The 72089-nt window shown below is 42.4% G+C and overlaps 2 protein-coding genes across 2 annotated transcripts; both read right to left on the bottom strand.

Annotated features, from left to right (window-relative positions):
- Positions 1–38790: 38790 nt before the first annotated feature.
- LOC123402522 (nucleobase-ascorbate transporter 6-like) lies at positions 38791–45410 on the bottom strand. Its single transcript, XM_045096442.1, has 14 exons — positions 44928–45410; positions 43157–43254; positions 42897–43073; positions 42706–42806; positions 42505–42580; positions 42369–42428; positions 42073–42257; positions 41879–41975; positions 41696–41782; positions 41540–41598; positions 41334–41425; positions 39848–39925; positions 39570–39730; positions 38791–39490 (listed from the first exon to the last, which is right to left on the bottom strand). Exons 1-14 carry the CDS (start codon positions 45046–45048, stop codon positions 39272–39274), a joined length of 1611 nt encoding a protein of 536 aa, XP_044952377.1. The 5' UTR covers positions 45049–45410; the 3' UTR covers positions 38791–39271.
- Positions 45411–51553: 6143 nt separating this feature from the next.
- On the bottom strand, positions 51554–57893 carry LOC123402523 (protein LSM12 homolog A). The gene is made up of 5 exons (XM_045096443.1): positions 57664–57893; positions 57376–57544; positions 53470–53550; positions 52210–52333; positions 51554–52105 (listed from the first exon to the last, which is right to left on the bottom strand). The coding sequence occupies exons 1-5, from the start codon at positions 57782–57784 to the stop codon at positions 52055–52057; spliced, it is 546 nt and encodes a 181-aa protein (XP_044952378.1). The 5' UTR covers positions 57785–57893; the 3' UTR covers positions 51554–52054.
- Between the last annotated feature and the right edge of the window lie 14196 nt (positions 57894–72089).

The following is a 72089-nucleotide window of genomic DNA, read 5'->3' as shown; positions in this document are numbered from 1 at the left end:
TAGCATGTCACATCAAAAATTCAATTTTTTATCATTTATTTACTCGAGGACGAGCATGAATTAAGCTTTTGGATGTTGATACGTCTCCAATGTATCTAAAACAAATTATTGTTCCATGCTATAATATTATCATTCTAGGATACTTTTGGGGTATTTATTGACTGATTAATACTATTTTTTAGCACTAACATATTAACCCTGTGCCCAATGTCAGTTGTTGTTTTCTGCATGTTTCTTTGGCTTTTGAGGTTTACAGTACCAAACAAAGTCCAATTACCCCAAAACCTTTTGATGATTTTTTTCAAACAAATAAGACGTGGAAGCTTCAGGAGGAGACCGGAGGCCACACGAGGGAGCCACCACATATCAGGGTGCACCCAGGGGGATGTCCTCGCCCTGATGTGTGGTGGGCCCCCTCGCACCACCTTATGTCCCTCTCTGTCATTTAAATTCTAATAAAACACAAAAGCCCTAAGAATCCTCCTGAAACCTTTTTCCACTGCCGCAAGAGTCTGTTCTGCCATGTGCCCATATGAAGCACTTTTCCGGTGCCCTGTCGGAGGGGGGTCGGTCATGGAGAGCCTCTTCATCGTCCTTGATGCTCCCATGGTGTCGTGTGAGTAGTTCACCACTGACCTATGGGTTCGTAGTTAGTACCTAGATGGCTATCTCTCTATCTCTTTTGATCTTCAATACAATGACCATCGCATCTTCGCTTTGATCTATCCGATGTAATTCTTTTGTGCGGTGCATTTGTTGGATTCCGATGAACTGTGGGTTTATGTTAAGATTATTCATGATAAAATATTTGAGTCTTCTCTGAATTCTATATTTGATTCTTATTTTCATGATTATTATAGCTTCGTAAATCTCTTCGATCTATTGATTTAGTTTGGCCAACTAGATTAATCTTTCTTCACTCGGAGGTGTGCATTGTAGTGGGTTCAATCTGGTGGTGCTCTATATCCCAGTAAGATAGTAGGGGATAAGAAACGTCTTCGTATTGTTGAAACTAATGATAAAATGATGGGGTTAATTCATATTGATTGGGTTATCTTTGTCTACATCATGTCATTATTCTCCAAGCATTACTCTGGTTTACCTAATACCCTAGATGCATGTTGGATAGCGATCCATGGGTGGAGTAAAAGTAATAGGTGCATGCAGGAGTCGTCCTATTTCCTTATGGACGTGATGCCTATATACAAATGATCATGTCCATGAATATCACATAACTATGTGCTTTTCTATCGATTGTCCAACAGTAATTTGTTTACCCACCATATGCTTACATTATGAGAGATGCCACTAGGGAAAACTATGGCCACGTGTCTATTCACTAGTGTATATACAAACCCTGCAATTACCATGTTGCCTTCATTTACTTTTTTTTGTTTTACAATTATCAACTATCATCTACACACTTTACTCTTGTTGTAGAATGTTTGTTTCTTTGTGTGTAGTCTCTTGCCCGCGTTCAGTGCAAGTGTTTGTTTCTTTGTGAGTATATCACAAGTCCGAGGGGATTGACAACCCTCTTGTCCGCGTTCAGTGCAAGTGTTTGTTCCTTTGTGTGTAGTCTCTGAAGACGGGGGTTGCGTGTTACTCCTATTGGTTCGAAAAACTTGGTTCTCACTTGGGGGGGAATACTTATATATATTGTGTTTCATCACTCATTTCTCTTCACGGAAGACCCATCGCAGATCACAAGTATCAGGGTCGCCGCTTAGCGCATTCGCCCCAACCGCGCGTCGCGCCTTCACACAAGCCACCAAGTCGCTCGAGCCCCTTACCTAGTCATGCCACCACTTGTCTTTGATATTAAGATTACTACAGTATTTGTTTTCTTTATTAGATTTGCAATGTATGTAAGACTGTACTATTAAAGCTCAAGTGTAATAAAAACTCAGCAACCTTTCATTGAGTGGATTGATTTTTGAGTAAAAATGTTTGTTTTAGAATGTATATTAAGACCACACAATTAAACCCAAAGTGTAACAAAAACTTAGCACCTCTGATATTAAGGAATGTTTAGGCTTTTATGGGGCCATGTGTCACCATCGTTATCTAACTTGTGTTTTGACTTCTAGTCCAATGGGGCTCACTCTATCATAGTTTGATGTTCTTGGAGGAATGGTGCCGCCGGTTGTCATAGGGGGTGCTTTTTTTCTTCTGTTGCTGACCTTGGTAATAAGGAAGTAAAATAAGGAATGACCATCAACGATTGTCGAAATACCCATGAGGTCGATTGTTTAGAGCTAGTTCATGTATGCTAATTATTATCGTAGGGGGCACTATTGTACTTCTCCTCCTTTGAGACAATGTTAAAGCAGGAGAGGAAGTACAATAGTGTCCATCACCAATTGTCAAAATACCCATGAGTGAGAGCCCACCATATATATACACCACCACATGAGAGATGAGAGTTGTTGAAGGGAGCCTCGATGGACCCAAATTCAACTCACATGCCTAGTGATTAATTGATTAACTACTATCAATCCAATGGCAATTTTGGGTGTTCTTTGTTCTGCCATTTCTTTTGTACATGTTCACGCAATTTGTTGGATCCTGAGTCCCATTGCATGCTCCTTCTTGGTCTAATATTGTTACATTAATTTTGAATCTAATTAATTTAATTGAGTCATGCTAGTACTACAATTACTACACTTTCCTGATTTTTCAGGACGCACGCCATCGACTCCATGCCTCATCAATGGGTTGTGGCGCGAGCAGTAAGGATTAGGGATGCGATAGACAAGTAGTGGGAGTGTTGGAAGGAGCTGAAGAGGATGGAGGCTCTCACACATTGGAGTACAAACATGCTTGAGGAATTGCAAGTTTAAAAAATGCATGAATGGTGAATTAAGAAATGCCCCACACGTTGTCACGTTGGAGGCCAACGATGAAGAACGTTCATGGATGTTGGTTTAGAGCACACCAGAATTGGTCCTCAAATGGGTACAAAACGGGATAAATCTCCGGTTCTGATTCAAAGAGACCGATGGGGATTTATGTTGGGGATATTGCCGCCAAGAATCCCTCGTACATCTCCGTCGTATCTACTTTTCCAAACTCTTTTGCCCTTGTTTTGGACTCTAATTTGCATGATTTGAATGGAACTAACCCGGACTAACGATGTTTTCAGCAGAATTGCCATGCTGTTGTTTTTGCACACAGATAAAAGTTATCGGAATGACCTGGAAATTTACGAGGATTTTTTGTGGAATATATAGAAAATACTCGCGCAAGAATCAACCAGAGGGGTGGAGCGACGAGCCCACAAGCCCACGAGGCGCCCCCCCCCCCCTGGCCGCACCTAGCAGGCTGGTGGGGCCTTCGGAGCTCCACCGCCTCCAACTCCAACTCTATTTAGTCCCTTTTGTTCGGAAAAATATCAAGGAGGAGAGTTCATGGCGTCTTACGATACGGAGGCGCCGCCACAACCTGTTCTTCCTCCAGAGGGCAGATCTGGAGTCCGTTCTGGGCTCCGGAGAGGGGAGATCGTCACCATCGTCATCACCAACCTTCCTTCATCGCCAATTCCATGATGCTCTTAACCGTTCATGAGTAATCTCATCGTAGGCTTGCTGGACGGTGATGGGTTGGATGAGATCTATCATGTAATCGAGTTAGTTTTGATGGGGATTGATCCCTAGTATCCACTATGTTCTGAGATTGATGTTGCTACTACTTTGCCATGCTTAATGCTTGTCACTAGGGCCCGAGTGCCATGATTTCAGATCTAAACCTATTATGTTCTCGTCAATATATGTCTGTTCTTGATCCTATCTTGCAAGTTGTAGTCAACTACTATGTGTTATGACCCGGCAATCCCGGAGTGACAATAGACGGAACCACTCCCGGAGATGACCATAGTATGAGGAGTTCATGTATTCACTGAGTGCTAATGCTTTGTTCCGGTTCTCTATTAAAAGGAGAACCTTAATATCCCGTAGTTTCCATTAGGACCCCGCTGCCACGGGAGGGATGGACAAGGATGTCATGCAAGTTCTTTTCCCTAAGTACGTATGACTACATACGGAATACATGCCTACATTACATTGACGAACTGGAGCTAGTTACATATCTCTCCGTGTTATAACTATTACATGATGAATATCATCCGGGATAATAATCCATCACCGATCCAATGCCTACGAGTTTTTCCTACTGGTCCTTGCTACGTTACTTTGTTGCTACTCCTGTCACTGCTGCTACTGTTACTCTGTCACTACTGCTGTCACTGCTGCTACTGTTACTCTGTCGCTACTGCTGTCACTGCTGCTACTGTTACTGTTGCTACTGTTGCTATCACACTACTTTGCTACCGATACTTTGCTGTAGATACTAAGTCTTTCAGGTGTGGTTGAATTGACAACTCAACTGCTAATACTCGAGAATATTCTTTGGCTTCCCTTGTGTCGAATCAACAAATTTGGGTTGAATACTCTACCCTCAAAAACTGTTGCGATCCCCTATACTTGTGGGTTATCAAGACTATTTTCTGGCGCCATTGCCGGGGAAGCCCAGCACTATTCTGTGAGTCACTTGTGGGTTATCAAGTTCCTATCAAGACTATTTTCTGGCGCCATTGCTAATCACTATGAGGAATCCGAGAGATCCAAAAACTAAAGTCTTGCCCTCAACTATGAGGATAGGTAAGGAACTGCCATCTAGCTCTGCACTTGATTTACCTTCAGTTATGAGTAAGTTTGCGACACCACCTCCTGCTAGAAATTTTGATGTGTCGCCTGTGCTTGATGATGCTACTTCTGGTGTCCATGATGTTTGTGATGATGCTTTGCTTGATACTGCTTTGCCACTAGGTGCATTCCTAGATGCACAAATTGCTAGAGTTGCTGCTAGATGTGATGATACTTCTGAAACTGCTGAGATTATTGAAGTAGAACCTGCTATTTCGCCTGTTAGAACTAGCTCTCCTAGATATAAATTGCCTGATATGCCTGAGGGTTATGTTATGGAGGGAGATATAGCTGAGGACTTTCTTGCTTGTAAGGATAGCTATGATCTTAAGAAATTACTGCGCAAGTGGAAAGAAAAATCTTTGAACGCTAGGATGAAATACGACCTGAAGTTTGCTACTTCGCCTATATTTGTGACCGATAAGGATTATGAATTCTCTGTCGACCCTGAGTTAATCACTCTGGTCGAATCTGATCCTTTTCACGGTTATGAGTCTGAAACGGTTGTAGCACATCTTACTAAGCTACACGATATAGCCAGCCTATTCACGAGTGTGGAAAAGATCTGCCACTACTATATCCTTAAGTTGTTTCCTTTCTCGCTAAAGGATGATGCTAAGACTTGGTTCACTTCTCTTGCTCCTGGTTGTGTGCGTAGTCCCTAGGATATGATCTACTACTTCTCTGAAAAATATTTCCGTGCCATAAGAAGCAAGCTGCCTTGCAGGAAATATATAACTTTGCGCAAGTTGAAGAAGAGAGTCTCCCACAAGCTTGGGGGAGGCTTGTCCAGCTACTGAATGCTTTGCCCGATCACCCTCTTGAGAAGAATAAAATACTTGATATCTTCTATACTGGACTAAGCGATGCTTCTAAGGACCACCTAGATAGTTGTGTTGGTTGTGTTTTCAGGGAACGAAATGTAGAACAAGCTGAGATCCTATTGAATAATATCTTGTGCAATGAGAATGCTTGGACTATTCCCGAACCACCTTCGAACCCAACTCCTAAGAAAAGAGGTGTCCTTTTCCTCAATCCTGAAGATATGCAAGAAGCAAAGAAATCTATGAAAGAGAAAGGCATTAAATCTAAAGATGTCAAAAATCTACCACCTATCGAAGAGATCCATGGTCTTGATAACCCGACACAGGTAGTAGAGGTAAATTCTCTTCGTAGATTCAATGAGAGTTATATTCCTTTTGATAAACCTGCTAGCATATGCCTAGATGAATTTGATAACTTTGTTGCCAAACAACAAAGTTTCAATGATTATTTTAGCAGACAATTGGAATAGAATGCTCGTATGCTTAGTTATTTAAGTGCTTGTGTGGACAGAAACGTCAATGATCTTAAGCTCTTGAGTAAACATGCCTCTATGGTTACTACTCAAGTAGAACAAGTACTTAAGGCTTAAAATGACTTGCTCAATGAGTTGAATGACAATTATATCAGAGTCGTCACTAGAGGCGGTAGAATGACCGAGGAACCTTTGTATCCTGAGGGTCGTCCTAAGAGAATTGAACAAGATTCTCAAGGAGTTAGTACTGATGCACCTAGTCATCCTAGGAAGAAAAACAAAGAAGATAGGAACTTGCACGCTAGCAACCCTCTTGTTGTTACACCTGAAAATCCAAACGATGTCTCTGTTTTTTATGCCGAAACGCAATCTGGTGATGAACATGAGTCTAATGATAATATCGATAGTGATGTTCATGTTGATGCTCAACCTAGCAATGATAAGGATGTGGAGATTGAACTTGTTGATCTTGATAACCCACAGCCTAAGAGCCAGAGATACGATAAGAACGACTTGTTGCTAGGAAGCATGGTAAAGAAAGGGAACCATGGGTTCAAAAACCCATGCCCTTTCCTCCCAAACCATCCAAGAAAAAGGATGATGAGGATTTTGAGCGATTTTTTGAAATGATTAGACCTGTCTTTCTGCCAATGCGTTTCACAGATATGCTCAAAATGTCTCCGTATGCTAAGTACATGAAGGATATTGTGACTAATAAGTGGAGGATACCTGAGGTTGAGATTTCCACCATGCTCGCTAATTACACCTTCAAGGGTGGAACTCCTAATAAACTAGGTGATCCCGGAGTGCCCACTATACCTTGCTCCATTAAAGGAAACTACGTTAGAAATGCTTTATGCGACCTTGGAGCCGGTGTTAGTGTTATGACTCTCTCTCTCTCTCTCTTTTTATCGTAGACTTGAACTGGATAAGTTGACACCCACTGAAATCCCTTTGTAAATGGCCGACAAATCAACTGCTTTCCCTATCGGCATTTGCGAGGATATTCTTGTTGTGGTTGCTAACATTACTATCTTAACGGACTTTGTTATCCTGGATATTCCCGAGGATGATGCCATGGCGGTCATCCTTGGAAGACCCTTTTTAAACATTGCAGGGGCTGTTATTGATTGCAACAAAGGCAATGTCACTTTCCATGTCAACGGTAATGAGCATACGGTGCACTTTCCGAAGAAACAATATCGAGTACATTGCATCAATGCTATTGAACAAACTTCATGGATTCTTATTGGGAGCTTTGAATGCCCTATACCTACTGTTAAGATGAAGTATGATTTGCTTGTTGGGGATATGCACATCCCATTGAGGTAACCTAGTGACTATTCGAAAATTCTCTGTTCTTTTTTTCATGCGATTCGAAAAAGTTTGTCAAGGAGACTTGATCAACCTCATTGACGGATTTCTTTTGATGACCATGGGATGGATAAATCGAGGAGTCACAACCCTCTGTTCCAAGCTTTCACCTTCGGTTGATTAGAAGAAAAATGATAGATTTAGCTTTAGTTTTTCCTGTTTTCTGTTTTTGTGTCCCGTAGATAAGTGTCCCGAAAATAAAAGTTCTCTGTATGCCGTGAAAATCAAGTATGATTTTTTCTGGAATTTTTTAAAAATTCTGAGACGGAGAGCTGGTCAGGGGGGTGCACCAGTGGGCCACAAGCCCAGGAGGCGCGGGCACCCCCTGGTCGCGCCTACCAGGCTTGTGGGGCCCACGTGTCCCCCCTCCACTTATTCCAGCTCCCATCTCCTTCTCCTACCTCTAGAAAAAATCATTCTACAGCTCAAACCCATGTTCTTGCTCTTCTTGCTGCGATTTTCGATCTCCTTGTGCAAAGATCCATTCACCAAATTGTTTTGGGGAAAAATCTCCTTGGTATGTGACTCCTCCATTGGTCCAATTAGCTTTTGCTCTAGTACCTTATACGTCGCATATTTTTGCTGCCTTGGTGACCCTGTTCTTGAGCTTTGCATGCTAATTTTAGCTGGTCCCAAGTAATTTTGATGTGTGATAAGGCCTCTAGGCACTTGTCGGAGTAGTTGCTATTAGTTTCGTTGAGCCTTGTTCACTTTTCCTTAGAGACACTAAAAATTTCAGAAATTTTCGGAGATAGAAAAAGGAAAAGATGAGGAGGTTCTTAAGAGGATCTTCAAGCCGTGACCCCAAGGATGATGAAAATGAGAAGAAGAAACCCAAGTATCCGGTCCCCCGAGTTGCAGAAGTTCGAGCGTGCGAGTGGCCAAGCGATGTGTTCTTACACGCTGTCGGACTTTATGAGGACTTTTACTACTTAGTGGAGAACGCAGGCCTTACCGCCTTCGTTAAAGATAAGTGTCCGCAATACCTCCTCCTCACTAATATTTTTGTGCAAAGCTTTAATTTCTATCCAAGGAAGAGTCCTCCTATGGTTGAGTTCAAGTTATATGATATCCCCCAGCGCATGTCACTTCAGGATTTTTGCAATGTTTGCAAATTACCTTATGTTGGGGATACTCATGAACCTAATCCACGGGACTTGGAGGCTTCCATATATACTATTGTTGTAGGAGAGGAGACAGGAGTGTCTTGCGCTAGAGCTGATAGCATACATTTTCCCATGCTTCAGTACTTCTCATTATTCGTGGGAAAATGTTTGATTGGTCGTGGGAAAGCTGGGGCCCTTAGCTCCCGAGATCTTGCGGTTTTGCGTGAATCCCTTTATAATGATAAAACTTATAGCTTGGGCGCTATAGTGGCTCAAGGTTGAACACGAACCGTTCTAAAGGCGTTGTTTATGGAGGTATCTATGCTACCCATCTTGCGAGACATTTTGAGATACCTATTAGACTGCACGAGGAAGAAGAGATTCTTCTTCCTGAGAGATTTCTAGATTATGATAGCATGGTTCGCCATGACTTTCTTGATAAAGATATAAATAAGAAGACGATTTATAACCTGGTATTTAGTCAGGGTACTCGTGAGAATATTACTTTGCCTGCTCCTTCTTTGTTCAATCTTCATCTAGGCAGGTACATTATTATGCCCTCGGACATCTATGCATATTGGGGCATAGCACCACCACAGGCGCCCGTGCCCGAGCTACCAGTCGAGTACCAGACGCCAGTTTATCAATGGGAGCCAGAGGAGCTCACACAGCAGTGGCATCCTCAGTTCACTCCAGAGTACCCCGGAGACGGTTATTTCCCTCCTTGGGAGTAGACCAACTTAGGCCAAAAGCCTAAGCTTGGGGGAGTACGTGTTTCTCACCGACTTTATATTCTTGTTCACACTTTCACTTTGTTAGTCGGTGTTCACACTTTGCCACTGTATCATCCATGCTAGTTTATTTATTTTTCTCGCTTTCCTCTTGTGTGTTTGTCTAGTTTGAGAAAACCCAAAAAGATTTCCCGTTCTTCTTTTGCTTGTTGGGAGCTTTCCCGTGTAAATAGTTTTCTTTTTCTTTGGGTCAAGGTAGAAGACCATGGTTACAATGTCTAGTGGCTCTCACATGCATATCTGTTTATCTGTCAAAGGGCCATATTACTTTGTCTTCTCCTTTGTGTTTGCTAGCAGCTCTAGCGATTCCAGCTTAGTCCAATGCACGAGCACTCTTATTATTGTTCACATCGTTCGGTCATGCAAGTGAAAGGCAATAATGACGATATATGATGAAGTGACTGAGCCTAGAAAAGCTGGTATGAACTCGACCTATTTTGTTTTTATAAATATGACTAGCTCATTGTTCCTAATTCAGCTTTGTTGTGAGAGAAAACTGTTTGCAATGACAACTTAGAGATCATAGTTTTTGATGCCTTGCTTAATTAGCTAGGAGCTTATAATGGTTTGTCTTGGATGCCAACATGAATTTTGAGATGATTATGATGTAGTATGATAGGATGGTATCCTCCTTTTAATGATTCAAGTGGCTTGACTTGGCACATGTTCACGCATGTAGTTGAAACAAAATCAACATAGCCTCTATGATATTCATGTTCATGGTGATTTATATCCTACTCATGCTTGCACTCAATGTTGGTTAGTTTCAATGCATTTTGATGACTGTTGTCGCTCTCTAGTTGATCGCTTCCTAGTCTTTTCCTAACCTTCACTTGTACTAAGCGGGAATACTGCTTGTGCATCCACTTCCATAAACCCAAAGTTGTTCCATATGAGTCCACCATACCTACCTATATGCGGTATCTACCTGCCGTTCCAAGTAAATTTGCATGTGCCACTCTCTAAACATTCAAGAAATAATCTGTTTTGCATGCCCGAACTGCTCATGTGGTCACAAGGGATGATCAGTATCTTCCATGCTAGGCGTGTTATCCTCGATATGTGTTTATTCACTATCATTCACGAGAAAGGGGCCGGTAATTGGAATGCCTAGTTCCATGCTCAAATCGAAAAGATAATTGCAAACAAAACTCCCCCTGGATTGTTGTTGGTATGGACGGCACCCGAGTATTCGGCTAGTCGTGGAGTGTGATTGATCGGTGGTGGGGGAGTCAAAACTTTACTTTTCTGTTTGGGAACCGCCTATAGTATGTGTAGCATGGAAGATGATGAAAACTCTTGGTCATTGCATTGACAATGAAAGCATGCCACCCAAAATTATGTATCTCTGTCTTTAAAGCTTGAGCTCTCGCACCTCTGCAAATCAATGCTTCCCTATGCAAAGGGCCTATCTATTTATGTTTCTCTTGAGTCATCCTCTTCTTTCAAAAAGCACCAGTTAGAGAGCACCTCTGTCATTTCTATGCTTTGCTTTTAATTGTTATTGAGTATGACTGTGAATAGATCTTCTTTGCCATGAATTACAATGTTCAGTCAGCCCTTGGTCTTTGAAGGTGCTCTGCATTTATGTTTTGCGGTCTCAGAAAGAGCTGGCGAGATACCATCTGTTCGTACTGCTTCATAATTGTTTTGATTGAAGTGTTGACGTTTGAAACTTATTATTATTGTTCGCTATTTGATTATGTCATTGATATGAGTTCCTCTTGAGACCTAAATGTCATCGCTTATGTGGTTAGCTTGTGATCTTGCTGAAAATCTGAATATGAGTTAGACATAATTACAACGACAAGATCAAACAGATTTCGTAAAAGTTTTTCTTTTATCTCTTTCAGTTTGTCCACTGAATTGCTTGAGGACAAGCAAGGCTTTAAGCTTGGGGGAGTTGATACGTCTCCATCATATCTACTTTTCCAAACTCTTTTGCCCTTGTTTTGGACTCTAATTTGCATGATTTGAATGGAACTAACCCGGACTAATGCTGCTTTCACCAGAATTGCCATGGTGTTGTTTTTGCGCAAAAATAAAAGTTCTCGGAATGACCTGGAAATTTACGAGGATTTTTTGTGGAATATATAAAAAATACTGGTGCAAGAATCAACCGGAGGGGTGGAGCGAGGAGCCCACAAGCCCACCAAGCACGGGCCCCCCTGGCGGCGCCTAGCAGCCTTGTGGGGCCCTCGGAGCTCCACCGCCTCCAACTCCAGCTCTATTTAGTATCTTTCGTCCAGAAAAAATCAAGGAGGATAGTTCATCGCGTTTTACGATACGGAGGTGCCGCCACCACCTGTTCTTCCTCTGGAGGGCAGATCTGGAGTCCGTTCTGGGCTCCGGAGAGGGGAGATCGTCGCCATCGTCATCACCAACCTTCCTTCATCGTCAATTCCATGATGCTCTTCACCGTTCGTGCGTAATCTCATCGTAGGCTTGTTGGACGGTGATGGGTTGGATGAGATCTATCATGTAATCGAGTTAGTTTTGATGGGGATTGATCCCTAGTATCCAGTATGTTCTGAGATTGATGTTGCTACTACTTTGCCATGCTTAATGCTTGTCACTAGGGCCCGAGTGCCATGATTTCAGATCTGAGCCTATTATGTTCTCGTCAATATATGTGTGTTCTTGATCCTATCTTGCAAGTTGTAGTCACCTACTATGCGTTATGACCCAGCAACCCCGGAGTGACAATAGAAGGAATCGCTCCCGGAGATGACCATAGTATGAGGAGTTCATGTATTCACTGAGTGCTAATGCTTTGTTCCGGTTCTCTATTAAAAGGAGAACCTTAATATCCCGTAGTTTCCATTAGGACCCCGCTGCCACGGGAGGGACGGACAATAGATGTCATGCAGGTTCTTTTCCCTAAGCACGTATGACTACATACGGAATACATGCCTACATTACATTGACGAACTGGAGCTAGTTACATATCTCTCCGTGTTATAACTGTTGCATGATGAATATCATGTGGCATAATTATCCATCACCGATCCAATGCCTACGAGCTTTTCCTACTGGTTCTTGCTACGTTACTTTGTTGCTACTGTTGTCACTTCTGCTACTGTTACTCTGTCACTACTGTTGTCGCTGCTGCTACTGTTACTCTGTCGCTACTGTTGACACTGCTGCTACTGTTACCGTTGCTACTGTTGCTATCACACTACTTTGCTACTTATACTTTGCTGCAGATACTAAGTCTTTCAGGTGTGGTTGAATTGACAACTCAACTGCTAATACTCGAGAATATTCTTTGGCTTCCCCTTGTGTCGAATCAACAAATTTGGGTTGAATACTCTATCCTCAAAAACTGTTGTGATCCCCTATACTTGTGGGTTATCAATGCCCCATCCACCACCATGGAGGATGGATAGAATCCCCCAAACAGCACCGGTCGTCCGACAAGTAGGTGTTTCAAGAGTGGAGCTTTGAGAACATTGCTATTTGTTATGCATGTTAGTTAAGTCTGTTGAACTTATGCTAGATAAAGTTCCATTATATTTTTGCTAGCCCGAAAAGGTGACATGGAAGCATAATTGACCTTTTGGGTCATAAAAGCTACCATGGCACCATGTTGGGATACAAAAGGAGGTCTTTGTTGGCTCATAGAGGATGCCATGGCAGAAACATTCTCCTATGGTATGAATACTATGTGTGGTTGTTATTTAATTCCGTTTTACATTTGCACTATGTGGTAGAAGTTGAATGAAAGATACTAATGGCACAGACTTGGTTAAATGATTTTGATTGGCAGCAAAATAGGATGAACATGCTGCCAAACCAAATAAATTATTTTATTTTATTTATTTAGGAAATTTAAACTGATTCATGTCATCCATGTATGGTTCCGTGAGCTTCGTTCCTTGAGTAATCCATTCATGATCCATGTTGATTCATGTCTTAGCCGGTGATACCAATTCCCTTTGTTGGGAGGGAACTGGACGATCCCAATTCCAAGTTCCCGCTATTATTAAAAGAGATCTGCCAAATCAGTCAGTTGAAAAATAATCACATGTTATTTTTCAATTTATATTTACAAAAACAGGACCCATCAACATTTACTGTGACAATGAGACTCGTCACAAAATCTGCATATGTCTAATGATGGCTAAATACGTCGCCTAAAAATAGCCCGTAACATCGCCAAAGTTGCTAACGGCGCTGCCCAGGGGGGCTGGTGACAGTGGACCGTCAATGAAAACTATCTTTGGCGATGTTTGCTGTTTCATCACCAGGGTTTTTACCACTAAATAGAGCAGATTTCATAGTGAAGCAAATCTCAAGGCCCACCATAACACCTTTAGCAGGAATATCAAGAGGTGGTCCATGAAAGTTCCGAGGATCAGTGACTGTATGCAAAGAATAAAACTTTGCTCTTAAGGAATTGACCTTGGCATAAAAGACTTGAGATTTGAGATCATTGATTGAGAGTCCTTGGATACGATTAAACTACATTATTTTCCTAAAGGGGTTTGTTAAAATACACCCCAAGTACAAGGAGAACCCGATGATGGAATATAAAAATGACTTTGGGTCCTGGTAAGTCCTGGAATCTAAAAGCCAACATAAAATATGGAACTCAACCACAAAGCCAAAGACCAGAATATGAAGCTACTTTGAGGAAAGCGCCAATGTTCTTGACTTGAAATTCTATTCAAGGGCTATTGATAGAGTCCTGGATTAGGGGTCCTCACCACGTCGCCCTACCATTCATGGGCCGGACCGAGGACCTACAAACAACTTAAGAATGGGCCACACAAGCGTGTCCCCTGGCGTACTCAAGGTGGAATCCTCCAAAGACTTGGCATACACTTCAAGGCGTATTCAAATGATCGACGTGTTATCCCTAGTTGTAGCCAACATACTTGTAACCCTAGATATCCCTGATGCCTATATAAGCCGAGGGGGTTAGTCCGTAGAGGCGACTTAAAGGTTTTTAGAGGTTAAAACTCATTCATACGATCTTGAGGTGGATCATCTTATACTTTGTACCCTATCCACAATCAATACAATACAAGCACGACGTAGGGCTTTACCTCTTCGAGAGGGCCCGAACCTGGTTAAATAATGTGTCCCTTTTACTTCTTGTTACCATTGTGCCAAGATCACCAGCTCGTGACCCCCTACCCAAGATCTGTTTTAGCACTGACAAGCGCCATAATGACCAACCTTTTTTGCAAATTAATCCACGCACTAACTGATGGACCCTAGGGGAGGCTAAGTTTCAATCTACATGGAAGGGGGTCCCAGTTATCAGTAACATCCCAATAAGGGTCAAAGGCTTTCACCTGACGGGAACCCTTCATCTCGGCATTTGTGAGGCTAGGCTAAGGAGTTGAGGGGAAAAGAGAGGAGACTTATATGGATAGGGAAAAACTGAGGGGAATAAGGAAGCAGGGGCATGCAAATAGAAATCCTAACTACCCATTTTTCTCGGTCTTTTTCTAAGAATTTCCCTCAAATTGAAAAAATAAAAAAGGAATTGTCACCCGGCTCTTGACTAATATGTTCGTTTAATAAAATTTGATAAAAAAGTATGCCCAAAGTGTATTTCATTGATATCAATATATTATTATCATATTAAAATTTTAGATGCATTTGAGACATATCAAAGTGGGCGTGCACAATTTCTGAAATGAGAATTGTATAGAAATACATAGTCTCCTACCTTGAACTCCATACGTTGTGTTCTCATATCATGCCACATTTTAATTGTTTCAAACAACTTGGCACTTTCATAAGCTTTGTTCCTCAATTCATCTATAACATTTACATTAAGCAATCTATTATATCCACCTTGTTAGAAGTCGGAATTTAATTATTTGATTACCCAATAAACTTTATGTTCTAAAACTAATAGAAGATGACAAGCTTTAATTTACCATAAATCATCTTGTAAGAGACATACTCATAGAATTTTTATAAACAGATCTATAAGCCAGAGTACATCAATGAAATTATTAGTAATATTTCCTTGACCAATTAACAAACTTCTACAAAATTAACTTGAGATTGCAACAAATTGAGAGAGCGGGTCGAGATAGACAAAGAGAGTGTGAGAGATGTTTGATGTTGATGATTTTGTACGAGGGGTTGATACGTCTCCAATGTATCTATTATTTTTTATTGTTCCATGCTATTATATTATCATTCTAGGATACTTTTTGGAAGTTTATTTACCAATTAATATTATTTTTGAGCACTAATCTATTGACCCAGTGCCTAGAGTGAGTTGTTGTTTTCTACATGTTTTTGGCTTTTCACGTTTACAGTACCAAACTAAGTCCAATTGCCATGAAACTTTTTGGTGATTTTTTCTGGACCAAAAGAAGACATGGAAGCTTTGGGAGGAGGCGAGAAGCCTCATGAGGGTAGCACGAGCCAACAGAGCACGACGAGGGCCTAGGGCTTGCCCTGTTGCCTTGTGATCCCCTCGGCTGCCTCCCGGCATACCTCTTCATCCTATAAATTCACATATATCCCAAAAACCCTAGGGAGAAATCCAAAACACTTTTTTAGCTGCCACAAGTCTCTGTTCCTTCGTGTGCCAATCTAGACCCCTGTTCCGGTGCCCTGTTAGAGGGGGTGGATCACGGAGGACCTCTACATCATCTTTGTTGCTCCCATGGTGATGTGTGAGTAGTTCACCACAGACCTACAGGTCCATAATTAGTACCTAGATGGCTATCTCTCTCACACACTCCCTTGATCTTCAATACAATGATCATCGCATCTTCACTTTGAATTATCCGATATAATTCTTTTGTGTGGTGCATTTGTTGGGATACGATGAATTGCGGGTTTATGTTCAGATTACACATGATAAATATTTGAGTCTTCTATGAATTCTAAATATGGTTCTTATGTGCATGATCATTATAGCTTCGTAGATCTCTCCAATCTATCGATTTGCTTTGGCCAAGTAGATTGATCTTTCTTTAGCAAGAGGGGTGCGTTGTAGTCGGTTCAATCTAACGAATTTTTCTATATCCCACTGATAGAAAGGGGACAAGATACATCTTTGTATTGTTGCCACTCAGGATAAAACGATGGGGTTAGTTCATTTTAATTGAATTCTCTTTGTCTACATCATGCCAATGTTCTCCAAGCATTACTTTGTTTTACTTAATACTCTAGATGCATGTTGGATAGCGGTCGATGGGTGGAGTAATAGTAATATGTGCATGCAGGAGATGACCTATTTTCTTATGGACGTGATGCCTATAAACACATGATCATTGCCGTGAATAACACATAACTATGTGCTTTTCTATAAATTGCCCAACAGTAATTTATTTACCCACCGTATGCTTACTTTCATGAGAGATGCCACTAGGGAAACTATGTTCCCTCGTCTATTCATTTATAAGTATACAAACACTACAATTTGGGATGACTTGGATAATAGTAGAATTGATGCAGTGCAAAAACAAAAACTTTAGCGTCAAGTGAAGAATTTATCTGAATTTATTGGAACATATTTTTGATCTAAAAGTTACACACGCTATTTATATACAAATTCCCCCACGCCTTCCTACTTTTTAAGAATTTTTTGGGGTTAAACAAGTATTGTTCTTAACTACATCATTAGAGTATGTTCTGTTTTAGACAGATTCTATTTTTGCTTACATAGTTTGCTTGTTATGATGATGCTATGGATTATACCGGGGGGATAAGTCATGGAGAAGTTATAGTACAGTACCTGATGCTATAATAAAATATGAATCAATTTATAACAGTACCTGAAGTATGTTATATGTTGCTTATACTAACAGATCTCACAAAGTTTCTGTTGCGTTTTGTGTGCTGAAGTTTTCAAGTTTTGGGCGTTATGCGATGGATGAAGGAATAAGAAGCGGCAAGAGTCTAAGATTGGGGATACCCAAGGCACACCAAGGTAATATTCTAGGTAGACTCAAGCGTCTAAGCTTGGGGACACCCCGGAAGGCATCCCCTCTTTCGTCTCAATCCATCGGTATGTCACCCGGAGCTACATTTTTATTCATCACATGATATGGGTTTTGCTTCGAGTGTAATTTTCTTTAGTTTGTTTTTGTTTTTAGTTTTCCACAATCATCGTTCTCTGAATACACCCACTTGAGAGGGACACGATCCCCATGATTTTTATCATTTACTTACTCAAGGAAGAGCAGGAATTAAGCTTGGGGATTCTAATATGTCTCCAATGTATCTATAATTTTTTATAGTTCCATGATATTATATTATCATTCTAGGATAATTTTTGCGATTTATTTACAAATTAATATTATTATTTATAACTAACCTATTGACCCAGTGCCTACTACCAGTTTTTGTTTTCTGCATGAGCCTCATGAGGGAGTCACGAGCCAATAGGGCACGGACACGGCCTAGGGTGCGCCCTGTTGCCTCGTCCTCCCCTCGGTTGTCTCCTGATGTACTCATAACCCACAAGTATAGGGATCGCAACAGTTTTAGAGGGTAGAGTATTCAACCCAAATTTATTGATTTGACACAAGGGGATCCAAAGAATATTCTCGAGTATTAGCAGCTGAGTTGTCAATTCAACCACACCTGAAAGACTTAATATCTGCAACAAAGCATTTAGTAGCAAAGTAGTATGGAAGTAACGGTAACGGTGACAAATGTAACATTTGCAGTTTTGTAGTGATCATAACAATCGCAACGGAAAAGTAATTTAGCAAAGACCAATATGTGGAAAGCTCGTAGGAAATGGATCAGTGATGGATAATTATGTCGGATGCATTCATCATGTAACAGTCATAACATAGGGTGATACAAAACTAGCTCCAATTCATCAATGTAATGTAGGCATGTATTCCATATATAATCATACGTGCTTATGGAAAAGAACTTGCATGACATCTTTTGTCCTACCCTCCCGTGGCAGCGGGGTCCTAATGGATACTAAGGAATATTACGGCCTCCTTTTAATAGAGAACCGGACCAAAGCATTAGCACTTATTGAATACATGAACTCCTCAAATTACGGTAATCACTCGAAAGAATCCCAGTTATTGTCACCCTGGGGGATGCGGGTCATAACTCGTAATAGGTGTCTATAACTTGAAAGATAGGATTAAGAACACATATATATTCATGAAAACATAATAGGTTTAGATCTGAAATCATGGCACTCAGGCCCTAGTGACAAGCATTAAGCATACCAAAGTCATAGCAACATCAATATCAGAACATAATGGATACTAGGGATCAAACCCTAACAAAACTAACTCGATTACATGATAGATCTCATCAAACCCATCACCGTCCTGCAAGCCTATGATGGAATTACTCACGAACGATGGAGAGCATCATGAAATTGATGATGAAGGATGGTTGGTGATGACGACAGCGTCGATTTCCCCTCTCTAGAGCCCAAATCACACTCTGGATCTGCCCTCTCGAGGAAGAATAGGAGGTGGCGGCGGCTCCGTATCATAAAACGCGATGAACACTTCTCCTGATTTTTTTCTCCCAGGATAGGAATATATAGAAGTGGAAACGAGGTCGGTGGAGCCTCAAAACCCCACAAGCCAAGGGGCGCGGCCCACGGGGGTTGCGTCATGCACACTTGTGGTCTAGGGGTGGCCCCTCTCCGGTAGATTCTTTCACCAGTACTTTTTATTAATTCCAAAAATGTTCTCTACAAATTTTCAGGTCAATCCGAGAACTTATATTTCCACACAAAAATAACACCAAGGCAATTCTCGTGAAAAGAGCATCAGTCCGGGTTAATTCCATTCAAATCATGCAAATTAGGGTCCAAAAGAAGGGCAAAAGAGTTTGGAAAAGTAGATACGTTGGAGGCGTATCAACTCCCCCAAGCTTAAACCTTTGCTTATCCTCAAGCAATTGAGTTCATAAACTGAAAATGATAAAGAAAAACTTTTATAAACTCTGTTTGATCTTGTTGTTGTAAATATGTCTAACTTATGTTCAGATTTTCAGCTCAGATTATAGACTAACCACATTCACAATAATATTTAGGTATCATATTTTCTTATATAAATGGCATAATCAACTAGCGAGCAATAATAATAAGTCTCGGATGACAACAATTTAATCAAAACAATCATAATACAATATGATAAACTGGTACCTCTCTAGCCCTTTGTGAGACCGCAAAACATAAATGCAGAGCACCTCCGAAGAAGCAGGACTAACTAGGCATTGTAATTCATGGTAAAAGAGATCCAGTAATACTCATACTCAATATCAGTTAATAGCAAAGCATAAAGATGACGGGGGTGCTCTCTAACTAGTGCCTTTTTATAAGAAGAGGATGACTCAACAATAAACTAAAATAGATAGGCCGTTCGCAGAGGGAAGCATTCATTTGCTGAGGTGCCAGAGCTCGAGTTTTTAAAACAGGGATGAAACAAAATTTTGGGTGGTATGCTTTCATTGTCAACATAACAACTAAGAGATCTCAATATCTTCAATGCTAGATTCATTATAGGCGACTCCCAAACAGAATAGTAAAGTTTTTACTCCCCCTCCACCAATCAATCACATTCCACGACGGGCCTAATCCACGGGTACCGTCCATACAAACAACAATCCCAGGGGAGTTTTGCTTCATTAAATTTGATTTGACTTTCAAGCATGGAACTGGGCATCCCGATTACCAGCCACTTTCTCGTGAATGATAGTGAATCAACACATATCTTGAGAATAACCCACCTAGCATGGAAGATACTGATAGCCCCTAGTCACCACATGAGTGATTCGGGCATACAAAATAGAATATTTTTTTGAAGGTTTAGAGTATGGCACATGCAAATTTACTTGGGACGGAAGGTAAATACCGCATATAGGTAGGTATGGTGGACTCATGTGGAACAACTTTGAGTTTATGGAAATGGATGCACAAGCAGTATTCTTGCTTAATACAAGTGGAGGCTAGCAAGAGACTGGGAAGCGACCAACTAGAGAGCTACAACAGTCATAAACATGCTTTGAGATTAACCAACATTGAGTGCAAGCATGAGTAGGATATAAATCACCATGAATATAAACATCGTGGAGGCTATGTTGGTTTTGTTCAACTACATGCGTGAACATGTGCCAAGTCAAGCCACTCAAATCATTCGGTGGAGGATACCACTCTATCATACTACATCACAACCATTTTAATATGCATGTTGGCACTCAAGACAAACCAGAATTCACTCCTAGCTAATTAAGCATGGCATAAGTAACTATAATCTCTAATTGTCATTGCAAACATGTTCAATCCATAACGAGTTGAATCCAAAACGATGAGCTAATCATATTTATGAAAACAAAATAGGTTGAGTTCATACCAACTTTTCTCATCTCCGTCACTTCATCATATATCGCCATTATTGCCTTTCACTTTCACGACCGAACGGTGTGAAAAATAATAATAAGAGTGAACGTGCATTGGACTAAGCTGGAATCTACAAGCAATAACTCAGAGGAGAAGACAAGGTAGTATGGACTCTCTGATAGATAAACGATAATGAATGTGAGAGCCACTCAGCATGTCATCGTGGTCTTCTCCTAACGACACAAAGAAAAAAGAAAAGTATTTACAAGGGAAAGCCCCCAACAAGCAAAAAGAAGAACAAAAAATCTTTTTGGGTTTTCTTTTAACACTACAACTAAACAAACTAGAAGGTAAAGCTAGAACTATTTTTTGTTGGATTTTCTCAAGGTTAATGAATCACACAAGAAGAAAACAAAAGGAACAAATAAACTACCATGGATGGTACAAGGAAAAAGTATGAACACCGATAACTGGAATGAGTGTGTGAACATGAATGTAATGTCGGTGAGAAATACATACTCCCCCAAGCTTAGGTTTTTTTCCTAAGTTGGTATAAGGCCATGGCTGGAAATAACCCTCTCTTGGATACTCTGGAGGATACTGAGGGTTCCATTGGTTTGCGAGCTCCTGCGGCTCCCACTGAAAAACTGGAACCTGGTACGGACCGAGGGCTTGTGCGGGCTCAGGTGTTGGGGGTTGTGACAGGCCCCAATATTTGTAAATGTCCTCGAGCATAATAGTGTACCTGCCTGAATGGATATCGAACAAAGAAGAAGCAGGCAAAGCAATAATCTCACAAGTATCCTAACTAACCACTAAGTTATAAAGCAGCCTTTTATTATTGTTTTTCTTAATAAAATCATATGCTACCATCCTATCATAATCTAGATATCTTATAGGAAGTAGCATTTCCTCTTCCTCGTCAAGCCTAATAGGTATCTCAAAGTGTTTAGGCTAAAGAGATACATAGATACCTTCGAATATAGGGCCCTTCGAACGGTTTAAGTTCAACCATTGGGCCACTATAACGCCTAGACGAAAAGTTCTATCAGCAAATAAAGTGTGGCGCAGAATAGTGAGGTCGGGAGCACCGAGGATTCTACTCTCGCCGCGACCAACTAAACATGTCCTTGCAAATAATGAATAGTAACGTAGAACAGGAAAGTTTTGATGGGGAACGTCGCATGGGAAACAAAAAATTTCCTACACGCACAAAGACCTATCATGGTGATGTCCATCTACGAGAGGAGATTTGAATCTACGTACCCTTGTAGATCGCACAGCATGAAGCATTAAGAAACGCGGTTGATGTAGTGGAACGTCCTCACGTCCCTCGATCCGCCCCACGAACCATCCCACCAACCGTCCCACGATCCGTCCCACGATCCGCTCCGATCTAGTGCCGAACGGACGGCACCTCCACGTTCAGCACACGTACAGCTCGACGATGATCTCGGCCTTCTTGATCCACCAAGCAATACGGAGAAGTAGATGAGTTCTCCGGCAGCGTGACAGCGCTCCGGTGGTGGTGAAGGATCTACTCCTGCAGAGCTCCGCCCGAGCTCCGCAGAAATACGATCTAGAGGAAAATTCATGGTGTTTGTGGTCGGGCTGCCGTGGCAAAAGTTATCTCAAATCAGCCCTAAAACTGCACTATATATAGGAGGAGGGGAGGGGAGGCTTGCCTTGAGGTCCAACGCCCCCTATGGTGTGCCGGCTAGGAGGTGGAGGAGTCCACCTCCAATCCTAGTCCAACTAGGATTGGAAGGTGGAGTCCTTCCCTTCCTTCCCACCTCCCCCTTTTTTCTCTTTAATTTTCTATCCTTGGCTCATAGGGGCCTTTTGGGCTGTCCCACCAACCCACTAAGAGCTGGTGCACCACCCCTAGGGCCTATGGGCTTCCCCGGGTGGGTTGGCCCCCTCCCGATGAACATCCGGAACCCATTCGTCACTCCCGGTAGATTCCCGGTAATACCCAAAAACTTTCCGTTAACCAATTGAGGTCATCCTATACATCAATCTTCATCTCCGTACCATTCCAGAAACCCTCGTGACGTCCATGATCTCATCCGGGACTCGGAACAACATTCGGTAACCACACATATAACTCAACTATACTAAAACATCGCCGAACCTTAAGTGTGCACACCCTGCGGGTTCGAGAACTATGTAGACATGCCCCGAGGTACTCCTCGGTCAATATCCAATAGCGGACCTGGATGCCCATATTGGATCCTACATATCCTCCAAATAACTTATCGGTTGAACCTCAGTGTCAAGGATTCAGGCAATCCCGTATGGCATTCCCTTTGTCCTTCGGTATGTTACTTGGCCGAGATTCGATCGTGGGTATCCGCACACCTATTTCAATCTCGTTACTGGCAAGTCTCTTTACTCGTTCCATAATACAAGATCCCGTGACTTACACTTAGTCACATTCTTGCAAGGCTTGTGTGTGATGTTGTATTACCGAGTGGGCCCCGAGATACCTCTCTGTCACACAGAGTGACAAATCCTAGTCTTGATCAATACTAACACAACGGACACCTTCGGAGATACCTGTAGAGCACCTTTATAGTCACCCAATTATGATCTCATGGTCATAGGAACAAATACTTGACACGCAGAAAACTATAGCAATAAAACGACACGATCAATATGCTACATTCATAGTTTGGGTCTAGTCCATCACATGATTCTCCTAATGATGTGATCCAGTTATCAAGCAACAACACTTTGCACATAGCCAGAAAACCTTGACTATCCTTGATCAACTGGCTAGCCAACTAGAGGCTTGCTAGGGACATTGTTGTGTCTATGTATCCACACATGTATCTATGTTTTCATTCAATACAATTATAGCATGGATAATAAACGATTATCTTTAAACAGGAAATATAATAATAACTATTTATCATTGCCTCTAGGGCATATTTCCAACAGTCTCCCACTTGCACTAGAGTCACTAATCTAGTCTTGACATCGCCATGCGATTTACATTGTAATAAATCAAACACCCATACAGTTGTGGTGTTGATCATGTTTTGCGCGTGGAAGAGGTTTAGTCAGCGGGTCTCCTACATTCAGATCCGTGTGCACTTTGCAAATATTCACGTCCTCTCCTTCGACGTAGTCGCGGATGAGGTTGAAGCATCGTTTGATGTGTCTGGTCTTCTTGTGAAACCTTGGTTCCTTTGCTAAGGCAATGGCACCAGTGTTGTCACATAACAGAGTCAATGGATCTAGTGCGCTTGGCACAACTCCAAGATCTGTCATGAACTGCTTCATCCAGACACCCTCCTTTGCAGCCTCCGAGGCAGCCATGTACTCCGCTTCACATGTAGAATCTGCTACGACGCTTTGCTTGGAACTGCACCAGCTTACCGCACCCCCATTAAGAATAAATATGTATCCGGTTTGAGAATTAGAGTCATCCGGATCGGTGTCAAAACTTGGGTCAACGTAACCTTTTACGGCGAGCTCTTTGTCACCTCCATACATGAGAAACATTTCCTTAGTCCTTTTCAGGTACTTCAGAATATTCTTGACCGCCATCCAGTGATCCACTCCTAGATTACTTTGAAACCTGCCTGCCATACTTATGGCCAAGCTGACGTCTGGTCTAGTGCACAGCATTGCATACATGATAGAACCTACGGCTGAAGCGTAGGGGCGGAACTCATTGTCTTTCTATCTTCCGCAATTGTTGGGCACTGAGTCTTACTCAATTTTATACCTTGTAACACTGGCAAGAACCCTTTCTTGGACTGATCCATTTTGAACTTCTTCAAAACTTTATCAAGGTATGTGCTTTGTGAAAGTCCTATCAGGCGTTTCGATCTATCCCTATAGATCTTAATGCCTAGAATGTAATCAGCTTCTCCTAGGTCCTTCATAGAGAAACTTTTATTCAAGTAAACTTTATGCTCTCCAAAAGCTCAAAGTTGTTTCCAATCAGCAATATGTCGTCCACATATAATATTAGAAACGCCACAGACCTCCCACTCACTTTCTTGTAAATACAAGATTCTCCAACCACTTGTATAAACCCAAATGCTTTGATCACCTGATCAAAACGCTTATTCCAACTCCGAGATGCTTGCACCAGTCCATAAATGGATTGCTGGAGTTTGCACACTTTGTTAGCATTCTTAGGATCGACAAAACCTTCGGGTTGCATCATATACAACTCTTCCTTAAGAAAACCGTTAAGGAATGCCGTTTTGACATCCATCTGCCAGATTTCATAATCGTAAAAGGCAGCTATTGGTAACATGATTTGGATAGACTTAAGCATCGCTACTGGTGAGAAAGTCTCATCGTATTCAATTCCTTGAACTTGTGAAAAACCCTTTGCCACAAGTCAAGCTTTATAAACGGTCACATTACCGTCTGCGTCTGTCTTCTTCTTATAGATCCATTTGTTCTGAATAGCCTTGCGGCCTTCAGGTAGTACTTCTAAAGTCCACACTTTGTTCTCGTACATGGATCCTATCTCGGACTTCATGGCCTCCAGCCATTTGTTGGAATCCGGGCCCACCATTGCTTCTTCATAATTCGGAGGCTCATTTTTGTCCAACAACATAATCGTTAAGACAGGATTACCGTACCACTCAGGAGCAGTACGTGATCTTGTCGACCTGCGAGGTCCGATAGTAACTTGATCCGAAGTTTCATGATCATCATCATCAACTTGTTCCTCAACCGGCGCTGCAGCAACAGGGGTTTCCCATTGCCCTGTGCCACCATCAAGAGGAATTAGAGGTTCGACAACCTCATCAAGTTCTATCTTCCTCCCACTCAATTCTTTCGAGAGAAACTCCTTCTCAAGAAAAGCTCCGTTTTTAGCAACAAACACTTTGCCCTCGGATTTGAGATAGAAGGTATACCCAACTGTCTCTTTTGGGTAACCTATGAAGACGCACTCTTCCGCTTTGGGTTCCAACTTTTCAGGCTGAAGCTTTTTGACATAAGCATCACATCCCCAAACTTTAAGAAACGACAACTTTGGTCTTTTGCCATACCACAGTTCGTATGGCGTCGTCTCAATGGATTTTGATGGTGCCCTATTTAAAGTGAATGCATCTGTCTCTAATGCATAATCCCAAAATGATAACGGCAAATCGGTAAGAGACATCATAGATCGCACCATCTCTAATAAAGTACGATTACAACGTTCAGACACACCATTACGTTGTGGTGTTCCAGGCGGTGTTAACTGTGAAACAATTCCACATTGTCTTAAGTGAGCACCAAACTCGAAACTCAGATATTCACCCCCACGATCAGACCGTAGGAACTTGATCTTCTTGTTATGATCATTTTCGACTTCACTCTGAAATTGCTTGAACTTTTCAAACGTCTCAGACTTGTTATTAATTAAGTAGACATAACCATATCTACTCAAATCGTCAGAGAAGGTGAGAAAATAACGATATCCGCCACGCGCCTCCACACTCATCGGACCACACACATCGGTATGTATGATTTCCAACAAGTCACTTGCACGCTCCATTGTTCCGAAGAACGGAGTCTTAGTCATCTTGCCCATGAGGCATGGTTCGCACGTGTCAAGTGAATCAAAGTCAAGTGGCTCCAAAATCCCATCGGTATGGAGTTTCTTCATGCGCTTTACACCAATATGACCTAAGCGGCAGTGCCACAAAAACATGGCGCTATCATTGATAACTCTAACTCTTTTGGTCTCAATGTTATGTATATGTGTATTATCACTATCAAGATTCAATATGAACAATTCTCTCACATTGGGTGCATGACCATAAAAGATATTACTCATAGAAATAGAACAACCATTGTTCTCTAACTTAAACGAGTAACCGTCTCGCAATAAACAAGATCCAAATATAATGTTCATGCTTAACGCGGGCACTAAATAACATTTATTTAAGTTCATAACTAATCCTCATGGTAACTGAAGTGAAACTGTACCGACGGCGATTGCATCAACCTTGGAACCATTTCCCACGCGCATCGTCACTTCATCCTTCGCCAGCCTTCGCTTATTCCGCAGTTCATGTTTCGAGTTGCAAATATGAGCAATAGAACCGGTATCGAATACCCAGGCACTACTACGAGAGCTGGTTAAGTACACATCAATAACATGTATATCGAATATACCTAATTTTTCCTTGGCCGCCTTCTTATCAGCGAGATACTTGGGGCAGTTGCGCTTCCAGTGACCCATACCCTTGCAATAATAGCACTCCGTTTCAGGCATAGGTACAGCTTTGGGTTTCCTTGTCGGATTGGCAACAGGCTTGCCGCTCTTCTTTGAATTACACTTCTTTCCTTTGCTATTTCTCTTGAAACTAGTGGTCTTATTTACCATCAACACTTGATGCTCTTTACGGAGTTCCGACTCTGCGACTTTCAGCATCGCGAATAACTCGCCGGGTGACTTGTTCATCCCTTGCATGTTATAGTTCAACACAAAGCTCTTATAGCTTGGTGGCAGTGATTGAAGAATTATGTCAGTGATAGCCTCTTGCAGGAGTTCAATCCCCAGCTCAGCTAGACGGTTTGAGTACCCAGACATCTTGAGGACATGTTCATTGACAGACAAATTCTCCTCCATCTTGTAAGCATAGAATTTATCGGAGGTCTCATACCTCTCGATCCAGGCGTTTTTATGAAAGATAAACTTTAACTCCTGGAACATCTCATATGCTCCATGACGCTCAAAGAAACGTTGAAGTCCCGGCTCTAAGCCATACAAGACTACACATTGAACTACTGAGTAGTCCTCCTTGCGTGCTAACCAAGCGTTCTTAGCATCTTGATCAGCCGCGGCGGGTGGTTCATCTCCTAGCGTGGCATTAAGGACATAATCCTTCTTCCCAGCTTGCAGGAGCAACTTAAGATTACGAGCCCAGTCTACAAAGTTTCTTCCATCATCTTTCAACTTAGCTTTCTCTAGGAACGTATTAAAATTCAGGGTGACTGTCGCGTGAGCCATTGATCTACAACACAAATATTTTCAAAGTGGACTTTAGACTATGTTCAATATAATTAGAGTTTAACTAATCAAATTACTTGCTAAACTCCCACTCAAAAAGTACATCTCTGTAGTCATTTGAGTGGTACATGATCCAATTCCACTAGCTCAAGTCCGATCATCACGTGAGTTGAGGATAGTTTCAGTGGTAAGCATCCCAATGTTGATCATATCAACTATATGATTCATGCTCGACCTTTCAGTCTCATGTGTTCCGAGGCCATGTCTGCACATGCTAGGCTCATCAAGCTTAACCCGAGTGTTCCGCGTGTGCAACTGTTTTGGACCCGTTGTATGTGAACGTTGAGTCTATCACACCCGATCATCACGTGGTGTCTCAAAACGATGAACTGTAGCAACGGTGCACAGTCGGGGAGAACACAATTTCGTCTTGAAATTTTAGTGAGAGATCACCTCATAATGCTACCGTCGTTCTAAGCAAAATAAGGTGCATGAAAGGATTAACATCACATGCAATTTCATAAGTGACATGATATGGCCATCATCATGTGCTTCTTGATCTCCATCACCAAAGCACCGGCACGATCTTCTTGTCACCGGCGCCACACCATGATCTCCATCATCATGATCTCCATCAACGTGTCGCCATCGGGGTTGTCGTGCTACTCATGCTATTACTACTAAAGCTACGTCCTAGCAATATAGTAAATGCATCTGCAAGCACAAACGTTAGTTTAAAGACAACCCTATGGCTCCTGTCGGTTGTCGTACCATCGACGTGCAAGTTGATATTAACTATTACAACATGATCATCTCATACATCCAATATATCACATCACGTCATTGGCCATATCATATCACAAGCATACCCTGCAAAAACAAGTTAGACGTCCTCTAATTGATCTTGCAAGTTTTACGTGGCTGCTATGGGTATCTAGTAGATCGCATCTTACTTACGCAAAAACCACAACGGAGATGTGCAAATTGCTATTTAATATCTCCAAGGATCGCCTCGATCAAAACCAATTCAACTAAAGTTGAAGAAACTGACACCCGCCAGTCATATTTATGCAACGAGGTTGCATGTCGAGCGATGAAACCAGTCTTTCATAAGTGTACGAATAATGTCGGTCCGGGCCGCTTCAATCCAACAATACCGCTGAATCGAGAAAAGACTAAGGAGGGTAGCAAATCGAACATCACGGTGATGTCCATCTACGAGAGGAGATTTGGATCTACGTACCCTTGTAGATCGCATAGCAGGAAGCATTAAGAAACGCGGTTGATGTAGTGGAACGTCCTCACGTCCCTTGATCAGCCCCGCGAACCGTCCCGCGATTCGTCCCACGATCCGCTCCGATCTAGTGCCGAACGGACGGCACCTCCGCGTTCAGCACACGTACAGCTCGACGATGCTCTCGGCCTTCTTGATCCAGCAAGCAATACGGAGAAGTATATGAGTTCTCCGGCAGCGTGACGGTGCTCCGGTGGTGGTGAAGGATCTACTCCTGCAGGGCTCCGACCGAGCTCCGCAGAAATACGATCTAGAGGAAAATTCATGGTGTTTGTGGTCGGGCTGCCGTGGCAAAAGTTGTCTCAAATCATCCCTAAAACTCCACTATATATAGGAGGAGGGGAGGGGAGTCTTGCCTTGAGGGCCAAGGCCCCCTATGGTGCGCCGGCTAGGAGGTGGAGGAGTCCACCTCCAATCCTAGTCCAACTAGGATTGGAAGGTGGAGTCCTTCCCTTCCTTCCCACCTCCCCTTTCTTTTCTCTTTGATTTTCTATCCTTGGTGCATAGGGCCCTTTTGGGATGTCCCACCAGCCCACTAAGGGCTGGTGCGCCACCCCTAGGGCCTATGGGCTTCCCCGGGTGGGTTGGCCCCCTCCCGATGAACATCCGGAACCCATTCGTCACTCTCGGTACATTCCCGGTAATGCCCGAAAACTTTCCGGTAACCAAATGAGGTCATCCTATATATCAATCTTCATCTACGGACCATTCTGGAAACCCTCGTGACATCTGTGATCTTATCCGGGTCTCCGAACAACATTCGGTAACCACACATATAACTCAACTATACTAAAACATCGCCGAACCTTAAGTGTGCAGACCCTGCGGGTTCGAGAACTATGTAGACATGCCCCGAGGTACTCCTCGGTCAATATCCAATAGCGGGACCTGGATGCCCATATTGGATCCTACATATCCTCCGAATAACTTATCGGTTGAACCTCAGTGTCAAGGATTCAAGCAATCCCGTATGTCATTCCCTTTGTCCTTCGGTATGTTACTTGCCCAAGATTCGATCGTCGGTATCCGCATACCTATTTCAATCTCGTTACCGGGAAGTCTCTTTACTCCTTCCGTAATACAATATCCCATGACTTACACTTAGTCACATTGCTTGCAAGGCTTGTGTGCGATGTTGTATTACCAAGTGAGCCCCGAGATACCACTCCATCACACGAGTGACAAATCCGAGTCTTGATCCATACTAACTCAACGGACACCTTCGGAGATACCTGTAGAGCACCTTTATAGTCACCCAGTTACGTTGTGACGTTTGATACACACAAGGCATTCCTCCGGCGCCAGTGAGTTATATGATCTCATGGTCATAGGAACAAATACTTGTCACGCAGAAAACTATAGCAATAAAACGACACGATCAATATGCTACGTTCATAGTTTGGGTCTAGTCCATCACACGATTCTCCTAATGATGTGATCCAGTTATCAAGCAACAACACTTTGCACATAGCCAAAAAACCTTGACTATCCTTGCTCAATTGGCTAGCTAACTAGAAGCTTGCTAGAGACATTGTTGTGTCTATGTATCCACACATTTATCTCTGTTTTCATTCAATACAATTATAACATGGATAATAAACGATTATCTTTAAACAGGAAATATAATAATAACTATTTATCATTGCCTTTAGGGCATATTACCAACAAGTGTATGCTGGCCGCTATTGCCTTTGGCACCCCTCTCTCTTCCCCTACTGTGATTGCGGCAATAAAATCCTCCATGTCTCTAGGACGTGGTTCACTGATGCTGTCCTCAAAAGGTATTTTGCAAACATTGCAAAAATCGTGAAGTGACATTTCCTTGGGCACATCATATAAATGAAATTCTACCATGGGAGGATTCTTCCTAGGATAAAAGTGAAAAATTTGCACGAAAGTATTAGTAAGTAGGAGATACTCGTCACACTTATCGTTGAGGAAATCGGTGATGCCTGCATTTTCTGCTAGATAGTAGAAATCTTCATAAATTCTGGCCGCCCTTAAGAATTCCTCACTTGGCCATTCACATGGTCAAACTTCCGTTGTGCGAGGAATATTGTATCTAGGCTTCTCATTTTCATTTTCTTTAGAACCCTAGCTTGAAGAGCCTCTCAACAATCTCCTCACCTTTTCTTTCTCTGAAAAATAAATCTGAAATTTTAAGTGACTCCACATAAAAATGAACAAAACTCAATCAAAGCTTATAGCAACTACTCCCACAAGTCCCTAGAAGCTATATCATGCATCAAAACTACTTGGGACCCTACAAATTTGACATTCAAGCTCAAGAACATGGTCACCACAGCAGCAAGATTTTGCAATATATAAAGCACTAGAACAAAAACTAATTAGACCATTGGAGGAGTCACATACCAATGAACAATCCCCTAAAATAGTTTTGCAAATGGATCTTTGAGCAAGGAGATCGAAAATGGCAGCAAGATGAGCTAAAACACTGGTTTGAGCAATGGTGGGATTTTTTCTTGAGGAAGGAGTGGATGGATACTGGGATAAGTGAAGGGGCTCCATGTGGGACCCACAAGCCAGGGGCGCGCCCAGGGGGGTGGTCGTGCCCTGCAGGCCTTTGGCCCACTGGTGCAGTCCCCTCATGTATTCCTAGTGCCAAAAATTCTTAAATATTCCAGAAAAAAGCATACTAAATTTTCAGGGCGTTCTGGGAACTTTTATTTTCAGGTTATTTTTCTATTACATGAATAAAATGGAAAACAGAGAAATAATAGCATTTTTACTAAATTGAAATGAAGGAACAGAAAATAAAGGTTGGGTACAGAAGGTTGTGCTTTCTAAATTCACCCATCTCATGCCGGTCAAAAATAATCCATCAATAAGGTTGATCAAGTCTTATTGACAAACTTTTTTCGAATGACATGGAACCGGACAACTTTCGAATAACACTAGGTTACCTCAATGGGGATATGCATGTCCCCAACAATAAGTATATCATATTTCTTCTTGACTGTAGGAAGAGGGAATTCAAAGTCTCCAATAATGAACATTGGAATTTTTTCAATGGAGTTGATGCTATGAACCTGAGATTGTTTCTTCGGGAAGTGTATCGTGTGCTCATTACCATTAACATGAAAAGTGACATTGCCTTTGTTGTAATCAATAACAGCCCATGCAGTATTCAGAAAGGGTCTACAAAGGATGATCAACAAACTATCGTCCTCGGGAATATCAAGAATAACAAAGTCCGTTAGGATAGTAACGTTTGCAACCACAACAGGCACATCCTCACAAATACCGATGGGTAAAGTAGTTGATTTATTAGCCATTTGCAGAGAGATTTCAATAGGTGTCAACTTATTCAAATCAAGTCTACGATATAAGGAGAACAACATAACACTGACACCAGCTCCGAGGTCACATAAAGCAGTTTTAACATAATTTCCTTTAATAGAGCACGGTATTGTGGGTACTCCAGGATCTTCTAATTTCTTTGGTATTCGACCCTCAAAAGTGTAATTAGCAAGCATGGTGGAGATCTCAGCTTCTGGTATCTTTCTTTTATTAGTAACAATATATTTCATGTACTTAGCATAAGGAGACATTTTCAGAATATCAGTTAAGCGCATACGTAAAAAGACAGGTCTCACCATTTCAGCAAAGCGCTCAAAATCCTCATCATCCTTTTTCTTGGATGGTTTAGGAGGAAAGGGCATGGGTTTCTGAACCCATGGTTCTCTTTCTCTACCATGCTTCCTAGCAACAAAAGTCTCTTTAGGTTGTGGGTTATCAAGATCGACAGTAGGTTCAATCTCCACATCATTGTCATTACTAGGTTGAGCGTCGACATGAACATCATCATTAATATTATCACTAGGTTCATGTTCATTACCAGATTGTGTTTCAACATCACAAATAGAGATATCATTTGGGTTTTCATGTGACTCTATAACAGGTTCACTAGTAGCATGCAAAGTCCTATCGTCATTCTTTTTCTTTTTATTAGAAGGACCAGGTACGTCAATATTAACTCTCTGAGAATCTTGCTCAATTCTCTTAGGATGTCCCTCGGGATACAAAGATTCTTGAGTCATTCTACCACCTCTAGTCACAATTCTAACAGAATGATCATTGTTCTTACTAATCATCTCATTGAGCAAATCATTTTGTGCATTTAGTACATGTTCTACTTGAGTAGTTACCATGGAAGCATGTTTACTAATAAGCCTAAGATCATTGACAGTTCTACTCATATAATCACCCAAGCGATCAAGCATGTAAGCATTATATCTCAATTGTCTACTAGCATAAGCATTGAAATTTTCTTGTTTAACAACAAATTTATCAAATTCGTCCAAGCATTGGCTAGCAGACTTATTATAAGTAATATCACCTTCATAAAATCTACGAAGAGAATTTACCTCTACTACCTATGTCGGGTTATCAAGACCAACTATTTCATCAATAGGTGGTAGATTCTTAACATCTTCAGCTTTAATACCTTTTTCTTTCATAGATTTCTTTGCCTCTTGCATATCTTCAGGACTGAGGAATAGAATACCTCTTTTCTTCGGAGTTGGTTTTGGAGGTGGTTCAGGAATAGTCCAATCATTATCATTACTAATGTATTATTCAATAGTAGTTCAACTTATCCAACAGTTTGTTCCGTGAAAACACAACCAGCACAACTATCCAGGTGGTCCCTAGAAGCATCGGTTAGTCCATTATAAAAGATATCAAGTATTTCATTTTTCTTGAGAGGGTGATCAAGCAAAGCATTAAGTAACCGGAGAATCCTCCCCCAAGCTTGTGGGAGACTCTCCTCTTCAATTTGCACAAAGTTAAATATTTCCTGCAAGGCAGCTTGTTTCTTATGGGCAGGAAAATATTTTTCAGAGAAGTAGTAAATCATATCTTGGGGACTACGCACACAACCAGGAGCAAGATAATTAAACCATATCTTAGCATCACCCTTTAATGAGAACGGAAACAGCTTAAGAATATACTAATGACGAATCTTTTCCTCATGAGTAAATAGGGTGGCTATATCATTCAATTTGGTAAGGTGTGCCACAACAGTTTCAGATTCATAACCATGAAAAGGATTAAATTCTACCAAAGTAATTAACTCAGGATCGACAGAGAATTCATAATCCTTATTAGTAACACAGATAGGTGAAGTAGCAAACTTGGGATCATATTGCATTCTAGCATTCAAAGATTTTTCCTTCCACTTGCATAGCAATTTCTTAAGATCATCTCTATACTTACAAGCAAGAAAGTCCCTAGCTACTTCTCCTTCCACAACATAACCCTCAGGTATATTAGGCAATTCATATCTAGGAGAGCTAGGTCTAGCAGGTGAATCATAGTGTTAAGTTTCATAAGATTCAGCAATATCATCAGTTTCAGCATTCACTCTAGCAATGTGTTCATCAAGAAATTCACCAAGTGACATAGTAGTATCAAGCAAAGTATCATCATAAGCATCATGCATAGCAGAAGTAGCCTCATCAATTACATGCAACAAATCAGATTCAGTAGCAGGTGGTGGTGTCGCAAATTTACTCATAATAGACGGTAAATCAAGTGCAGAGCTAGATGGCAGTTCCTTACCTGCCCTTGTATTTGAAGTGTAGATCTTGGTTTTAGCGTCTTTCAGGTTCTTCATTGTGATCAACAGATATAAATTCCAAGTGACGCAAAGAATAAAGTTATGCTCCCCGGCAACGACGCCAGAAAAGGGTCTTGATAACCCACAAGTATAGGGGATCGCAACAGTTTTCGAGGGTAGAGTATTCAACCCAAATTTATTGATTCTACACAAGGAGAGCCAAAGAATATTCTCGAGTATTAGCAGCTGAGTTGTCAATTCAACCACACCTAAAAGACTTAATATCTGCAGAACTTGCTCCAATTCATCAATGTAATGTAGGCATGTATTTCATATATAGCCATGCGTGCTTATGGAAAAGAACTTGCATGACATCTTTTTTCCTACCCTCCCGTGGCAGCGGGGTCCTAATCGAAACTAAGGGATATTAAGGTTTCCTTTTAATAGAGAACCGGACCAAAGCATTAGCACTTAGTCAATACATGAACTCCTCAAATTACGGTAATCACCGGAAAGAATCCCAATTATTGTCACCGTCGGGGATGCGGATCATAACTCGTAATAGGTGTCTATAACTTGCAAGATGGGATCAAGAACACATACATATTCATGAAAACATAATAGGTTCAGATCTTGAATCATGGCACTCGGGCCCTAGTGACAAGCATTAAGCATGGCAAAGTTATAGCAACATCAATCTCAGAACATAATGGATACTAGGGATCAAACCCTCACAAAACTATCTCGATTACATGATAGATCTCATCCAATCCATCACCGTCTAGCAAGCCTACGATGGAATTACTCACGAACGATGGAGAGCATCATGAAATTGGTGATGAAGGATGGTTGCTGATGACGACGACGTCCATTTTCCCTCTCCGGAGCCCAAATCAGACTCGAGATCTGTCCTCCCGAGGAAGAACAGGAGGTGGCAACGGCTCCGTATCGTAAAACGCGATGAAATCTTCTCCCTGATTTTTTTCTCCCTGGATAGGAATATATAGAAGTGAAAACGAGGTCGGTGGAGCCTCAGGGACCCCACAAGCCAGGGGTGCGGCCTAGGGGGGTTGCGCCCTGCAGGCTTGTGGCTTGGAGGTGGCCCCTCTCCGATAGATTCTTTCGTCAGTACTTTTTATTAATTCCAAAAACATTCTCCGTAAATTTTCAGGTCAATCCAAGAAATTTTATTTCTGCACAAAAATAACACCAAGGCAATTCTGCTGAAAACAGCATCAGTCCGGGTTAGTTCCATCCAAATCATGCAAATTAGAGTCCCAAACAAGGGCAAAAGAGTTTGCAAAAGTAGATACGTTGGAGACATATCACGTACCTCCTCGTCCTATTAATTCACATATATCCCAAAAACCCTAGGGACCAACCCGGAAAAAAAATTGATGCCGCTGCAAATCTGTGTTCTTCCGTGTGGCCATCTAGAGCTCTGTATCGATGCCCTGCTAGAGGGGGGATCGATCACGTAGGGCCTCTACATCATCCGTTCTGCTCCCATGGTGATGTGTGAGTACTTCACCACACACCTACGGGACCATAGTTAGTACCTAAATGGCTCTCTCTCTCTCTCTCTCTTCATCTTCAAAACAATGATCATCGCTTCTTTGCTTTGATCTATCCGATGTAATTTGTTTGTGCGGTGCGTTTGTTGGGATCCGATGAATTGTGGGTTTATGTTCAGATTATTCATGAGAAATATTTGAGGCTTCTCTAAATTGTGGGTCTATCCGATTATGCATCATCATTATAGCTTCGTAAATCTCTCCGATCTAGTGATTTGCTTTGGCCAAGTAGATTGATCTTTCTTCAGTGAGAGGGGTGTGTTGTAGTGGGTCCTATCTGATGGATTTCTATATCCCATTGACATAAAAGGGACAAGATACATCTTTGTATTGTTGATAGTAAGGATAAAATGATGGGGTTAGGTAATGTTAATTGAATTCTCTTTGTCTACATCATGTTAATGTTCTTCAAGAATTACTCTATTTTACTTAATACTCTAGATGCATACTCGATAGCGGTCGGTGGGTGGGGTAATAGTAGTAGGTGCGGGAAGTAGTCGGCCTATTTTCTTATGAACGTGATGCCTATATACACATGATCACTACCGTGAATATCACATAACTATGCGTTTTTCTATCAATTGCCCAACAGTAATTTGTTTACCCACCGTATGATTACTTTCATGAGAGATGCCACTAGGGAAAACTATGGCCCCGGGTCTATTCACTTATAAGTTTACAAACCCTACAATTTCCTCGCTGCCTTTATTTACTTTTCAGTTTGCAACTTCCAACCACACTAATTACTTGCTTGCAAATAACAAGACAAGGGGATTGACAACCCTCTTGCCCTCATTGGGTGCAAATGTTTGTTTATCTTGTGTGTAGTCGTTGAAGGCGGGGGTTGGTTGTTACTTCTATTGGTTTAATAAAGCTTGGTTCTCTAATGAGGGAAAATGAGGGAAATACTTGCCTATATTGTGCTATCATATATATTGTTACCAGAACTAGCATACGACGGCTAGTTAGTTGTATGTAAGTATGTAAAGTTAGATTGACACGTCGTTCTTACTTTAAGCTTGCACTTGGGTAAGTTTGTTGATGTATTTTTGTTTTCAAGTGTAGGTTGATGTTTTGGTATTTTATTTTTCAAGTGTAGCTTGATTCTCTTTTCTTAAGATGGTTTCTCATTAGTTTATTTGGTATCTACAAACATCTACTTGAAGGTTTAATTATTGTTATCTATTTACATACAATTATGTCATTTCTAAGGGGTTGTGATGTATTTAGGTATAACCATCAAGATCTAACGGCAATGATCTCATCAATCTAATGGAGTGATCCGATTAGGTATGTATGAAAATCTAATGTTTTGGATGTATGTAGTTATGAAAATCTATTGGCTAACTATATATCAATTGATGATATCATTACTAAACTTTTAGTTATGTTATGGAAATCTAATGTCTTCCTCACATCTTAACTCTTCCTTCAGTTAAAACTAAGAACAACCGCGCCATAAAGAAAAACACCAATTGTATGGTATATATAACATAACTAAAGTTTGTAAGCCACCTACGACTATGGAAAAAATGAACTTATTTACAAAGAACGGCACGGCAAAACGGGGATTGTGGGAGACGCTACGCCCTCCATGTGTAATGGTGTGTGCCGATGGGCCAGCCATCTTTTCCCATCTCAAAAGGTATGACTTGGAATTTTTATTTTCTTTTTTTTGTGTGTTTCTCATCAGTTTTAATAGTTTCCCCCCGCCTTTCTCTTTTTTTTTTGTTCTTCCTTTTATTTTATTTATATTTTATATATTGACAGGTTTTAATACTTTTCTTTTGGTTTTTTACCTTTCTTTTTTTTGTTTTTCTTCTCTTTTTATTTTAAAAATGTATTTATCGCATGTTAATTCATAAATATTTACTGAAGTTTTATAGCCTTCAAAAATTATGAACATCTTTTAAGTATTTACCTTTTTTAATTTCATGAACATTTTTTAAGTCCATGGAAAATAAAAACATTTTTCAAATTTGTAAAAAATATTTGAAATCCACAAAAATATCACAAACAATTATCTATAATTCACTTTCTACATTGGCAGGTTAGCAATGGAGTAGGCAAAAAAAAATGTTCAAGAGCGCGAGTAGAGTTGGGAGTCAGGCTGAGCGAGCGAGAGCTTGCAATTCCATGGTTTCAGCATAAAATAAGAGCTCCCAAGGGCTCACACAACTACCACCAATGGACACCAAGGCCGAAACGTGTAAAGACCTCACAATCACGCACTTAACAACTCCACTTTCCTCTCGAAACAAATATCATCTTCAATAACAGTCCAACGAATGACAAAAGAAAATATTCCGTAATATCATTGAAATCCAAGCCATCATAGATATAAAATGAAAAGGTAACAACCAAACACAATAACCTGCTAGAGAAAGAGTCAATCCCACGAATGAAAAACAGCTCAACGAAGCACACGTTAGCCTTAGTATAGAAGAACGGGCAGTCCCCATCGAACGTTGACAAACTGAATATAAGTACACTAAATATAGATCTCACAATTTGAGGTTTCGTTTATTTATTATATACTTGGGAAAGTGGAAGGCGACTAGGGTTCCACAGGCTGGGTTCCACAGGCTCTGTCAGTATCAGCTTGCAGTGTCAAGAAGAAATATATACCCTCCTAGAAAATACATCCAGAAGATATATCTTCCGAAAAGAGCTGTAGTATGTCAGAAGAAACAATCAGAACTTCATATATCTTTGCAAATATTTCAAGCCTAAGTATACCTGCAAACATGTTGTGGTAGCAAAATTAATTAATCCGACATTCCTTTCACCGCCCAACAACATTACTGCTAGTCATACCACAAATCCACTGATACATGGTATAACCGGTAGAACACCATTTGATTGTTCTGATAAAAGCCTACATACAGAATCTAGCTTCACTGCTAAGTAGTAGCACCACAATGGCAGTCAATAGAGTGACCACGTTTCAGAACGAGATAAACTACTAGAGGTAAGAACTAAGAACTAACGTACCCTTCCCATATGCAAACGAGTAGCAAAACTTCCTAGTCGTTGCCCCCAATAGGGTATCAAATATACAGAGGTAACCTAACATAAGGAACATAGTTCGAGCGAGACACCAAAACTCCGATTATACCAATAGGGGTTTGGACCCTGATTAAGGGCATAGGATTTCCCTGCACCAAGACAAGTTCAGCCCAACAGCTTGCCATTTTCAGAGAACTCGGGGAAGAGACTGATAGTACAGGTAACCTTGGTGTCTTGCATTAATCACAGCTTTGCTCAAACGGACGGGAAGAACTTGTTGAGGTTGAACGGCAGGGAGTAGAACTCCTCGCTCCTTGTGTCGGTCCGGTACGACCGGAACTTATCCCACCAGTGGTATCCGCGGTCTTTCCTGACAGCGCCGTCGTGCCTGTGTAGCGTGTTGTCCAGCACGTATGCAACAATGCCACCAACGAAAGCCTTGGACGAGAACAGCACGTTCACCATGTCATTGAACTGTGCAAGTTACGATGACACAAATGGTCAGTATCCGTTCACATAGAAAGCAAGCGTGATCGATTGCACTGTTACATACCCATCTTGCGCGCGTGTGTACAGGGCCGAATCCAGCGACCGAGGTGTACTCGTTGAAGTACTGTGGAACTGAAAAGCCCATGAACACTGAGAACCCAAGGATGAACTTTGTCCTGAAGCTATTCAGGTTGCAGAACTGAAGGAAGCCAAGCCCAGCAGAACCTGTCAACAGATTAAACCAGAGCTTCTATCACAATTCTAATTTGTCTGTCATACGTAGAAGTTGCAATTTTGAAAGAAAAAGAAACGCAGATGAGTAATCTGAAGCTTTCCACCCACCAACGTATGCAAAGAAGACGCAGTAGAGAGCTGCAAAGATGGGTGCAGGTATTGATGCAAAGACAGCTCCAAATTTTCCTGGGAGGACACAGGCAATTGTTCTAGGTCAGAAATAAGTTAACTGAAAATTGAAATGTCAACCAGCTCCATATATATGTTACTGTGCTAAGGTAGTAAAAGACGCAAGTGAAAAGGCACATCATCAGACTTCACTTTTAACCAGTTTCCACACAACATAATACAAGTTTCACATCATCAGACTTCACTTTTAACCGGTTTCCACACAACATAATACAAGTTTTCACATCATCAGACTTCGCTTTTAACCGGTTTCCACACAACATAATACAAGGATGAGACGTGCATCCGTATAGGCCAGGCACTAGAAGCAAAAGTAACGAATGAGCTATAAAACTGAACACAATAAACAACCAACAAAACACAAGAATGCAAATATATGTATTCAGAAATAGTCATGATACAAGAGCAATTTAATCTACTTTTTGTAGAATCGAATATATCAGTAATTTGGTATTATTCTACATTCACTTTATTTAACATCTACTATTAGACCATATTCCAATCTTATTACCGAATCACAGTTGAATCGACTTACCACTGCATTCCTATCATCCAGGTGTACAGACACATTTGGACTTCTAAATAAATGAGAGGAACCAAGGACAATGCACAGATGCCCATTGTAAGACTAAAGTAATATATTTTTCTAGTAACATATGAATTAAGATAGACATTTCCACAGAACACAACAAAGCAGGTAGGGTCACACAACCTACCAACTTCTTGTTGATTCATAAAAATCCTCCGAAAAATAGGAATAAATTATCCCTATAAATAGGTTAACTTATATTGTACATTAGAAAAGTGAAGCACGCATCCTTTTTGTTCAAAAAAGTAAAGACAAGAAGCACAGTTATCTTTTTTCCTAGATTGGTCCCTAAACACATCAGCACTGCCAATGTCCAGTGGTTCCACTAAATGACGGTTAAGAAAAACAAGAACTTCAAGATTCCATCAACTTTAACCAAAATAATCTAGTATGCAGGGTTACTGTAATTTCAACACTCCAGAAAAAATATTTTTCCAGACATCATGTGCGAGTCAACATGAAATTTCAAAGGAGAGAAGATCAGAATACAAACCAATGTTCTAACCCATGCAGTTTTCAAGTTATACCTCGCCTTGAGAGATCAAAAGATGGTAGCAGAAAACTCAAGATATAGAAGGCCCCATCTATGTACTAGTATTATCGAAACAGTGACACAACACACTAAACAACCTCTCCCATGCAGTCACTCGTAGACAGAGTCATGCACCCTCAAACATAAGCAGCAATTGGAGGGCTTTAGCAGATATTCCAATTTTTAAGTACTAAATAAATTACATATACAAAATCTGCTTAAAAATGGTGCCTATAATGACTACAAAATCATCAAAATACCAGATTCGTAGGACACAAACTTACCAAGGATAGAGAAGAATATCATAAAACCAGCTGATATCTGCACTACTCTTCGGCTACCAACACGCGTCAAGGCCAACAACCCAGCATTTTCACTGCAAAGAAGCATAAAGGTTGCACCGCATTGATACGAATGGCAGAAGTTGCATCAAAATGAAAATAAGGTGCATTCCTTGCAGAGGTAGAAGTATAAATTATATGATGCTTACATTGATACAGAAGATCCATTTCCAGTTCCAAACAGGCCATCCAAAAGAATACCAACGCCCTGTACCAAGAAGAGTTACATACGCATCGAGTGAGTTCAACGTTGAAGGTTGATCTAGTCAAGCTTGGGATGTGGCGGATGCAAATTTAACACCTACCTGCCAGCCAACACCACGGCTAAGTACAGAGGGTGGGAGAGGTGTGGCGCTTGCAAATCTTGAAACAGCAATGAAGGAACCAGTGGACTACAAATATAGAAGTTAGGAGATTGATTATTACCAGCCTCAAGGGAGTACAAATAGAGGGTGGAAAACTTGATACTCCAAAGAGAGGGGCCAAACCTCCACAAGAGCAACAAATGATGCAGCCATCATTGCAAATGCTTCGCCGGCATCAAAAGTGGGAGCACCCCACTGAAAAGGATATGGCACTCTTATCCTGTCATTGTAGTACAAGAAGCGGAGGCATTTGTGTTACTAAACAGCAAGGTTGGTACAAATGGAAGAAGCGTATCTTCAAAAATTCATAATAATACCAGGGAGCACCACCAATTAGTCCAGAGCGGTCAGTGCGGCAATGAAATTGGGTCTTTGGTGATACATTCCTGTAAGCTCCTCCAACCGTCAGAAGATATGCATAGAGCCACACTATGGGAATAGTGAAGAGAACAGCAAAACGGTCGAAGATCGACTTCATCATGTGGATGGTATGCGGCAGGTACTGCAAAAAATGAAAGGGTGAGGGGTGGGGCATAAAAATGCAGCTGGAGCACAAAGTTATGCTGCATAACAAAAGGTTAAAAATATTGAGTGCATAGGAATTGAGTCGAACCATGGCGAATATCACCAAAAGGATTAGTTCAGGCAGACCAATCTCAACACATTTAGCAACCTGTATATTTGTTGTTCAAACATAAGTATGTATGATTAAACAAGTATCGAGTAGAAACACAATGCTCAGATCTTACCGATGGAAAACCCAGCTCATACAGTCCAAAGCCAACTAACGCTATCAAAGGAGCAGCTGACAGTGGACTGAGATATCTGAAACAAAAATCAGTATATTCGTGAGATTGAAAGCTACTCCTGCTAGAACACTTCTTGCTTCAGTGCATATGGAACAGCAATTTAGTTGAGAAATAACAATTATGCGGTGTTCATCTTCCTACCTTGCAACATTGCGCCAAAGGCCACTGAAGCCAACTATGATCTGTAGTGCAGAAGCAACGATCAAAGCACCTTGCGTTCCACGCATGATTTTGAGGAATTTCTTCAAAAATAAAATCCAGGTGATTCATTAGTCTATATTTAGGAAAAGATTACTGGGAAGCAGGTAGAATTATCAGCCTTTTCAACATACAGTGTGCGGGTCTGGTTCGTTCGTGTAGCGCCCTGCGAGTATGATCGAAATGGTAGGCAGAACAAAGGTGTATGATCCACCAATCACCGCAGGCAATCGGGTACCAAAGAAACTCTGTAGAAGGGTGTTGATTCCAGCCACAAACAGCAATGTCTGGATAACAACTGCCTTGTCCTCCTAGCAAAGTTGAAACACCATTAGTCATCAATCAACAGATTCAGTCCAAAGCAACACCACTTGGTAATCTAGTGTAGCCTTACATTGTTCCCTCCCATCTGTGGAACAAGTGCAGTAGGTATGATAACAGTAGTTCCAAGCATGACCAGATAATGCTGAAAGCCAAGAAGAATGGCCTCCGCTGCATTATGTAAGATTTCATAATCAAATTTCAGAACCAAGTCATATAAGTTACACAGAATATAGTGGAAGTGTATAGATAAACTATTTCAATAGTTAAATTTTCCTGCTTTCTGTAGACATACTTCGCAAGGCAGGCTAGCAAAAAGATAAGAAGCAAAACATATTTTGTTGATCAAACTTTGAAGAAATGCATACAAAAATATAACTGCCGATATGACCACATCATCCAGTTTGAACAAGGACTTCTTGTTCATCATTTTTCCATGCAGAGTTCAACCTTACAACTCTCCCATGTAATGAGCAAGAGTTCAAGACATAAAAGGACTGTCATTAACACCCCCCCCCCCCCGGTCCTGATGCGTACAGAACTAAGTTCAGGAAGGGCGCGCATTAAATGCATAAAGAAGATTAGGATATAACAAAATAATGTGACTCTTTATTTGCAGTGTCAGCTTTACATGTTTATTTGACTCGGTTCAGACTCAGACACAGACAAGTGACTCATAACCAAACAAGAATTCGATCTTCTACAAAATGGATCATACTTATTACCGGCAGTACTATTTGTACTGAAGCGCCCGTACACAGAGCAAGCCGGTACATCCCTGCATTAACTTAAACAAAGCTGCTTGGAAACAAGCTACTACTATCTATCTAAAACAAACAAAGAATGTCTGATAACGCAGAAGGCAGAAAATGGAAATGAAAACGCCCTGCCAAGTATCTGGAGCATGAATGCAGCTGAGTGTGACAACGATGGGTGGACACGGACCTCCGGTTTGGAACCACCTACCGACACGGTCAGTGCCTAGGAATTCACTGGAACCACAGCACGGAACACGCCAAGTAAACATAGAAGAAGATAGTAGATCGGCAACAATATACTTATATAGTAACCGGAAAGAACGCCCGGTGCACGCGGTAAAGCAGAAACGAGTCAACGCGTGAGTTCATATGAAACCTTGGCTCATTTGTACTACCACCGTACAAAATCACAAATATAGCACCAGATTCCCGAAAACTCGTGAGAATAGAAGCCAGAATCAAAGGTAGATTGAGAAACCAGACCGCGACTTGAACATCAAAGGTGGGAACAACACCAAGAAAATCCATCGAAAAAACCCCACCCATCCGACAATCATGCAAATTCCTTGTCTGTTGAATGTCGAGTAGCATCAAGCCATCAATCAACACGGGTCAAAGCTTTGCAGCGTCAGCTATTATTATCGGATACAGATAAACTATGCAGAGGATATTCAACGCGGAACCTCATTAAAGCGCATTAATAAACTACTTGCAGGGGGAACAAAACGGAAAAGGCAGCCCGCTTTTTATTTTGGAGGAATATCCGAGTGAGAAACCGGGGAGGAAAGCTCGGGCGGGCAGGCGGGCAGGCAGATCTGGCGGCGGTTCCTCGCCGCGCAACAAGCCCGAGCGAAAGCGAGGCGCATCTGCGAGCCCCATCCACCAACCACCGAGGCCACGAAACCCACCACCCCCGAAAACGACGGGAGCAACGGCATGACCAGCAAGCAAGCAAGCAGCCCGTCCGTCGCCATCGCGACCGGGAAAACCCAGCCCCGCGAAGAGAAACCCCGAAACGGACGCCCGGAAAACCGCCGGTGATACGAGAGGAAGGGAGGGAGGAAGGGAGCGGAGCGGAGCACTCACGCCACGGAGGAGGGCTGGTGATGCAGTAGGAGACCCCGGGCAGCTGGTCCTTGACGGGGTGCGGCGCCATGTCGTCCTGCTTCTGGCCCCCGCCCCCGCCCCCGCCCCCGCCTCCGGCCATCTCTCCCGCGCCCCTCCGCCCCGCCTCAGATCACGCGCGCTCCTCCTCCTCCTCCTCCCGAGACCTCAAACCAGAGCCACAATGCGAGCCCGTGGAGCGGTAGCGGGGCAGTGAGGAGTGGGGGAGTGGCGTAGCGGTACAGCGGCCTCCAGTGGTGGTAGTGGTGGTGGTGGTATGGTATGGTAGTAGTACCACGGCTCCTCCCAAGGAAGGACGCTACCGCTAGCGTGTGGTGCTTGCGCTGCTGGGTGGTGGGTCCGTCGGAAGCGGTCAAAAAAGCGGCTCCAGCACGGCGCGCCGCTGCTGCGGTGCAGAGCGGGGTGGCAGGAGGAAGCGGTTGTTTTGTTCTGCCCCGCGTCGTCACCCTACCCCCTCTCTCTCTCTCTCTGCCTCGGTTTTGCCTTTGGCGTGGGGAGGGAAGGACGAGGGAGGGAGGGAGGGAGCGGTTCACGGCACCGCGCACGCCGGCGCAGCGGTCCAAAACCGCATTTACGCCCCCGCTTGTCCTGCGCGTGCGGCCCCTTGCGCCCCACCGCGAATCTCCCCTGTAGCTACAAGTATCCCACTGTACCAGTACTAGTACGTACGTAGCACTCCTCTTCTCTCTCCCCTGCCCCTGCTCGTGCTCGGCGGAGACGACGCTTCTGCGTGGCTTCTCCGCTTCTCGGATGGGAGTTCCGCATTCGCGGTGAAATCTTTCAGGGAAGCGTATTTTTGGAGTGGTGGTGGATAGATTTGGGCATTCGGTTTTCCGTTCCCGTTTCCTGGCCCGGTTGTTTGTTGCCTGGCTGGATGGCTCTTCGACTCGCCCCGGGTTTCCTGGTCGGCGGCGTGGCTGGGAACGTGGTTCCATCATGGATTGTGCGTGAAGAAAGGGGTTTTCCACCTTGCCCGGCCCAGCACTGCCACGGCAGTGCATGCACTGCACTACAGTGCTTTTCCTTGGGGAGCTGCTATGCAAGACAAGAGGAAAAAGAAGGGTAAAAGCCATGTCGACTGACTGAATTATTGTGCCTGTTTTCGGCAGGAAATGCCTTGTATACATATACATGATGAGGAGGTACTAGTACTACTCGTACTCGTACGAGCCGGATGGACGGGCTCCCTCCTCTTTTCACTTTCCCGTGTCCTGTTCCGCGGGAGATGTGAAAACAGCACGCAGGTGCGTACAGGGATGATGCTTTTGGCGACCTGTACGCGAACGCAAAGCAGCGCCGCCGTACGCACCGCGGCCCCCTATCATTGTGCTCATCCGCCTGCTGCCGCCCTTGCCGGCACCCCCCGTTTACTGCCGCGGCAGCATTTCGTTCGCTTTTTCCTCGCCGGGGCAGCCTCTCTCTCCATCTACGCGATGATTGGATTAGTCACGGACGGGCTCACACGCAGCAGCAATCCAATCCGCAGACAGCCCCACGGCACGGCATGTACATTATTCCCCCATTTATTTATTCCTGAATGAAACACCGTCGTGCGGATCAAATCTAATCTACAGAGACCACCACATGCTGCTGCTGCCGCCTGCTGGCCATCGTCCAACTACAGCTCCACTAGTCCACTATACTTACCGCGAGCAAAGTGCATGTCCTGACCATCCCCCCGTGGTCGTTAACCCAGGGCAGTGTAGTTTATTACCGGTAGTAGCTAACCTGCCTCGAACCGCTGAGGTTTTCCCGGCAAAAAGAGAAGCGCTGGCTGGGTTTTAGCAGGAGCAGTACCACAGGGTGGGCATTGATTAGGGAAAATGCGTGCATGGAGATCCCGGCCGTGCATGCAATGATTCATTTGAAGCGATCAATGAAGGTTGGCAGCAGGTTGGCGTGTGTATGTATGTAGGAGTAGCTCTCTGATGATGACTAGGCAGTGCAGTAGTAGTACTCCTACAGGGGAAGCAAGCAAAATGGGACAAGCGAGGGATACCCGCGACTGTTCAGAACCTGAAGAAGTAAATGCAGCGGAGTGAAGGATGTCACGCCAAAACTCTCTTCTGCGTTCATTGTCGGTCGGCTTGCGTTTACGGAATTGATTACGGAGCGTGATGAACGCGCAAGGTGGTCAAACGTTATTGCTGGGAGTAGGTATTACAGTACTATACTGTGCTGCATGCGTCTTGCACAAAGCCGATTTAAGGGCTGTGCACGCAGCAAAGGTGTCAGGAGTAAAAGCGCGGCTTGGGCTAGAGAGCGCGGGTTCCCCTGTTGCGTTGTGGGGGTGTCGAACGGGAGCCGTCTGATTGGAATTGACGGCGGATCGGCTGAAAGAGTGTGCTTGGTCAGTGCTGGTACCGTAGAGCCGTTCGAGTGGAGCGTACCTGCCCAAACGGGCTGCCCGACACGGCCCGTCAGAATCGTGTTTGGCACGGCACGGTCCGTTTATTGCCGGTCCACATGCTCGGGGTCCAGGCGCAAGCACGGTTCGGAGGCTATACGGGTCGACCCATCGGCACATCAGGCCCGCTGGCTTGTTAGGATTTTAGTATTTTAGACCGTTATTTGGGTTGATTTCGACCTGTTCGGTTATTATTTGGATCGATTTTGACATAGTGGGCTATTTTTTTGTTAATTTTGATCTATTGGGCTTTTTTATCTTATATATATAGAAAAATAAAAATAAAAATGGTCTGAAAAAAGAAACAGGAAACATTTAACCTCATTTAACCTCGTTGAACAGTAAATTCTTGGAGAAAGGACACAGAGTTTCTACTCCCGAGCTCATTTAACCACGTCGAACAGTAAATTCAAAAAGAAACGGGAAACATTCCAAAAAATCTGAATTTTTTTGTGAGCAACACTAACAAAAGTTCTAAATGCATGCAAATTTTTGGCTTGAAATAGCATTTCTATAAGGTGTGGCAAAAAATACAAAATCGGTACTTTGAAAATGCGCATTTTCAGAATATCAAATTTTTTTCGTGCCTTGTATGAATGTTATTTCAGGCCTCATTTTTTCATGCGTTGAGAACTTTTGTCAATGTTGATCATAAAAAAAATCAGAATTTCTTGAAGTTTTTTCGAAAGAGAAAAACGATTTTGCTGTTCACGGAGCTCATTTGAGCTCGGAAGCAGAAGGGCACTTTCCTTGGAGAAACACCTTTGCATGTCTTCCAACGATGCCACGGACACCTTCAGAACGGGGAGAAGGCGGGAAGGACCTTATTTCATATTCAAGGAGCTGCCACTGAACATGACACAAACCATATAATCAACCTAAGAACACAACTTAAAAACGAAACACGAACCCTCCGGACGGTAAGGTCTCAGGTCCACTTCGCCTTCATGATCCTAAGGCTACGGAGATGAGGCAGTCGACGAGGGCATCACCGGAAGGTTTAGACACCCTAACCGCATGTGTACTCACGTCTAGAGACAAAAATGATACGCGAACTGCAACTCTTGTGTTGATGATGTAACCATTGTTTTTAGCTTGTTAGAGCATCTAGTTTTAGAGGGAAAAAACATGTTAGAGCATCTACAACCCGACCTAGGACAGACCGCACATGAAATTGCCGCTCAATCAGGCACCCTGTGAGCCTAAACTTTTGGGTTGTCCGACATCCCTTAAATCAAGCCCATATATGCAACGAATATGGGAGGCTTAGACATATCCGCCATTTTGGACTAACGGGAGAGGCCCTTGTGAAAAACCATGGATACATTGGTGCCTCCTTTGGTTCATGAGGACGCATTCATGGCGTCGTCGGAGGGACCAAAACCGACCATTTAAGCCTAACACGCGAGGCTAAACTAGTCTTGTCCCCAATTCCCCTTTTCTTCATCCATCCACGACCGCTACCGTGGCCCTTCAAACTCCAGTCTACTTTGACCTTGCAGTTCGTCGGTCGTCATGGTCCACACAATAGTGACCTACAAGATACTGACCCTGGAGCGCCTGACGAAGATCCAAGTGGAGATGTGCGACGCTAAGGGTGTCTTTGGTTTCTTGGGTAGCTCTACCCTGCGTCGCATGGATGATACTGGCTGAGCTTGGCGTGGTGAAGCGGATGCAAGGATGAACTGAGATGTATGTTTGGTGGACTGTAGGGAATGTGTGGATGAGAGACATTGTATGCGACCTACGGTGTTTAGTAGGTTGGATTAGAGTTCTTGCTTCTTCGTGGATTAGACCTGCTGCTCTTGGTGGATTACATAAGTTGCAAGCCAAGAGCTCATATGTTATACGCAGCGTTGTCGTCGTGGCCATGGGGAGGCGGCAAAAGATTACATCTTGCCGGGTGAGCGTCATCCGCGTGATCTTCAGCACCCGTACTTCATGATGTTGCAATGACTCATGGCGGTCCGCCCGAGAAGGCAACGACGCGCCTCTCCTTCCGCCCCGGCTCCTGTTGAGCGCTCGTCCAGCGATGGGGTCGTGGGGATTGAGCGCGGACGGGTGGTTGGCGGGAGGGGTCGTTGAGAGGGTCGGGTTCATTGCCCAAAGAAGGAACTAATGGCGACGGTGGCGACGATGTGTGGATGTGCTCGATCCGATGTGGTTCGGTGGTGGAGGGGAAGAAGAAAGATTGGATACGGGAAGCTGCAGTGGCAATTGTGAAGTAATTTCGGTAAATATTCGGGGCAATCAAGTGTACAGTTTGTTTTAATTGTGGACGCAGGAGCAGGTACGGGGTTGGCTCACGGAAATGCCTGATTCCTGGTTGGGAGCTCTATTTTGCATGGGTTGGACCAGGGCGAGTGGAACGTGCAGTCTACCAAACATCTGAGAATTTGCATGAAGGATGCGAGTCGAGCAACCAAACACACCCTAAGGCACGCCACCCAACTCGCATTGCGACTTGCGTGCCTCCAAACTCTCTGAAGCAGGAGAGCTCGAAAGAGGAGGAGGAGGCGCCAAAGCAGGACGATTTGAACACGGAGAACGCACGCAATTTCAATACATGCTACAACTAGAAGTCTAGAACTTCACTCCGTCTCTAAGGCCACGACACTACAACTACTCAGATATATATGTGGAGAAAGCAAGCCTGGGGGAAATGGAACCAATGAGTCAGGCCGAGGAGAAGGGGCTAGAAATAATCAAATAAATGGCAAGAGCCGCATGAGGGAAGATAAGGGAAAATTTCCGGTGATACGGAACCTTAGATGCTCCCATGATACGAGCTTTTGGGAGCCGTTGGATCAAAGATCCAATGATTGTAGGCCGAGCTTCCCAAAATTTGCAGAAAGACCATCTATAAATCTAAGAATTGCGCATGGATACATCATCTTGTCCCGTGGACGTTGGATCTCCTCGTGAGACTTCGTACCAATGTAGTAGCACCTGATGCGTGTGGGGACGGAAAATATACTTTTGTTTCTTGTTATACATGCACCGTATATAAATATATTTTTATAATAATTAATTAAAAAGTCAAAATAGTTCCAAAGTATTTTTAGATTAAGCTTGACTTTGTTTTACACTACTATATTTTTTTTACGAAAACAAAGTCAACATTGACTTTTGGACAGACATACAAAATTTATTCGTTATTATAAGTAACTATTCACATTATTTTGATTGAAAATTTATCTTTTTTAAAAAGAAGTCAAAGTTTAATTTTCTTTTTGTGAAATTTTTTGTTACAAGTATAATAGAAGGTCAAGTTTATTTTAAAAATATTTTTACAATTTTTTAACTTTTTATTGAATTACTATTTTTTTTACATATAAGATGTATATACATCTAGGTTTTAAAAGTTCCGTTTCGTGGGAGCACCTGATATTTAGGGTCTGTTTGGGACTGCTTTACTCTAGAAAATTCACCTCCGATCTAAAAAACATAAGCCAAACGGGGTAGCTTCACGATATACAGCTCCACAAAAAAACTAGAATCTGGGATTCAACTTTCTGTTTTTTATGAAGCTCTTTAGGAGGTGCTCCATAAAATTGTAGAAGCTGGAGTTTGAGCAAAATTACCCACCACTGCCACGTGTAAGTGGATACCCTTTCGTTTCTCTCGTCTCATCTAATCAAATAGATCTTTTCCATCAAAATTTCCATTCGTGAAGATGGAGCTGGATAAAAGTCAAACGTTTTCTTTGAAAGAGCTACAACTTTCATATGAAACTGCTCCAAAGTAAATTTAATGAAGCAGAGCTACTTTTGATGAAGCAGAACAGTCCCAAACAAGGCCTTACTCCGCGAGATAGCATATGAGAACAAGCTGAGAATCACAATTGTCTGCCTGTTACAAACATATGGGTGTGTAGGACTGTTTTAGTCTACGCAAACCGTGAAACCCATGATTCGATCTTTTGAACCAATGTGGCAAACTCGCAACTAGGGTTGGAATCTCTGAAGGAAAATAGACTACCATTGTACTAGTTGCCGGTATGCAAGATACAAGTTGCAAACTAGATTGGAGAAATCTATCCTTCACATTTTTGCTCGTATTTGCGATTCCGCTCAAGGAAAATAGCATAATCCTACACCATATGAACACTCCACTACGCAAAAGAGTCCAAGCCATGAACTGGAGTACAAAGAATGCTTTGTGCATTCAATCGCAAACATGAACAGAACCACATCATAATATTATCTCACCAATAAAGCTACACGATTCCGCCTCGCATCTCCAATACCACGGATTGCAAGGGAAGCAAAAGAATACAACAGCACAAGCTAGAAATATTATTCCACCAGGAAAAGCAATACAAAGTCTGACAGACTAATTTTCAGTTTTGCCTTGGCTCCGCATCTTTTCTTAGTTTGTTATACAACTTCCTATTCTTTCAGTGTCACCAATCTATTTTCTTACCTTGGTTTGCTTCAGCCACACAACCTTTCACTATCAGCCATATGAATTATCAGCACGGTGTGCTGCAATTATTCACCACCACCACATATGGCATCTAACGCAGAGTATCAATAAGCTAGCTGGTGTGGTAGTTTGTGAGAACAACATGCTGAAACAGATTTTTAAAAGATTCAACTGACGAAACTGAATGAATAAGGTCGGATTTAGAAACAGATCACAGCAGGAGTTGAGGTGAAAAATTGTCAAGTCGAATAAGTTAGAATTGGCCAGGTACACGCACATGTTGTCTTTTCCTCTCAAAGTCCAGCTGCAGCAAATAAACACACACAAAAAAGAAAACAACGATTTAGTAATTCCCCTGGTTCAGACGCTTAAAAGTGTAAAATTGATCTACAAGTATAGATGCATTACCACTTTCTTAACCCGTTCATTAGCAGCTGATGTTCCGCCGCTGACATTTTCAGGCAGGTAGGGACTGCATACACGAACCTCCTTCATTACAACAATGTCGGTCTTGTCCCAATGAACTGGAAGCCTGTTGGGGAAATAGACTCCGTTATTTAGTGATATGAGGAGCTAGAGACAAAAGTCAAAGTCTCCATAGATTTTTTATATAAACCAAACATTTGCAATAATGGTGCAACACATGAGGATCCCTAACTGGTAGAGAAACTGATGAATACACACAGCATCTCCAACAGAGCTTGATACTGTTTTAGAAATGTCCCCAAAATCATAGTAATACATAATTTAGTGTGGATAAATTGTAGCAAACCGCATAAAGTAAAATCAATTTGTTCAGAGTAAAGCAGATTGAAAAGAAACTATTGCTACGGAAAAAAGTGCAAAGCGCTGCAACTTTGACTAAAGTACAGAACGTTTCAGCATTCTATGGCGCTTACCTAATACCCATACAGCATATCTTACCACAATTATTTCTCAGGGACAAGGTTGATGCTGGTTCTAGTCATATCTCATTTCCAGGCAAATGCAAAATATCCCTTTTTTGCACCTTTATACGACACACACACAAAAAACTTTCTCGGCTTTGTCAGAAAAGCCTCAGCCAAATCAGCAACACAAGTCTTACACAGAGAAACAGACGGGAAATCAAAGAACATACTGAGACACCAGCTTGACAATAACAACCACCCAAAAGAACCCTCAAAACCAAGCATAGCTCTGTTTAAAGAGCTAGCACACCAGGAAGTAGCATAAAATTAACCTCAAAAACAAGTTGACATACATGCCAGCAACTTTCTGCAAAATAATGTTCTTCCAGCTTTTGAACAGGCCACAACCAGAAGATTCGATGTCCCGCAATAAACACAGGCTTTCACATTTACTTCCCTTTTTCGCAAATACAAACTTCACAATCAAGAAAGTTGACATGAGAACATACTTGCTAAGTAATTTCGGTGGGGAATGAAAAAAAGAGTCTATTATCCATAAGGAGAGGGGGTCAGATCCCGCATCACTAACAGGGCCTAATACTAACAAAATGTAAACAAACTAATAAAGACTTGACCAACATATATACCTAAAAGTTCCTAGTTTCTTTCCTCAAATTCAAATGTTGTAACTACGGAGTTCAAAAATAAAGGCCGATTCATACGAAAATGGTCAAAAGCATGAATATCCATGAGAGACATAATGAAAGGTCAAACTTACGTCTTTGACAATGCATCAAATAATCTTTGAGCTTCTGGGGTGACACCAACACCAATTCTCTCAGCTTCAATCTCAGCTTGCCTGTGCATCATTGCATGCAGTGTGAAAACCAAAATGTCGCAGTGCAGAAGCCAACGACATGCAAGCTAGTTTTCAGCTTCTAGATAGTAACATTAAGCATGATAAAACATATCACCATAAATGATAGAACCAATAAATATCAAAAACAAAAATCACGGGGGATAAATCCTAAATGGCAAAAGTACTAAGCAAAATCATAGATAACCAATTTGCTAGCTCTTTAGCACAAAACCAGTGACATAAAGAGGCATGACTGTGATCATACACATCATTAGTCAACCACTAAGGTTTATAACATTTTCCAGGAAGCGCTCACCCTCAAAGTCATACCCATAGGTGCATTAAATCAGTTGTTATCAGAATTTTGCAATATGACAATATGTTGGGATTAACTCTAACCAAAACAGACCGCACTTGTCATTTTTGTTTTGGGTTCAATGCAGGGAAACAGATGCATGGTGTTAAAATGGAAGTGTTTATGGTGCTATTTATTTTCTGCACACTTCTCCATATAAGTGATCAATCAGTTGCCATATTTTATAATTCACCTGTTGAGATATTACAATTATATAACTAAACACCAGATTACCCAAATACTGTAATATATACATACCCCTAAATGGTAGATTTTCATCAACTTGCAAAGACAATCCAAATGCTAGTAACTGAACATTGAGTCTGAAGTCAAATGTCATCTAGCAAGTTATCAGCCAAAGAACCCAAATAACTAGTGACTGAAGTTGTGAATCGAATTTGGATCTGCTGTAGTAGGTGTGTTATCATCTCCATGGCAAAAATTAATTTCAGAAAGTACCACGGGCCTCGGCGTGCGGCACCTCGGGAGGTAATGGGGCGCTGAGGGGGGCCGTGCGGCGACGGGGTGGACGCACCGGAGAGCCCATGGGCGAGGGGGAGCTCTGGGGCGCGCTAGCCCGAGCGGAGGCCGAGGCACCACCCCACGACCATGGGGGAGGGGAGAGAGCTCGAGAGGAGGAGAGGGAAGCTCAGGAGGTTGCTGGGATGGAGGAGGAGCTGAGGGGGAGCCAGAGAGGGCCCGGGGAGGCTTCAAATGGAGGGGCAGCCGTCGGGAGAGCTTCAAATGCTCTCTGAGCACTCTGCGCAAAGTGGCCACGCGCGCCTGAGCCACCTTGGCTGCTTCTTGGCGTCGGGGTAGTGCATTCTATGGGTACGTTTGGTTGGCAACCAATCTCACCCTTCCAAAAATTGGCCAAATTTTGGCCAAGGATCTTGCACCCTCATTGCCAACCATTTGGTAGGAACATGTGAGAGATAGGTGGGTTTCCATTGGCAGCCAGATTTTTTAAAAACAAATCAAGCAAGTGCCAGAAGGGGAGCCTTGGCACAGTGGTAAAGCTGCTGCCTTATGACCATGAGGTTGGTCACGGGTTCAAGTCCTGGAAACAGCCTCTTGCAGAAATGTAGGGAAAGGCTGCGTACAATAGACCCAAAGTGGTCGGACCCTTCCCCAGACCCTGCGCAAGCCGGAGCTACATGCACCAGGCTGCCCCTCTAAATCAAGCAAGTGCCAAATAGTCATAGTCTGCCCAATATTTGGCATGGCAAAAATTGGCACCATCCAAACATACTGTATATGCAGCCCTTAATCAGAAGAACAAACTCTGGAAGTCGTGATACTGTATATTGGGCTATGCTATTAACAGCCAAATAGTGCACTGTTTGGAGGACAATCATAGTGCACTGTTCTAAATTCTTCCTATTTTCCTTGGTTACACATTCAATATCAGTCCTTACTATATTGCTGCAATATCATCTCCAGATCCATCGAAACGATATGATGCATCATCAACATAGGTGGGCTATGCTATTAATAGCCAAACAGTGCACTGTTTGTATGACAATTATGAGGCCCACCACTAGTATGATCTACCTGGAGGGGAGGGGGGTAGGCCCAAAAAATTTGAGAGACCGCAATATCTGCTTATTAGCCTCCTGGATCAAGAGTTGCAGGTCGTGCGACAAAAATAGGAAAGTAATTGTCAATGCAATACCAGAACCTCAAATGCCTGCCTATGCTACTAGTCATACTTCCCCCTTCTTGCAAGGTGTTATTTTTGAGCTAGTAAAGCTGCTTATTTTGGTCATCAATGGGTGGCACGAAAAGAGAACACAAATAAATTCTGAAAGGACCAACAATTCGTAGAATCCAACCTGGTTGCTAAAATTTGACATTTGTATGTGCTGCCATGTTAATGAATGAGAAAAATACAGTCATTTCTGAAGTATGAATGGTTAATCTAAAAATCAATCTAGTGAGATTGTGTGTACAAGGGTTATGAACAGCCCCGTTTAGATTGTGCAGATTGCTTCTTCCACTTATTTTCTGCAGATGAATACTAATTTGGAAATGACCATAGTACCCAATCTAGGTATGAAGTGATTAATTTTAGAGGTGTCTCTCCTGTTTATGTATCTTCTATTTGGAAACTGTTATGCATTTTCACAATGATGTTTTTAGACCAGGATAGTGAACTTTCAATGGGACAGGGCTTTGGATAATAAGTTTTCTAGCTTAGCCTGGTCATGTTTTGTGACTGGACTGGAACAAGCGAATAATCCTAGCTTTTAGGAGCAGTTTAGAGCGAGGAGGCTGAATTGGCTAGTCCTATTAGGCAAGAATGATATGCACCAAAGAAATGTTTAACAACTTCTCTCTCACACTAGCTAATTGCCCGTGCGTCCTAACGGGGTACACACATTCTAATGGTTTAACATTAATCGTGTCTAACATTACCTTTGTAGAATACTCATGTACATTAGGCAGTATTGTTGATTCCATTTACCATTAAATAATTCCTCCTCTCCACCAACCCCTATCTATTTCTCTAAAAAAATAAAAACTTGATAACCTTGAAGAAATAAACCCAGTGGAATAGACGGGAGGATGGACGTGCGTGTGTGGGTTGTAGCGGGTCGGCTTTCCTCTGGTTTTCTTGGCGTGCTAAGCATGGAATGGAGGCGAACGAAGGTTAAGCGAAACGGGAATGTTATGTCTTTTTTAGGTAGTGTAGATGTAGAAGATAGATTGATTGATCTGGCATGTATGTTAGTGAATCGGCTGATGCTGCTGGAGACAATTTTTGTTTGATGATTAATTTATTTTTTATGGCAGTGGATCTGCTGACGAGACACATGAGTGCATCCTAAGAAAGGAAGATGTGACTGAATCAACACTTACCAAACTGGGTGGGGTTGCGGTCGGTAAAAAAAATAGAGAATGGTGGGAAGATCCTTCGATCGGTGGGGCCCTAGGAGACGAATGACGTACAAACTCCCCTTTAATAGTAGAGTTGTGATCCGCCTTCTCCCACAAAAGTGACCAACCTCAAAAGATCTAGGCTTATTTGCATTAGGACCAAAGAAGATGCCTTCAAACGCAATATAACCAATAGTGTTTAGTTAGTTTGCTTAATCAAGCTATAGCTCAAGTCAGCTATATCAGTATCACCTTCACTTGCTATCACTTTCTTGTCCAGACCCTATTTCAGTATCACCTTTACCAACTAAAAGAGTCAGGTTCAATTTTAGAACAACGAGAATATTGGCCGAATGAGGATTGTGAAGCTCTTACATACTTTTTCTTGCTTTATTATTGGGTCCTCAAACATGAATTCACATTTACAGTAACTAGAATCCAAAACAATGCTGTACTGTTCGTGTTTTCCGAGCTCATTGATTGAATCTTGACCGCATCTCAAATTCAAACAAGATAAATAAGCATCAGAGGCCTAACTAGCAATGACTAGAAAGTAGTACCAAAAGGGTTTGGGATGCAGTATGACGCACCTGAGGGCGGCCTCCTCCCTGGCGTGGATGGCGGCGAGGTCGAGCACACAGCCAGCCGGGTCGAGCGGGTCGTCGTACTTGCCGACGACGGAGAACTCCTGGATGTAGTTGGCCTTGAGCACCCTCACGTTCCGCCGCTCGCCCCTCTCCGCCCTGCCCACGCCCTCCTGTGATCTACGCCGTCATGGAAACAAAGCAACCAGGCAGCACACAGAAATAGAGTAGGAGGCAGAAGTAAACGGCATGGAGGCCGAGGAGGGGAGCAAAGGTTGGATTTGGGAAGGATATGGATGACGAGGAGGTTGCTCGGGCGGTCGAAGGAGACGATCTGGCCCTCGAACTCCTCCCCGAGGGTGGTCTTCGCGGAGATCACCACGCCGACCGCGAACTCCTCGCCGCCGACCTCCATGGCGCCGCCGGCGGCGGTGGGTGGGAGGAGGTGGCCGGAGTGAGGTGCGTGAGGGCGGAGCGGAGCTGTGTCTGCGTGGGGTTTCAGAGTCCGGCAGATTCTGCGGGGAGATGCGCGTGCCAGTGAAGAAAAAGGTGGGGATGCGGAAAAGACTACGGCCCGTTCGCAGTGCTTTCTTGTGTATATGGGCCTGCCTTTGAAGGCCCATACAGGGGGGCATTTATTTCGTTCTCCATCAAGCTTGATCAAAATCACTAGAAATCACTAACAGCTCGTTTGGCTCCCATGATTTCATTTCATTTGGCTGAAATGAAATGAAATCTTTGAATCTAGATTCCAAATCCAAAATTCATGTTTGATTGTCACTAGGATTTTGAGGTCAAATGTGTAGCAGAACCAAAATAAACATGAAACTGTGTCGACACCATCATTTACACCTTGTTTTTCACACATAGCAATATTTTGCATTAAACTGAACCATGCCTATACATAGAACTTCAACCTGAGACTTTATAATAATTTAACGAGACTTGTAAAAAGTTAATCTTTAAAATACAACAAAGGTTTACAACAACATCAAATAATCATAATCTAGCCAAGGTTACATAAGAACCGAATCTTTGCATTATTAGCACCACCCAAGAAAGATTTTCATTGCTCGAGGATCTTTATTTCTTTGTTTTGTTCGTTCAACATCACACTTCACCCAATATTTGATGCCAGCCTAGAAGACAAATCAAAGTGTCACACGATAAGCTTTAGCTTGCAACAACCTTTATGAAGGGTAAAAAACTCAACTTGATATAGAATTGCTCAAAGGTTAACTTGCACTTCATTTGCACAATTATCTTGAATCAAAAGGTAACAACGACATGCCATCAACAGTCGGGTAGGTTAAGTAGATCGAAACTAAATCGATAAGAGACTACATATTAAAGCAGATGATATATATATTTATATTAAGTACATATATTTATTCAGCCACTAAATATGCATACCTAGTTGATATATTCTAGACTATTAATGCCACTTCTTGGCTGAAGAGAAAAAAGACATGGCACAACAAGTTGTTCTCAAACATGGCAGAAAAACATTGTTTTGAGTAAGCCTTGTATGGGAAGACATGGCAGGAAAATCATATTAAGATGGTAACATAAAACCTTCTATCATGCTAATCTCAACATGAAATACGTAAGTACATAAATATGATGAAAAGCAAACAAGTTGCTGCCTCTGCTAACCGATCACAGAACAAGCAACATACCTTCATTGGTTGATTTGCTCGAGGATCCATTTCTTCTTCATCCTTTCAGGCAGCGCCATAAGAGCATTGAACTTGCGGTCATCTACTATGAGGATATCATAAGCTTCTAGCAAGGCATCATCATCGAGTCCCGCAATGGCATTGAGAGCATCAAGTATTTCTTAAGGACAGGAGGGTTTCACAGGAGGAGGAGCTTGAGCGATATCATCTTTGTAGGCGCTAGTAAAATTATCTAGTTTCTCTCCAAGCATAGTGCAATTGAGTCATCTGATCGGTATATTTTCCTCTTCTGTTCCTCGCTAGTTTGGGTTGAAGATGTTGCGGCAGACTCAATGTTGATGTTGTTGACATTCTCCGGAGTCATTTCAGCTGCACTTTCAGCGGCGGTTCTGGCTCCGGTTCCGGTGGCATGATCCTTCGAGAAGACAAGGTTGATTAAGTCCCAAAACTTTATGACCTTGTGCCTGTAGCAAGCAACATCTTTGTTTGCCTGCAAAACATGAAGACAAATAGTCGCACATCCATCCAAACACCAAACACACATCCAAAGAGAAAATCATAGACTACGACGAAGATGTAAGTCATTTAGTGGTGTCATGTGAACGTCGACTACATGACACTTCATCATAGTTGGACCTAAGGGAAGGCATTGTGGAGTAATAAGTAGATGATGGATTGTTAGAGTGACAGAAGCTTAAACCCTAGTTTGTGTGTTATTCTTTAAGGGGATGGTTTGGATCCATATGTTTCATGCTATCGTTAGTTCGTATTTGCGGATGCTTGTGAGAGGGGGTCATCATAGATGGGTTGCTTGTTCAAGTAAGAACAACACCTAAGCAAGTATCCACCCACATATCAAATTATCAAAATCACAAACATGAATCAACTCAACATGATGAATATGACTAGACGACAATTCCCATGTGTCCTCAAGAACGCTTTACTTTATGTAAGAGAACTTTGAGGGTTGTCTCTTACTATAAAAAAGATTAGGCCACCTTGCCGCACACTTGTTATTATTGTTACTTATCACTTGTTACGAATTATCTTAATATAAAACTACTTATCATTGTTACTCACAACACTTGCACAAAATACCTTGCTGAAAACTGCTGTCATTTTCTTGTGCTTCTCGTTGGGTTCGACACTCTTACTTATCGCTAGGACCACGATTGTGTTGGGGAACGTAGTAATTTCAAAAATTTCCTACGTCACACAAGTATCTATCGATGGAGAAACCAGCAACGAGCAAAGGGGTGGAGCATCTTCATACCTTTGAAGATCGCAAAGCGGAAGCGTTGCTAGAAGGCGGTTGATGGAGTCGTACCCGCAGCGATTCAGGTCGTGGTGGATTCCGATCTACGCACCGAACAACGGTGCCTCCGCGTTCAACACACGTGCAGCCCGGCGACGTCTCCAATGCCTTGATCCAACAAGGAGGGATGAGGGGTTGAGGGAGAGCTCCGGCAGCATGACGCTGGTGATGGTGGAGCTGCGTGGTATTCTGACAAGGCTTCGCCAAGCACTACAGAGGACGAGGACGAGGAGGAGTAGGGCTGCGCCGTGGAGAGAGGCAATTGTGTCTCAAAAAAGCCCCAAACCCTCCACTATATATAGGAGGAAAGGGAGGAGGGTGCCCATGATAACCCACAAGTATAGGGGATCGCAACAGTTTTCGAGGGTAGAGTATTCAACCCAAATTTATTGATTCGACTCAAGGGGAAGCCAAAGAATATTCTCAAGTATTAGCAATTGAGTTGTCAATTCAACCACACCTGAAAGATTTAGTATATGCAGCAAAGTATCAGTAGCAAGGTAGTATGATAGCAACAGTAGAAACAATAACCAGTAGCAGCAAAGTGACAACAGTAGCAGCAGAGTAACAGTAACAGCAGTGACAGCAGTAGCAGTAGAGTAACAGTAGCAGCCGTGACAGCAGTAGCAGCAAAGTAACGTAGCAAGGACCAATGGGAAAAACTCGTAGGCATTGGATCGATGATGGATGATTATGCCGGATGCTATTCATCATGCAACAGATATAACACGGAGAGATAAGTAACTAGCTCCAATTCGTCAATGTAATGTAGGCATGTATTCCGTATGCAGTCATACGTGCTTAGGGAAAAGAACTTGCATGACATCTATTGTCCATCCCTCCCGTGGCAGCGGGGTCCTAATGGAAACTACGGGATATTAAGGTTCTCCTTTTAATAAAGAACCGGACCAACGCATTAACACTTGGTGAATACACGAACTCCTCATACTATGGTCATCTGTGGGAGTGGTTCCGGCTATTTTCACTCCAGGGTTGCCAGGTCATAACACATAGTAGGTGACTACAACTTGCAAGATAGGATCAAGAACACACATATATTGACGACAACATAATAATTTCATATCTGAAATCATGGCACTCGGGCCCTAGTGACAAGCATTAAGCATGGCAAAGTAGTAGCAACATCAATCTCAGAACATAGTGGATACTAGGGATCAATCCCCGTCAAAACTAACTCGATTACATGATAGATCTCATCCAACCCATCACCGTACAACAAGCCTACAATGAGATTATTCACGAACGGTGAAGAGCACCATGGAATTGGTGATGAAGGAAGGTTGGTGATGATGATGGCGACGATCTCCCCTCTCCGGAGCCTAGAACGGACTCCAGATCTGCCCTCGAGATGAAGAACAAGAGGTGGCAGCGCCTCCGTATCGTAAAACGCGATGAACTCTTCTCCTCAATTTTTTTCGGACAAAATGGACTAAAATAGAGCTGGATTTGGAGGCGGTGGAGTTTTATGGGCCCCACAAGCCTGCCAGGCGCGGCCAGGGGGGGCGCGCCTGGTGGGCTTGTGGGCTCCACGCTCCACTTCCTCCGTTGATTCTTACGCCAGTATTTTTTATATATTCCACAAAAATTCTCCGTAAATTTTCAGGTCATTCCAAGAACTTTTATTTCTGCGCAAAAACAACACCATGGCAATTCTGCTGAAAATAGCGTTAGTCCGGTTTAGTTCCATTCAAATCATGCAAATTAGAGTCCAAAACAAGGGCAAAAGAGTTTGGAAAAGTAGATACATGGAGACGTATCAGCCCACCCTTAGGGTTTCCCACCCTAAGGATTTGGCAACCCTAGATTGGGCAAGGGGCGGCGGCCAAGGGGTGGAGGAGGTGGCGTCCTAGGGTGGGCAAGCCCACACGCCTAGGATTAGCCCACCACCCCTCTCTCTTGCGCCTTGGGCTGATTGTGGTGGCGCACCAGCCTACTTATGGGATGGCTCCCATCCACTTTTGGCCCATGCACCCCTTCGGGGCTGGTGGCCCTTCCCGGTGGACCCCCGGAACCCTTCCGGTGGTCCCGGTACATTACCGGTGACACCCGAAACACTTCTCGTGATCAAATCCTCACTTCCTATATATATCTTTACCTCCGGACCATTCCGGAACTCCTCATGACGTCCGGGATCTCATTCGGGACTCCGAACAACCTTAGGTAACCACGTACACTATTCCGATATAACCCTAGCATCGTCGAACCTTTAAGTGTGTAGACCCTACGGGTTCGGGAAACATGCAAACATGACCGAGACACCTCTCCGGTCAATAACCAAAAGTGGGGTCTGGATATCCATGTTGGTTCCCACATGTTCCACGATGATCTCATGGGATGAACCATGATGTCGGGGATTCGATCAATCCCATATGCAATTCCCTTTGTCTACCGGTATGATACTTGCCCGAGATTCGATCGTCGGTATCCCTATACCTTGTTCAATCTCGTTACCGGCAAGTCTCTTTACTCGTTCCGTAACACGTCATCCCGTGGCTAACTTCTTAGTCACATTGAGCTCAGTATGATGATGCATTACCGAGTGGGACCAGAGATACCTTTGTGTCACACGGAATGACAAATCACAATCTCGATTCGTACAATCCAATAGACACTTTCGGAGATACCTGTAGTGCACCTTTATAATCACCCAGTTATGTTGTGACGTTTGATACACCCAAAGCACTCCTACGGTATCTGGGAGTTGCACAATCTCATGGTCTAAGGAAATGATACTTGACATTAGAAAAGCTTTAGCAGACGAACAACACGATCTAGTGCTATGCTTAGGATTGGGTCTTGTCCTTCACATCATTCCCCAATGATGTGATCCCGTTATCAATGACATCCAATGTCCATGATCAGGAAACCATGATCATCTATTTATCAACGAGCTAGCCAACTAGAGTCTCACAAGGGACACATTGTGATCTATATATTCACACATGTATTACGGTTTCTGGTTAATACAATTATAGCATGAATAATAGACAATTATCATGAACCAAGAAATATAATAATAACCACTTTATTATTGCCTCTAGGGCATATTTCCAACAGTCTCCCACTTGCACTAGAGTCAATAATCTAGTTCACATCACTATGTGATTGCAATGAATCTAACACCCATACAGTTCTGGGGCTTGATCATGTCTTGCTTGTGAGAGAGGTTTTAGTCAACGGGTCTGAACCTTTCAGATCCGTGTGTGCTTTACAAATCTCTATATCATTCTATAGATGTTGCTACCACGCACCATATGAATCTATTCCAAATGACTGCTCCACTATACGAATACGGTTTACTTCTTAGAGTTATCCGGATTAGTGTCAAAGCTTGCAACGACGTAACCCTTTATGACGAACTCTTTAATCACCTCCATAATCGAGAAAAATTCCTTAGTCCACTAGTTACTAAGGATAACTTTGACCATTGTCCAGTGATCCATTCCTGGATCAATCTTGTACCCCTTGACTGACTCATGGCAAGGCACACTTCAGGTGCCGTACACAACATGGCATATTTTAAAGCCTACGGCTAAGGCATAGGGGACGACCTTCGTCCTTTCTCTTTCTTCTGTCGTGGTCGGGTATTGAGTCTTACTCAATATTCACACCTTACAACATAGCCAAGAACCCCTTCTTTGCCGATCTATTTTGAACTCCTTCAAAAACTTGTCATGGCATGCATTTCGTTGAAAGTTCTATCAAGCACTTTGATCTATCTCCATATATCTTGATGCTCAATGTTCAAGTAGCTTAATCCAGGTTTTACCTTCAAAATCACTTTTCAAATAACCCTATATGTTTTCCAGAAATTCTGCATCATTTCCGATCAACAATATGTCAACCACATATACTCATCAGAAAATTCTATAGTGCTCCCACTCACTTCTTTGGAAATACAAATTTCTCATAAACCTTGTATACACCCAAAAACTTTGATCATCTCATCAAAGTGTATATTCGAACTCCGAGATGCTTGCTCTAGTGCTTAGAAGGATCGCTGGAGCTTTGCGTACTTGTTAGCACCCTTTAGGATTGACAAAATGTTCTGGTTGTATCAGATACAACCTTTCCTCAAGAAAACCGTCGAGGAAACAATATTTGACATCCTATCTGCAAGATTTCATAAATGATGCAGCAACTGCTAACATAATTCCAATAGACTTTCAACATCGTTACGAGTGAGAAAAATCTCATCGTAGTTAACTCTTTAAACTTTGTCGGAAACATCTTTGCGACAAGTCAAGGTTTTCTTAATGGTGACTTTTCACCATCATCGTCTGTCTTCCTTTTAAAGATCCATTTGTAGATAACAGTCTTGCGACCATCAAGTGGTTCTTCCAAAGTCTACACTTTGTTTTCATACATGGATCCTCTCTCGGATTTCATGGCCTCGAGCCATTTGTCGAAATCCGGGCCCACCATCGCTTCTCCATAGCTCGTAGGTTCATTGTTGTCCAACAACATGACCTCCAAGACATGATTACCGTACCACTCTGGAGTAGTACACGTCCTTGTCGACCTATGAGGTTTGGTAGTGACTTGATCCGAAGCTTCATGATCACTATCATCAGCTTCCACTTCAATTGGTGTAAGCACCACATGAACAACTTCCTACGCCCTGCTACACACTGGTTATGGTGATGGTCCAATAACCTCATCAAGTTTTCACCATCCTCCCACTCAATTCTTTAGAGAGAAATTTTTCCTTGAGAAAGGACCCGTTTCTGGAAGCAATCACTTTTGCTTCCGGATCTGAGACAGGAGGTATACCCAACTGTTTTGGGTGTCCTATGAAGATGCATTTATCCGCTTTGGGTTCGAGCTTATTAGGGTGAAACTCTTTCACATAAGCATCGAGCCCGAAACTTTTAAGAAACGACAGCTTAGGTTTCTCTAAACCATAGTTCATACGGTGTCATCTCAATGGAATTGCGTGGTGCCCTATTTAAAGTGAATGCGGTTGCCTCTAATGCCTAACCCACAAACGATAGTGGTAATTTGATAAAAAAGATATCATAGTATGCACCATATCTAATAGGACACGACTATGATATACGGACACACCATCAGACTATGGTGTTCCAGGTGGCATGAGTTATGAAACAATTTTCACATTGTCTTAAATGTTTACCAAACTCGGAACTCACATATATATGTTTACTTCCATGATCACATCGTAGACATATTATCCTCTTGTCATGGTGATCTTCAACTTCACTCTGAAATTACTTGAACCTTTCAATAATTCAGACTTGTGTTTCATCAAGTAAATATACTAGTTACTTTCTTGTTCCATCTCACTAGAAAACAATGTCTTTAGTCATCTTGCCCATGTGGTATGATTTGCATGTCTCAATTGATTCAGAAACCAAGTGAGTCCAAACGATCCATCTGCATGGAGTTTCTTCATGTGTTTATACCAATAGGCATGGTTTGCATGTCTCAAATGATTCAAAAATGAGTGAGTCCAAGGAACCATCAGTATGGAGCTTCTTCGTGCGTTTTACACCAATATGACTCAAGCTGCAGTGCCACAAGTAAGTGGCACTATCATTACTACTTTGTATCTTTTGGCAACAATATCATGAACATGTATATCACTACGATCGAGATTCAATAAACCATTCATTTTAGGTGCAAGACCATTGAAGGTATTATTCAAGTAAACAGAATAACCATTATTCTCTTTAAATGAATAATCGTATTGCAACAAACATAATCCAATTAAGTTCATGCTCAACGCAAACACCAAATAAGAATTATTTAGGTTTAACACCAATCCCTATGGTAGAGGGAGCGTGCGTTTTTTGATCACATCAACCTTGGAAACTCTTCCAACACACATCGTCACCTTGCTTTTAGCTAGTCTCCGTTTATTCCGTAGCTTTTATTTCGAGTTACTCGTACATCCATTTTGCATCATGCTTTCATCTTGATATTTATCACTTTATGGGCTGTTATATTACTTTGTGGTACCATATTTATGCCTTTTCTCTCTTATCTTGCAAGGTTTATTTGAAGAGGGAGAATTCAGCCAGCTGGAATTCTGGACTGGAAAAGGAGCAAATCTGAGTCCTCTATTCTACACAACTCCAAATGCCCTGAAAATTTACGTGGATTTTTTTGGGAATATATAAAAAATACTGGGCGAAAGAAGTACCAGAGGGGAGCTACCAGGGCGCCACAAGCCTGGTAGCCGCCACCCCCTGGTGGCGGCTACAGGGCTTGTGGGCTCCCTGACGGCCCACTGGCCCCCTCTTTTGCTATATGAAGGGTTTCATTCCAGAAAAAAATCAAGAGGGAGCTTTTTCGTGGTTTCGCCGCCGCCACGAGGCGGAACTTCAGCAGATCCAATCTAGAGCTCCGCCAGGACGATCCTGTTGGGAAAACTTCCCTCCCAGAGGGGGAAATCGTCGCCATCGTCATCACCAACAGTCCTCTCGTCGGAGGGGAGGCATCTTCATCAACATCTTCATCAGAACCATCTCCTCTCCAATCCCTAGTTCATCTCTTGTAACCAATCTCCGTCTCGCGACTCCGATTGGTACTTGTAAGGTTGCTAGTAGTGTTGATTACTCTTTGTAGTTGATGCTAGTTGGATTACTTGGTGGAAGAGTTTATGTTCAGATCCTTGATGCTATTCATTACACCTCTAATCATGATTATGATTATGCTTTGTGAGTATTTACTTTTGTTCCTGAGGACATGGGATAAGTCATGCTAATAATAGTCATGTGAATTTGGTATTCGTTCGGTATTTTGATATGCTGTATGTTGTCTTTTCCTCTAGTGGTGTTATGTGAACGTCGACTACATAACACTTCACCATATTTGGGCCTAGAGGAAGGCATTGGGGAGTAGTAAGTAGATGATGGGTTGCTAAAGTGAGAGAAGCTTAAACCCCAGTCTATGCGTTGCTTCGTAAGGGGCTGATTTGGATCCACTAGTTTAATGCTATGGTTAGACGTTGTCTTAATTCTTCTTTCGTAGTTGCGGATGCTTGCGAGAGGGGTTAATCATAAGCGGGATGCTTGTCCAAGTAAGGGCAGTACCCAAGCGCCGGTCCACCCACATATCAAACTATCAAAGTAACGAACGCGAATCACATGAACATGATGAAACTAGCATGACAGAAATTCCCGTGTGTCCTCGGGAGCGTTTTTCCTCCTATAAGACTTTGTTCAGGCTTGTCCCTTGCTACAAAAGGGATTGGTACACTTGCTGCACCGTTGCTACTACTTGTTACTTGTTACTTTTCGTTTGCTACGTTTCACCTCACTACACCATCACTTGTTACCGCTACTTTCAGTGCTTGCAGTTATTACCTTGCTGAAAACTGTTTACCAGAGACTTCTGCTCCTCGTTGGGTTCGACACTCTTACTTATCGAAAGGACTATGATTGATCCCCTATACTTGTGGGTCATCAAGACTCTTTTCTGGCGCCGTTGCCGGGGAGTGAAGCGCCTTTGGTAAGTGGAAATTGGTAAGGAAACATTTATATACTGTGCTGAAATTTATTGTCACTTGTCACTATGGAAACTGTTCCTTTGAGGAGTTTGTTCGGGGTATCCTCACCACGAACGGAAGCACGAGGATTTGTTCCTCAAGCTGAGGTACGTACTGAAAATATCTTTTATGAAATTCCTTCGGGTATGCTTGAGAAACTGCTGGCTAATCCTCTTACAAGGGATGGATCTTCACATCCAGACTTGCATCTGATCTATGTAGATGAAGTTTGTGGTTTATTTAAGCTCGCGGGTTTGCCCGAGGATGAGGTAAAGAAAAAAGTCTTTCCTTTATCTTTAAAGGATAAGGCATTGACATGGTATAGGCTATGTGATGATACTCGATCATGGGACTACAATCTGTTGAAATTGGAATTTCATCAAAAGTTCTATCCTATGCATTTAGCACATCGTGATCGGAATTATATTTATAACTTTTGGCCTCGTGACAGGGAAAGCATAGCTCAAGCTTGGGGGAGGCTTAAATCAATGCTATATTCATGCCCCAATCATGAGCTCTCGAGAGAAATTATCACTCAAAACTTTTATGCTCGGCTTTCTCATGAAGATCGTACCATGCTTGACACTTCTTGAACCGGTTCTTTTATGAAGAAGGATATTGACCACAAGTGGAATTTATTGGAAAGAATCAAACGTAACTCTGAAGATTGGGAGCTGGAGGAAGGTAAGGAGTCAGGCATGAATTTCCAGTTTTATTGCGTTAAATCTTTTGTTGAGACAAACACCTCTAGAGATTTTAGCGCTAAGTATGGACTTGACTCTGAGATAGTAGCTTCTCTATGTGAATCTTTTGCTGCTCATGTTGATCTTCCCAAAGAGAAGTGGTTTAAGTATCATCCTCCTCTAGAAAGCAACATAGTCAAAACCAATCTAGTTGAGGAGAAAGTCATTGCTTTTAGTGATCCTGTTGTTTCTTGTGCCTACGTTGAGAAACCACCTTACCCTGCTAGGAAAAAGGATTATTCTAAAGCTCCAACTGTGATACGTAGGGGTTACATTAGACCACTTGCACCCCCTGAGGAGATTAGAGTTGAACCTAGTGTTGCTATTATCAAAGATCTCTTAGCCGAAGACATAGACGGGCATGTTATCAAATTCTGTGAGGACTCTGCTAGAATTGCTAAACCTCATGCGAAAGACAAATACGGACCTATAGTTGGCCTGCCCGTTGTTTCTGTCAAGATAGGAGATCACTGTTACCATGGTTTATGTGATATGGGTGCTAGTGTTAGTGCAATGCCCCGTTCCCTATATGATGAAATCAAAGATGAGATTGCACCTGCTGAGTTAGAACCCATTGATGTCACTATTACACTAGCTAATAGAGACACTATCTGCCCTCTGGGAATTGTGAGAGACGTAGAAGTCCTGTGTGGTAAGACGAAGTATCCTACTAATTTCCTCGTCCTTTGTACTGCACAAGATAGCTTTTGTCCCATCATATTCGGTAGACCCTTTCTCAACACTGTCAATGCTCACATTGATTGCATTAAGCAGACTGTCACAGTTAGTTTCGAGGGTGTGTCTCATGAATTTAACTTCTCCAAGTTTGGAAGACAAGCCCATGAAAAAGAGTCGTCTGGTAGGGATGAAATCATTGCTCTTGCCTCTATTGCCGTACCTCCTACGGATCCTTTAGAGCAATATCTGCTTGAGCATGAAAATGATATGCATATGGATGAAAGAGATGAGATAGATAAAATTGTCTTAGAACAATATCCTATTCTCAAGAATAATTTGCCTGTTGAACTCCTTGGGGATCCTCCCCCACCAAAGGGTGATCCTGTGTTCGAGCTTAAACAGTTGCCTCATACTCTTAAGTATGCCTATCTTGATGAGAAGGAGATATATCCTGTTATTATTAGTGCTCTCCTCTCAGAGCACGAAGAGAATAAGTTACTAAAAACTCCGAGGAAGCACCATGCTGCTATTGGATATACTCTTGATGATCTTAAGGGTATTAGTCCCACTCTATGTCAGCACAAGATTAAAACCGATCCTGATTCTAGACCAGTTGCTGATCATCAAAGGAGATTAAATCCTAAGATGAAAGAGGTCATTAGAAAAGAAATATTAAAGCTTCTGGAAGCATGAATCATTTATCCCGTTGCTCATAGTGATTGGGTAAGTCCAGCACATTGCGTACCTAAGAAGGGAGGTATCACCGTCGTTCCTAATGATAAGAATGAATTAATTCCACAAAGGATTATTACTGGCTATAGGATGGTGATAGACTTCCGGAAACTGAACAAGGCAACCAGGAAAGACCATTATCCTTTGCCGTTTATCGACCAAATGCTAGAAAGGCTATCCAAACACACACTTCTACTTTCTAGACGGTTATTCAGGTTTCTCGCAAATACCCGGAAACTGAACAAGGCAAGCAGGAAAGACCATTATCCTTTGCCGTTTATCGACCAAATGCTAGAAAGGCTATCCAAACACACACACTTCTACTTCCTAGACGGTTATTCAGGTTTCTCGCAAATACCTGTTGCACAATCTGATCAGGAGAAAACCACTTTCACCTGGCCCTTTGGTACCTTTGCTTATAGACGTATGCCTTTTGGCTTATGCAATGCGCCTGCCACCTTTCAAAGATGTATGATGGCTATATTCTTTGACTTTTGTGAAAAGATTGTCGAGGTTTTCATGGATGACTTCTCCGTTTACGGGTCTTCCTTTGATGATTGCCTCAGCAACCTTGATCGAGTCTTACGGAGATGCAAAGATACCAAACTCGTCTTGAATTGGGAGAAATGCCACTTTATGGTTAATGAAGGCATCGTCTTAGGACACAAAATCTCTGAAAGAGGCATTGAAGTTGATAAGGCTAAGGTTGATGCAATTGAGAAAATGCCTTGCCCCACAGATAGCAGAGGTATACGAAGTTTCCTAGGTCATGTTGGTTTCTATAGAAGGTTCATTAAAGACTTCTCTAAGATTTCTAGGCCTCTTACCAACCTCTTGCAGAAGGATGTTCCTTTTATTTTTGATGAGGATTGTGAGGAAGCTTTCGAAATACTTAAGAAGGCTTTGATAACCGCACCTATTGTTCAACCACCTGACTGGAACTTGCCCTTTGAAATCATGTGTGACGCTAGTGATTATACTGTTGGTGCTGTTCTAGGCCAAAGAGTTGACAAGAAGTTGAATGTTATTCACTACGCTAGTAAAACTCTAGACAATGCCCAAAGAAACTATGCCACTACGGAAAAGGAGTTTTTAGCAGTCGTGTTTGCATGTGAAAAGTTCAGATCTTATATAGTTGACTCCAAAGTCACTATTCGCTCTGATCATGCTGCTATTAAGTACCTTATGGAGAAGAAGGACACTAAGCCTAGGCTTATCAGATGGGTTCTTCTGCTACCGGAATTTGATTTGCACGTCGTTGACCGAAAGGGTGCTGATAACCCTATAGCAGATAACTTGTCCAGGCTAGAGAATGTCCTTGATGACCCACGACCTATTGATGACAACTTTCCTGATGAGCAATTAAATGTCATCCGCACTTCACATAGTGCACCGTGGTATGCCGATTACGCAAATTATATCGTAGCCAAATACATACCATCCAGTTTCACCTATCAGCAAAAGAAGAAATTCTTCTTTGATTTGAGACACTACTTTTGGGATGATCCTCACCTTTATAAGGAAGGAGTAGATGGTGTTATTAGATGTTGTGTGCCTGAACATGAATAGGGGCAGATCCTGCAGAAGTGTCATTCCGAAGCCTACAGAGGACACCATGCTGCAGATAGAACTGCTCATAAGGTATTGCAATCAGGTTTCTATTGGCCCACTCTCTTCAAGGATGCCCGTAAGTTTGTCTTGTCTTGTGACGAATGCCAAAGAATAGGGAATATCAGTAAGCGTCAGGAAATGCCTATGAACTATTCACTTGTCATTGAACCATTTGATGTCTGGGGCTTTGATTATATGGGACCCTTCCCGAGTTCCAATGGGTACACTCACATCTTAGTTGCTGTGGATTATGTCACCAAGTGGGTAGAAGCTATCCCCACTAAAAATGCTGATCACCACACCTCTATTAAGATGCTTAAAGAAGTCATCTTCCCAAGATTTGGAGTCCCTAGATATTTGATGACTGATGGCGGTTCACACTTCATTCATGGTGTTTTTCGCAAGATGCTCGCTAAGTATGATGTCAACCA

Source organism: Hordeum vulgare, chromosome 6H, assembly GCF_904849725.1.
Source record: "Hordeum vulgare subsp. vulgare chromosome 6H, MorexV3_pseudomolecules_assembly, whole genome shotgun sequence".
Classification (NCBI taxonomy): Eukaryota; Viridiplantae; Streptophyta; class Magnoliopsida; order Poales; family Poaceae; genus Hordeum; species Hordeum vulgare.
Note: the sequence above shows the minus strand (reverse complement) of the source record. Positions and strands in the feature narration are given on the sequence as shown.

Bases quoted from the DNA above. Each gene is read 5' to 3' on its own strand.
- LOC123402522 (XM_045096442.1), bottom strand. From the start codon at position 45,048: ATGGCCGGAGGCGGGGGCGGGGGCGGGGGCGGGGGCCAGAAGCAGGAC. The intron at 43,255-44,927 runs GTGAGTGCTCCG...TACATAATGCAG, and splicing joins CACCAGCCCTCCTCCGTGGC to CGGAGGCCATTCTTCTTGGC. The intron at 39,926-41,333 runs GTAAGTTTGTGT...GTGTCCTCCCAG, and splicing joins GATATTCTTCTCTATCCTTG to GAAAATTTGGAGCTGTCTTT.
- LOC123402523 (XM_045096443.1), bottom strand. From the start codon at position 57,784: ATGGAGGTCGGCGGCGAGGAGTTCGCGGTCGGCGTGGTGATCTCCGCG. The intron at 57,545-57,663 runs ATATCCTTCCCA...GGCGTAGATCAC, and splicing joins GAGCAACCTCCTCGTCATCC to AGGAGGGCGTGGGCAGGGCG. The intron at 53,551-57,375 runs GTGCGTCATACT...AATGATGCACAG, and splicing joins AGGGAGGAGGCCGCCCTCAG to GCAAGCTGAGATTGAAGCTG.